This window comes from Carassius carassius, chromosome 43 (assembly GCF_963082965.1).
Source record: "Carassius carassius chromosome 43, fCarCar2.1, whole genome shotgun sequence".
NCBI classification, from domain to species: domain Eukaryota; kingdom Metazoa; phylum Chordata; class Actinopteri; order Cypriniformes; family Cyprinidae; genus Carassius; species Carassius carassius.
In genome coordinates, this window is record NC_081797.1 from 17,631,025 (window position 1) to 17,696,227 (window position 65,203).

The following is a 65,203-nucleotide window of genomic DNA, read 5'->3' on the forward strand; positions in this document are numbered from 1 at the left end:
AGCTCAAAAAACCAATCTCAAGCTGATGACGCGCCTGCAGTGAGTGGTTTGGCATTAAATAACTTAAAAAGTAAAAATCATGTGTGAGAAGTAACTTCACAAACAGTGGGAGTGAATCACCGCATGCGCGCGCTCTCTCTTTCTATCTCAAAATACACAAATGGGTTCAAATCACCACACATCGCGTCTGTCTATAAGCAAGCTGCATAGGTGACACAGGAAATGTCACTTGCACAATCAAGGCACTGTCACATCGTCACTAAAATGTATAAATTGCATTACTTTTTAATTCTTGCCCGTGTTAACCATTCAGTGAGGTTCACATTACTCCGTTTGCAGTACATATTTTTTCCCGCACTCATGTTAACGGATTTGTAACAGAAAGCGTTCACACTGCGCTGAATTAAAGTAACTGCTTTTTGTTTTTATTAAATATGAACATGGATTGACAGGTAAATGTAATAATTACACCATACATGCATATTATTAAAGTCTACTATGTTTCACAGTCAACACTTATGTCTTTTTGTTTAGGTTTAAAGGTACAGGTTGTAGGACCTGCCACTAGAGGGCGCACTACCAAAACAATACCAATCGCGTGGTTTGATGATGCTAAGGAGGAGCGTGGAATGATGGGATTTGTTGTCTTCTACCCAACCGCTGACGGCCATCAATCAGAAGGAAAGATAAATCATGGATTTCAGTTCAGTTCAGCGATTTGCGCGAGAAGATTACATACAAAGTCAATGCAAAGATGCGGTCAGACTATGGATCAGACGCGATGCCCCGCGTTTGGCATGTATGCCCCATAATACTTATCTTGTTGATCGTTATAATAGCATACTTTTTCTGTAAAGATATGAATCAAAACAACTCACATGTCGAGTAAAACACAAGCGAGATCGGCATCTCTCTCTAGTTGAAGTTTGTCGCGAAGCTACTTCCGCATTTGTCCACAACAATGTTGTCATGTGGTTTCTACGTCAGTAAAGGCGGTAACAAAAGGTAACTAACGTCATTGATAGGCGACTGCACTGCCCCGTGTAACTGTTTAGAATGGGAATTTTCTCATGATTTACAAGTAGTTGAAAACATTAGAGATATTGTTAGTAATCAGCTGGACAAAATATATAACACTAGCCTAGTGTTTTTTGGATATTTTACTGCAAATATCTTACAAATTGTACCTTTAAAGGGAAAGAGCACTTTTAGATCAACAAAGCAATAAGATGGCACTCGTTGAGGAAGAAAAACAAAGTTCTTTATGAACGGCAGGATTGCTTGTAATAAATATTACAAAAAAGAAAAGGCAGTAGAGCTGACTATTTCGGTCAATGGTAAGTTTGTGATAACGTAAGAAAAGTATTTTAAATGTTTTGCCACTTGCTTAAGCAAATTAATATATAAATCTAGAAGTAAATGCTAAATAAAAGTATTGAATAATGTGTACATTGAAAAATGAAATTCAGGCCCTGAATACATTTCTAAAAATCCTGATTGGAGTATCAATATATATAGTTATAAATGATTAAAAGAAGCCTTTAAAAAAGATCAGTATTGGTGATCGGTATCGGCAGATACTGCTTTCTGTGATCGGCCTCAAAAATCCTGATCGGAGCACCCTTATTAATTGCTAGCACTGAATGAAGACATCCCAATATTATAAATCACAGAATTGCTTAAAATTAAACATTGTTATTATTTTTTTTGTATTTTTAAGGATCAACTTTAAAAACAAGAGTTAGATGACAGCAGAGGAAATATAAATGTAAAAGAAAAATTGGGCAAATAGACATTTAAAAATGAAAAGTCTAATATCAACCTATTAATAAATAATCTGTAATATCAGCATGTATGATTCCAGTATACTGTGCATCCCTAAGTAAAAGAAACTATTTTACTTTTTAGCACTGTTAGCTCTACAGACATGAACAACACCTCAAATCACGCAGCTTGCTAGGAGAGATATGACTTTTTTCACCTACCAAATGATAATACATATGAAAACACCCCATAGACTTACATTAAAGGAGGGACCAGAGTCATACAGACCTTCATAGAGACTTTTAGTGGACTCTTTTAACTTGGGAATGTAATCAACTATCTAGCACGAACCGAGAACACCCTGCAATATCCTAGCAACATGCTCAAAGCTACCTAGAGCTTATTAACAACTGAAAAACAACATTAAGGCAACCATCCAGCACAACACAGCATTAGCAAACATATATCAACCTGCATTCTTGTATGTAACAAGCACATTTTCAAAAACAGTCAAAACTAATGGATAAAATTAAACTCTTGTTAAATATTGTTTCAATTAGAATTGCATCAGAATGTGGAAGTAAATGGGTGTTTTCTGTTAATAAACCCAACATAACTGACGTTAGAGGAAGCAGGGAAAAGGAAAACGAGATGGCAAGAGACAAGCAGCGTCTTCACACATCCCTGACACTGTCTCGAGGCTGATGGGCCGCTGCCTCCATGTTCGTGCATCTGCGACAGGCTAAGTTTCTCATTCATCCCAGAAAGAGGCGGCGAGGGACTCAGGAAGCGCAGCCACTGGTCAGAGCTGCTGGTCTTTGGATTGATGAACAGATGGTGACGGATGAGGGTAATAAAGAGCTGGATGTCCCTCCTGTTACCAATGAGGAACCAGTATGAATCACCCATCTGAGGCCGTACAGAGCAAGAGAAAGATGCAGAGGCTATCCCTGCCCCCTCGGGCACACGTATATATGATGAAAGGCACACACAAACCCGGCCCTAGCAGTCATGACTTCCACAAAGCAGCAGAGCAGAATGGTCTTACAAAACAACACGCTACTCAACAAAGAGACCATCATCATTCTGGTCTGAGTGAAATGATGGTGATGGGACTTACAGAGCTGTGCTGCACTCTTCATGATACGACTACTGTAAACAGATGGCAAACATCTGCAGGGGAGACCAAAATTGGTTGGCACAAATTTCTTTCTTCTCTGGAGGAACAAACATTACGATAACACAACAAAATACTGTTGAACACGTAAAGAAATAGTTCAGCCAACATGACAATTCTGTCATCATTTATTCACCCTCGTATGTGTGATTCTCTTTCTTCTGTGCAACACAAAAGAAAATGTTAGCTAGTATGTTAACAGTGCATTTTTCCATACAATGAAAGTGAATGGCGACTAGGGTTAACTCCAAAAAAGTTACACAACACCCACACAATAGCTTTGTGTGAATAACTAGATTTCCTTTCTCTGGAACTCTCAAATCGGATTTAAATATGCTTATACTTCCATTTCAACTGGTTAGGAGTCTCATTTGGTTCAATCATGTTTGGAGTCAAGCCTGGTTTGACACATCTTGATGGGTTCGATCTGAATATACATGAATGAGATATGAGAACTGTGGCAGATAAAATTATCAAGGAATAATTGAACATTTCAATCAGTTTGTCATACATACAGTAAAATATATTATCTGTAACCGGTGTGGTTTTTGTTAAAGTTATTTAAAACAACAAAAAAAGTACATTAATTTAAAAAATGTAAATAAAATAAATGTAATGAAAATGAGAAATGTTGCCTTGGTAAATAAGTGATAAAAAAAATAATAAATAAATAAAAATATTGAAATATTACAAATTATTCAAGTAAAATCTAAAAATACGAAATATGTTTAACGGTAATTCATATCACAGGTTTGGAAATAGAAACCTACCCTTTTTCCACTTAAAATGCCAACAGGGAGACTTCAAGATATTTTTCTGAATCAAATACATTACGTTCTGGAGTGGACCAGAATTAATATTTAAGAAACAAAATAATAATTAATAAATAAACTGCTGAAGTAAATATGTGCTAATGTGAATGTCAGAAACACTTATTACCGGTTTCAATCTCTAACAAACACTGCCATATTTTAAATCTCACATTATCTTAATATTTGTAGCCGAATGGGGTTCATTTTTGTTTTGACAGCAAATCTGACAAACTGTCTTCAGCTTGACAGGTTTTAATTTTCTTATGTACTGATAGAATCACTGAGTGTGGATCAAGAGGGTAAAAAGTCACATTTTTGTGACAGCACCCAATTAAAACCCTGAAAATAACTCTGTGCCAAACCAACACCATTCTCCCTGACTGTTCTTACAGTCAGTCCACATCTGCACTGAGAAAGGTTATTAAATATGTACTTATGATATATGAACATACAGTTTTTGGCAGAAGCCATTTTCAGCTTTTGGCCAATTTGTCAATTCTATCAGATTTGCTTGACCACTGTCTGGTTGCTTTGTTATATGTCACTGTATGTCTCTATGAAGTTCATTTTACTTTTGAAACAACGCTCAAAAAATCCATCAACTTCAAAAATGTCTGGTCATCTCTCTCTCCCTCTCTCAAGGCGGTAAAGCCTTGCAGAAATAAGTAATAATAATAATTAAAAAAACTCAAGGCTTTTTAAAACTCAAAAAGAGTTTTACATCTTTCAAGACAAACAAGTCCAGGTCCACTTCAGCTGTAAATGTTGCATTGTGCAAGGATGATACAGTCTTACCTCAGCACAGATCTTGAAATCCAGGTCTGTTATTCTTCTTTTGCCTATGTCTTCAGGCTTAGTTTGGTGGCTTGGCATCAATAAAACATCCGTGAACTGAATAACTCTTCCTCTCAAAATGGATGGGTTTGCCATAAACCTGACCTGCATTTATAAGAGAGGGCCTGCTCACTAACAGAAATGCTCGTTTATTGCTACATGCACAAATATTCATCCTTTTTTGGATGAAATGCAAAAAAAAAAAAAAAAAAACATCAACGAAGCTAATAGCTGTCACGGTGTCTGGTCTCTGTTTCCCTGGGTCTCCACTAGTGGTCTCACTTCCCCATAGGCACCTCACCGCAGGCACTACAATTCCCACAAAGCCTTGTCCCTTCATCACAGTAATTGCACTCCTGTTAATTTCACTCAGGTGTCTTCACTTCATAGTCATTGCCCTGCCTATATTAACCGGTCTGTTTCTGTTTGGTTTCATGGAGTCCTTTCTTTCTATCACCCAGTTTCCTCGCCTTCTGAGTTTCTAAATTCCTGTTCCTGTTCCTTTCCCTGTTTGTTTGTTTTGGATGGATTTTTGGTTTTGACCCTCTGCTTGTTGGATTCTGAATTTGGATTACCCATTAAACTCACACTGCGTTTGGATCTCTCATCTCCTGTGTTTCCCTGGGTCTCCAGTCATAACAGAAGGACTCCATCATGTCGAGATCCAGCAGTGTGGGACTTCATACCCATTCCCCAGCCAGTATGGTGGAGCGAAGGGCAAGATTCATCAAATTAACCACCCTCCGCCAAGAGGGGAATGAGGTGGGTGGTATGGCACAAGTGTTCTGGACCCTAGAGGATGGTATGGGATATAATGATGCGGCCCTAAAAGACATTTTCAACACCAGTCTGGATGACCCGGTGCCAAAAAAGGAAATGAATCAGTTGGACGCTTTTGATTTCTGGGAATTCATGTTCTACCTACAACAACGGCCTCCGTGGGATACCCCAGCCACACCTGTCTCTCCCGGTGGGATGGCCGATTATAGACAGGGGTCTACAAACAGGAGGACCGCCAGCCCAGCACCACTGCACAGTATGGTCGCCAGCCCAGCGCCACAGCACAAGGTGGTCACCGGCCCAGCACCACTGCACAAGTTGGCCGCCGGCCCAGCGCCACTGCACAAGGTGGCCGCCAGCCCAGTGCCACAGCACAAGATGGCCGCAAGCCCAGCGCCACAGCACAAGGTGGCCGCCAGCCGAGCGCCACAGCACAAGTTGGCCGCCGGCCCAGCGCCACTGCACAAGATGGCTGCCGGTCCAGAGTCATGGCACAAGATGGCCGCCTGTCTAGCGCCTCTGCACAAGATGACAGCCACAGTTGACCCTCCAGAGTTGGGTCAGGTCCCCGTTGACCCTCCAGAGTCAGGTCAGGTCACCATTGATCTTCATGAGCAGAGTCAAGTCACCAATGATCTTCATGAGCAGAGTCAAGTCACCAATGATCTTTCTGAATCCAGTCTAAACACCACGGAACTACTAGAGCCTCTCCACGTCTCTGCGGAACTACTAGAGCCTCTCCACGTCTCGGCTGAACTACCAGAGCCTCTCCTCATCTCTGCGGAACTTCCAGAGCCTCGTCACGTCTCAGCCTAACTCTCTGAGGGCTCGACTGATCCTGTCGTGGCCACTGAGGCCACCCTTAACTTGTTCATGTTCTCTGTTTCAGACTTGCCTAGCCAGACTTGCTCTCCTGTGTCATCGATCCCACTGTGGTGGTGTTCTGCACCACCCGGGTGGGCTTCTGTCTCGACCGCACGGCTGTGGTGGTCTTCTGCGCCGCCCTGGTGTGCTTCTGTCTCAACCGCACGGATGTGGTGGTCTTCTGCGCCACCCTGGTGGGCTTCTGTCTCGACCACACGGCTGTGGTGGTCTTCTGCGCTGCCCTGGTGGGCTTCTGTCTCGACCGCACGGATGTGGTGGTCTTCTGCGCCGCCCTGGTGGGCTTCTGTCTCAACCGCATGGCTCCAATTCCACCTTGCTCCACTCTGGATTCCTGCCCTGTCGGTTCGGCCCCGGTTCTCTGTTTCCCTCTATGGACCTGGCCCTCCGTCCCTCCCCCTAATCCTCTGCCGGTCCACCTCGCTCCTGGTCTCCTTGTTTTTGTTTTTTGCATTTATCTCTGTTTCCCTCTATGGACCTGGCCCTCCGTCCCTCCCCCTGGTCCTCCGCCGCTCCACCTCCCTCCTGGTCTCTGTGTTCCTTGGTCTGTTCTTGTGTTTGGGTGGAGCATCTGGTAGCTGCTCCGTGGAGGAGGGGGTAATGTCACGGTGTCTGGTCTCTGTTTCCCTGGGTCTCCACTAGTGGTCTCACTTCCCCATAGGCACCTCACCGCAGGCACTACAATTCCCACAAAGCCTTGTCCCTTCATCACCGTAATTGCATTCCTGTTAATTGCACTCAGGTGTCTTCACTTGATAGTCATTACCCTGCCTATATTAACCGGTCTGTTTCTGTTTGATTTCATGGAGTCCTTTCTTTCCGTCACCCAGTTTCCTCGCCTTCCTGTTCCTTTCCCTGTTTGTTTTGGATGGATTTTTGGTTTTGACCCTCTGCTTGTTGGATTCTGAATTTGGATTACCCATTAAATTCACACTGCGTTTGGATCTCTCATCTCCTGTGTTTCCCTGGTTTCCCGAACGTAACAATAGCCCTTTTCATGTAACGTCACAGTACAATTGTCAAAATTAGCATATTGTATTAGATTCTATAAGGACTGAGCATAGATATATAGATGGATTTTAATTGTGTTATTTTAACACAAGCAATTGTGGTCGGTTAGCATATTTTGCATTTGTGCTGATCAACTTACCAAAACGAGACTTTTTCCTCTGTAAAACTACTCTTCACGAACCCATTCGCCATAATATTTATTATCTAAAGCAAATTTAAACAGTTGTGAACGTGTGCCAAACTGTCTTATGTCGCTGTTTGTATCGTTTTCTTCTCTCGCGGCTGCCTCGTGCTTTCTGTGAATGATGATTGGCGGGAAGCGTGGCGAGTCAATGCAGAATCATGTAGGAGTTTGTATTTATTTATTTTTATTAATTGTAGAGGTGTAAGGTTTAGTTTTTGGGGGGGGGGTTATGTAAGATACTGTTGAGGAAGAATAAAACTTGCCACACAGCTTACTCATTTTACTTTTAAGGAGACAGACCACAAAACTTAATTTCCCTTCATTCACATAGGCCTACTTAGAAATTGCATGAATTATATAACACCATATGCTTTGCACAGTACTTTAGGCTTAAAAACTCGGTAAATTAACAATAAAAATAAAAATGCACGCACACACACACAGATATAAAATATTATTTATATATATATATATATATATATATATATATATATATATATATATATATATATACAATTTTATTACTTAAAGCTGCAGTCACTTTTTTTTTGGTCAAAAATTATCCGAAATCAATATTTGTGCAAGTACATGACCAGCCAGTGTTCAACATTATCGCCTTACTTTAGCCCGGTTCACAACGGTTAGTTTATAATAATGTTTTCTAATTTGAGTGGTATGGGTAGGTTTTTGCAGGAAATTCAAGCATGTTGCTGCGTTATTACATTACGTCTGTAAACATAAAGAAGTTATCTCGGCTACTAGGCGTGTGAGGATCCTGCAGCTGGAGGACCATTTATAGCCTCTTCTCGCAGTTGCTGGAATAAATAAATATAAAAAACAAACAAACAAAAAAATCATTTTGATGGTCAATTGTAATCCAGAAAGGATTATATGAAACACATGCGAATGAAATTCAATTATATTCCAGTTGTAAATGTGCTTCTGATTACAGATAGCCTGGGATTACCCAAGATTTGTATTTTAAAGACAACCAGTTCAAAAGGAACATAGTATGCTCTATGGGGTAAAATAAGTTCTTGGTATTAAATTCGAATGGTATTACAATGGCGCTGGAGCCGTGCTGGAGTACAACCCACACAAGGAAGATAATTCTGCAAGAAACTGCTATTCCAGGTTTTCTGAACAGAGATGGCGACAAAGAGGCAAAACCTATGGACTGCAGCTTTGTAAATGCAGCTGTTTGCGGAATTATCTTCCTTGCGTGGGTTGTGCGCTGCACAGCTCCAGTGCGGATGAATCTAACATTTTGAGGAGTATGTGAAGCAGTCAGTCATTGCACCAGTGTTACTGTACTTCGCAATCACAGATTCTAGCCTACGTCTTGGAATACGTGACCCAAATAAGAATTTTTACCGTATATTGTCATCTGAAGTAAGTAACAAGTCTGCCAAGTTTGTTCTGACCAACTGAGGAAAAAAAGCATTGCAATGAATATCGCTACCAATGGTGATTTAATCTAAATTGGCTCATATCACATTAAACCGTACAAATTATTACTGTTATACTTTATTCTCAAATTGTTAATGTGAACAACATCAGCATTAAATGATATGTAAATGTGTGTATAAGCGAGTAGAATTCAATTTCTGTACAGTTTAATCTGTACTTGTCATACCACTTGAATTTCATATTAAGAAATTCTTTTAACCTAAAAAGTCAATTATTCTCCCTTCGAACTGGTTATCTTTAAAATACAAATCTTTTGTTATCCCAGGCTATCTGTAATAAGAAGCACATTTAAAATTGGAATGTCATTTAATTTCATTAACATGTTTCATAAACACATAATCCTTTCTGGATTACAATCCGCCATCAACATGCTAAATGTATTTATTCCAGCTGCTGTGAAAAAAGGCTATAAACAATCCTCCAGCTGCAGGATCCTCACATCCGAAAGCCTAGTAGACAGGACAACTTTTTTATGTTTACAGACGTGACATGATGACACAACAGCATGCTTGAATTTCCTGCGAAAACCTACCCATACCACTCAAACTAACCATTGTGAAACAGGCTAAAGAAAGGCGATAGTTTTGAACACTGGCTGGTTATGTACTGTACTTGCTCAAATATTGATTTAGGATAATTTAAACCAAAAAGAAAAGTTACGGACTACAGCTTTTAACAACAGAAAAAAATATTGATCATAATTGTTTTGTATATATTTAGCCAGATGCTTTTGGAATTTCATTGATAAAATATTATATAGCATACACACACAAAAAAATTGGTTCTTCAGTGGTTCTTTGTAGTAGATGAGCTGTTAAATATTACCTTTAAGTGGTTCTTTGGCTCGTAATAATAAGGAAATGAATTTAAGTGCTATATAGCACCATCTTTAAAGATATAGGTGATATGTAGCACTTAAAGAGGTTCCCTTATGATTACAAGCCAAATAACCACTTTTAGTGCTATTTAGCACAATTTTTGTAGTGTAATATGTGCACTTAATTCTCATCCTATGCTCTTTATTTTGTTGTAGTGGCACCTAACAAAAAAAAAAAAAAAAAAAAACCTGAGCAATAAGAAAAACAAGTGATTGCGTTCATATTGTTCTTGCCAAAATCCCTTTAATGCAGGTCCATATTAATTATTTGATAGGAATGAAAACAAGGCTGTGAGGGATATAAGTACAATGTGTTCAATGGATTGTACTGTAGTTTAACAACATACCAACTGTTCAGCTGATGTAATAATAACTTTAAAAAAAAAAAAAAAACTTTCATCAGACAAAAACTTCATGAAACACTTTTGAAAGTTCTGAGTTTTGAAAAATGCATTAAATCTAGGACATTTGTTCAGTTCATTCCATTGTAAAGATTGTAAGTCTATAACTCACAGCTTAGTTTTTGTCCATGTAAATTTCAGTATTGTCTAAGGTGTGTGTTTTCCAAACAAGAAGGCACTTCCCAAGAGAACCACACCAAGTTATCTAGAAAGCCCTATTGTGGGAGTCCCACAAGGTTCACTGCTGGCACCATTACTCTTTCCTTTCTACACTCAGACATTTATATACATGTCCTCTTCTGTCTCTATGTCTGCAATCTCTGTATCCCTGACTGACATATCAAACATACTCAGTCTTAATCTTGACAAGACTGAGATCTTTTTTCTCTCAGCTGTGACCCTCTGCAAATCTCTCTTTATCGCTGTCACACAGTTGTTGCCTCTAGGTGTTTAAAAATTCATGGTGTTTTTGTTGGGATCCTATTATGATGACTGCCCTGTCCTGCTGCTTTATGCAGTACAATAAAAGGAAAATAAGTTCCTCCATTATCCACAATCTACTCCTTTTCAGAGCACTAGTTATTTAATAGCTGAACTGCTACTAAGTATATTTTTGTCCTACCTGCCAAACACCCTCTTTTTTTATTTAGCCTCTGGAAAAATTGTCACAATAAATACTAGGCCAGTTCCCTATACAGGCTATATATATGTCTTACATATAATAGTAACTAAACTAGTATTATGTTTGGGGTCAGTAAGATTTTCTTAAAGAAATGTATTCACTATTAAGTCGATTAAAACTGGCAGTAAAAACATGTGCATGCTTTTCCTTTGAGCTTTGTTTATCTATTTATCATAAAATGATGAAGAAAAATCTTGGATTCCACAAATAATTAAGCAACACAATTTTTTTTCATCACTGACAATAATAAGAAATCTTCCTTGATCACCAAATCAGCATCTGTTCATCATGAAACTCTTCATGACACTGAAAACAGAATTTTTAACATGATGAAAATTCAGCTTTGTCATCACAAAAACAACTGTAATTTTAAAATATATGAAAACAGAAAACTTTTAATTTGAGGGTGAAAAATAACACAATATTAGTGTGTGCTTTATTTTGCAGTCACACTGTCTCCTTACTGGCCTCATTACTGTCTTCTCAATAATGCAAGAAAGTATGACTTTTGAAGTGACTGTTCAAAATTCACTTTACATCCAGGAACATTTTGCAATGTTGACAAAATGTCTTTGTCCCAGTTTGCGAGGGATTTCACAGACATGTTTGAGAGAGCTGTGAGTCTGTCAACTTCTGAACACCCACCATTTCACTGTCCTCTCGGCCGACCTGAGGTGCTGCGGATGAGGATTGCTCAGTTTCAGCTGTTTTATCAGACATGCAGGCCCCTCAGTGTTGTCCAGAGATTACAGCTGTGGAGGAGGTTTGACTGACAGGGGCTGGCCTGAGGTGCACCCAGGAGAATCAAGAGGAGGATTTACAATGACTGCTCCAGCTTGTATTTTCCTCTCCATTCTCTCCTGTCAGGACTCAGGTCTATCATACAGTCAAAAAATAGTCTGCATAATTTAATAGAGGCTCCCATTTTCTCTCACTATTTGTGCCCTTGGAGTGGTGGAGCCACAGTTATTTCTATTTTAAAAGTTAACAAGAGGATTTGAGAGTCTATCACATTATTTATGTGGCATTTCAAGTGCAACACGTATTCATGTGTTTTTTTTATTTTTATTTTTATTATTTTAATATAAATTGGGTTTTGGACAGAGCTTTGGAAAAAATGAATGAAAATGAACTGGTCCATGGTTCATAATAGTTTGTGAGACCCTAATCTAGACCATCTGAGAACCAGAAGACAGTGATTGAGTATCAAGGTTACCTGCTTGTCCACTACGAGACAAGGATGAACAACGAACAACTGTGGTCACAGACACATTTTTCAAGAGTTAGGACACAATTAGTTCAGAGCTGAAGGGAAGGGACGATCGAAATTTAGCTGTGGACTGAAACATATACTTGGGCCCTGCATGCCTTTCGTCTCCAAAGCATTTTGAATACATTGAGACGAGAAATAATACACTATCCCATTCTGTTCTTAGTTTTTATAAGCCATCACAATTTCTAGAATTTCTAGAGTCTCTAAAAGTTTTGCTTTCTGTGAATGAAAGTGATATCATTTCTAATAATTTCAAATATAAAATGGTTCATCAGCTGTGTGTGTTATTTCTGCCATATATGAAAGAATTAATATTTTCGGTAAATAATTTGGTAAACCAGATTAATGACACCTATAAACAACTATAATTGTAAGATAAAAAGTCAAAATTTAAATAAAAGTCATGTAATTATGACATTCAAAAGATACACTCAAAATTCCAAGTCAAAATTAAGTCGGAACTAAGAAAAAGTCACAATTAGGAAAAATGTCAACAGTGTCATAATCTTGACTTTTTATCTTAGAATTATGATAAGTATCATAGTTTTGACTGTCAAAATTTATATATATATATATATAAACAAATCACAATTATGACACACCGTAAACACTTTTTAAAATTATTATTTCAATATCTTATAATGCATTGTCATATCTACTTTCTTTCATCATTTAATATTTTTCTCATAATGATGTCTTTATCTCTTGTGACTGTTTATTTCAGAATTATGACTTACCGTATCTAAATTTTGCCTGTGTCACAATTACACAACTTTTTATGATTAGAATTTTTTTCTGATGTGGCAGAAATGGGATTACATACTAAATATATTAATTCAAAAGATTAGTACCTGAAATACAAATGATATCTGCCTAGAAGGATTAAAAACCATTATCTAGTAATCATGAATCTCGTATGAATGACAAAAAGGTCATGAAAAAATTATGAAAATTGCTCAGAATGTTTATCTTGGCTTTAAGAGGATTAATAGGGTGAAAATACATTTTACAAACAAGATTACTGTTGGGCCCAGCAGTTTTATTAAGGTTTCTGTAGGTTTTCTACACAGCAAAATTAAACCAAGCATTTCTATTTTTGTATTCCTTGTAAAATTGTATTCAAGACACCAGAGAGGACACCAGAGCACCGCAATCACATTTAAAAACTGCATTATTAATGGCAAATGGCTTATCCTATGAAACGTGTCCTTTTCTCCTGCAGCTAAACTAATATGGAGCAACCTATTCATCTTGGCACCAGACACAAAGGTAGGTTTCAAATCCACAGCAAGCTCGATATTTAATTTCACGTGGTGAATGTAATTACGTGAAGAAATGATACCGTGCCCCGGATTAAATCAGGGAGTTATTGAGAGTGCCTGCAATTTTAATTCTGTTAGGATGATATTATAGAAGACCAGCTGAGAAACTACTTTATTATGACATGAGAGAACACTGCCACTTTGTGGCACATAAGGGACATGCATGAGCATGAAGAGGTATAAAACTCAATCTCTTGAAAAATTACGGTTTAAATTATATATATATATATATATATATATATATATATATATATATATATATATATATATATATATATATATATTCTATGCATGTATGTATACCACTTACCATTCAAAAGTTAGATTAAATTGATTAAAAGTGACAGTAAATACTTTTATAATGCTACAAGCGATTTCTATTACAAATAAACGGTCTATTCATTTCTATTAAATTAGAGTCCTGAAAAACAAATGTATGGCAGTACTAATTTCACATCATACCAATTTTTGGTATACTTTTACAAAGCAATCATTATTAACAATCAAACAGACAGAGTCTCTCCTGTGGGTTTAATGTATTTCTTTTAATTACACATTAAATAAGACTGATGAGATTAATGCATTTATAAAACCGTGCAGATCTGAGAACAGCTTGTTAACACGTGACCCTTCATTACAATTAAGCGTCATTCAATTCATTAAACCAAAAAAAGCACAATTTACAAAATAGTCATCTTTCTTATCACAACCGTACAAAGGCTGTTAAAACAAGGTCCGTGTACACGTGAACCATTTTATCAACATTTGCAATTTGCACACAAACAGACAGAAAACATTTCAAAAACGATTCAAAAAATATCTAATGACTTCGCTACTCGCGTTACAGACGGCTAGTAAATGGTTTTAAAGGGAACAGAAATCACCCAAAACACCTTAAACTTTGCATAAGAGCGGACGTCCTGAATTATTTCCGGTTTAGATTTCTCTGTACTAGTCAAACTGTGATATAGAAACAATTATTAGAAAAAAAACAAACTAGTAATAGTTAAGGATGCATGGTAAAACAGCTTACCGAAGGTTTTAAAGCAACATTCTGCTCTTATATCGAAAATCTCCTACAAATGACATCATCTCATGACATCAAGTATTGCCACACAAAATAAATCTTTCTATCACTCTCTTTGGTTCGAGTGATGGCCTCCAGGGCTAAGCTAGCCACGTTTTACCATAGTACACTAAATCGCGACTGACTCTTGGGAATTTATGCGTTCAGTTTCGATTCGACTAGAATTGGGCTTATAGAAGTAGAATGTCTTGATAGTTGATGGCAGCATAAACAAACAAGGCATTTGTTGTCTTTTTTTTATATATAAACATATATTTGCATCACAACAACTAGTGGTACAGTAGGTTATATTAACTAATCAAAATTTAGCAAAAACAATTCAATGTAATTACTCGGACTTCTAAGGCGCTGTTTGGCTGGGCACAAGAGGGTTAATATTCATACGTCATAAAAATCCTCCTCTGAGTGCAGAAGTGAGGCGTTCGCGAAAAGAGATTCGAATTATTACGCACTCCCTGGAATACTTGATTCTGATTGGCCAGCTGCAGCTTTATATTTTATAGTCAAAATCTGCTAGGGGGGAGTAATGAAAAAACGGTTTAAAAAGTGATTTATCACGATTACTTACAACAGGACCTGCATTTTTTTTCATGGGATTAAATAAAAGATTTGTTTTATAAGAGACAACTTGGTTTTCAAAAGTCGATTAATTTGAGACAGCTGAATTTAACGTTTTGTCGGTGGTATTTAGGAGAAGCTAGCAGAGGTTCAGGGAGTGCACACATTTCCTAAAAAACAAGTGTACACATAAACGTTTTGACGGTTATCGCCTTCCAGAAAGAAAATGTGGCCCGCGCGGCTAAAACACGCTGTCTGTCAGAAACGTAACATACCTGATACAGAACAGATGCGAGTATACATTTGTTCTTCACTCCCTGAAAATGACAGGTGGCTTTTATTAAAATGCAGATCACCATCTTCTCAGTCTTTTAAAAACTTAAATTATTTTAAAAAATGTTTGGTTTCGTTGCTTAAGATGATCATTTTCTTCTTACCAGATTTTGACTTGTATATAAACCTTCATGAATTTAACTGAAAATATCACAATGGCCTCGTTGAAACCGTATCGCCTGTTTGGACCAACTGAGAACATCCTTTCTACACAGCAGTGGCTATTACACAGTATTCAACGCATTACCGTTCCCTGGAAGTTTACAGAACATAACACAGCATGCAAACAGGGAAATAAAGTTAACGTGGTTAAGATTTCACCATTTATACACACATAACCATGGCTTTCGAGAGAGGGCGCGTTAATCCGACTTCAATGGAAGTTCACATGCAGGTTGCAGGTTGTTTTTGGAAGTCTGGGACATACAAAGGCAGGGTCATACACAGTGATAATGCATCAAAAATCCCTCTGAAAGTGTTGGTCCTAAAAAACTAATTCCTCAATGTTTCGGTTCCTGTAAAATCGAGTGACTCACATGCAAAATTCAGCTACACGGCTAGTTCTCTCTCATACAGCACACCAAAAGCCTCGTCTTCAATTCCACACCTTTCTTTATAAACCTGCTAAACTACTCTAAACCAACTGCAAAACAACACCAGTTTTAAAGCCCACCCGATAAAATAAGCCATAAAGGTGACCAACACTTTGGGGCAACTGGCACCGAACGAGAAGTAAAGCTTATTTCTTTTAAGAAAGCAAGTAGAATAAGGATCCATTCTGTATTCTGAGCAGGCTAATAATTTAGTGTAATGTACAAAATGCAGTTGTGAAACTTTTTTCTTTTTCTTTTTCCAAGTCTATAATGACAGGAAAGGCTTGTTCACATTAAAACACATTTTGTTTTGGATTTCTTCTTTTTCTTCTTGCCCTCCTTGCTCATCTTCTCCTTGTGCTTCCGGATTTCTCGGACTAGAGTATAAAATGCGTCGTCCACGCCCTTCAAAATAAAGGGGAAAACAAAAACTGGAGGTGATTATCTTAAGCATCGAACACTAGAACACAAAATAAGAACGACTTTTCACAGATCTATGGCCCAAAGTTTGCCGCCATATTCCCAAACATTAGCCACTTAACATTAAAACTGGCCTCAGAGAAGTGTTAAAAAGGCCATCTTCACCAAACCTGAATATTGAAATAAAGAAATCTCACACATAAAAGGTCATACTGTATATGGTCCAATAAAAAAAAAAATTATATACATATACACACACAATATTTGTGTAATGTTTTTGAAAGAAGTTTCTTCTGCTCATCAAGCCTGCATTTATTTGATCAAAAATACAGAAAAAAAACAGTAATATTGTGATATATTATTACAATTTAAAATAATTGTTTTTAAATGTATTATACTTTAAAGTATCATTTATTTCTGTGATGCAAAGCTGAATTTTTAGGATCATTATCACATGATCCTTTAGAAATCATTCTATTATGATGATTCATTATCAAAGTTGGAAACAGTTCTGCTGCTTAATATTTTTTCAGAACATGTGATACTTTTTTAGGATACTTTGATGAATAAAAAAAAAAAAAAAAAAAGCTATGTTTTTAAAATATAAATATTTTGTAATAATATACACTACTGGTCAGTAATTTGGGGTCAGTAATTGTTCAATACTTCAATCAATACTTTTATTCAGCAAGGATGTGTTAAATTGATAAAAATGATAGTAAAGAAAATATATTATTAGAATATATATATTATAATTTTTTTTTTAATAAATGCAGTTCTTTTTAACCTTTTATTCATCAAATATATTAGACAGCAGAACTGTTTCAACACTCATAATAAATCAGAATATTAGAATGATTTCTAAATGATCATGTGACAGACTGGATGTTACATGTGACACTGAAGGCTGGAGGAATGATGCTGAAAATACAGCTTTGTATCACAGGAATAATTTTTTTTTTTTTTAAGTATATTCAAATAGAAAACTATTACTTTAAGTTGTAATAATATTTCACAATATTACTGTTTTTTTCTGTATTTTTGATCAAATAAATGCAGGCTTGATGAGCAGAAGAAACGTCTTTCAAAAACATTAAAAATAGTAATGTTTCCAATCTTTTGGTCTGTGTGTGTGTGTATATATGTATATGTGTGTGTATGTGTATATAGAGAGAGAGAGAGAGAGAGAGAGAGAGAGAGAGAGAGAGAGAGAGAGAGAGAGAGAGAGAGAGAAATATATATATATATATATATATATATATATATATATATCTCACACACACACGTATGGACTTTATTTTGCACTGTGACATTCATGGCATTCAAGTACACTTCCCCTTTAAAAATGTAAAAAAAAAAAAAAAAAAAAAGTCCTGTTTGGAAAATTATAATTTAAACTACAAATTAGCTTAAGTTAATTTAATAAACCTTGTCTGGAAAATTGCATTTGTAAAAATAAAATAAAAGAATAACTTTTAAAAATAAAATAAAAACTGTGCTTTAAAAACAAAAATAGCATTGTTTCAATACAGTACAACTAATAGTAATAAGATAACCATTACAGTTAGCATTGTACATTACCAGTCCTAAAAATGGGCTTCATTATGAAATGTATGGGCTGAAATATGACCTGGATATTTAATTGAGATCCACCCAAGAACAGGTGTAAACTGCATTACAGATGTCGTACCCCACAGCTGGGCTGCAAACTTACCCCGCTCACATCAAAACACACTTTTTAAGCTTGATGCATTGAGTCGTCTCCTCTTCTTTACTGAGTTTTCTCAGCCGGTATTGCCTGATCTCCCGTACCAGAGTATAAAAGGCATCTTCCACTCTCTGCATTGCAAAACACAACTCCCTTCAGTGTTAAAGAACGCACAGCGATCATCACTGGGAAGGGGAAACCGTCCGAATTGGTTTATGGTGGCACCATTAATATTAGCATGCAGCATCTTCACACTTGGAAAACATTTTAAGAGTTTCTTAATTAGTAAGCAATGTGCCAGAATATACATATACATAAATACATATATAATAAACAAAGACAAGAGAATTAGAAAGTGAATCTGCTATTTAAGGAATACACACAAAACCATTTCAGCCTGCGGCCAGAGAGGGAATTGTGGGTATTGAAGACTGTGGTGTCGGTGGGGAGCATGTGAGGCTCGAAACAGAGAGAAAAGAAATTAATTCAGGAGCTTTTATTACACCCCAGCACCACAAGGAGTTGTGATTCGAGCACTGCAGAGGGAGGTAGAGCATTTGCTCTGATATTTAACATGACGGAGAGAGCAGTTCAATGTCCCCAACTGATTTATAGTGATTAAACCCTGATCAATCAATCCAAATAGCATTCTTTGCCATTAAGAGATTCATTAATGAAATCAAACGCAGACAAATAATAATGAATGCACAAGAGAGACCAGGCACAAACCCAGAGGAAGATCAGTTGTGTTGTGTGATATGACCTGATTGATTATTCATAAAGCTCGTCAGAATGAACTCATGCATAAACCCAGTGTGAAGCACAAGGACGCAGCGACCAGCTTTCCTACAATACTACAGATTTCAACCGCCTTCAGCCGGTGTGTGAATGACACAAAAACCATGTCTGAGTCACATTTACCCCCCAGAAAAACAATCTAGTAAAATACATATTTATGCAATAAAACTTTTTTTTTTGTAAATGTAATAAATACAAATAGCAATAAGGCAGTGTAACAATACACTGTTCAATAGACGAAATTGATGTCATGATGCAATAAAAAAAAAGCCTTACTAAAGTAGTTAAATTAAATTATTATTACTTCTAAAGACATTATAAACCGTTCACAAATATATAATATTCACAGAAATATTTAGGCTTCTGCTTAACTGAAAACAATTATTTAAGACATACATCCATTTAAATCGTTTGAAATATTGCATTTTATTTAAAAATACGATTTTGTTTTAATTTATTAATAACAAACAACATGGAAGTGCAAATGTGCGAGTTTCTGTATTTACCCTATTTAATGTGCCATATTTAATACAATTTGCTAAACTTTCCATTTGGGTGAACTACACAGACTGTCATTATCCATGATACATATTGTTGCAGTTTTGTACAATTTGTTACCACCCCAAAAAGCATTACTTTTTAAGCAAAAGAAAATGTTTTATAATAAAATAAAAACATTACAATACACTAAATGAATAAATGTGACCCAGACATGTTCTTGAAACGCTTTACAACTGACCCTTAATGGCTGTATATCGAATCTGGCTATAGTCAGCTTTAATTAGAGACTTTAAATCATATTTAACCCCATAATGCACTAAATACAACATGAAATGGTATTCACAACTCATTTAACTTCCATGATGCATTTCTGAGCAAAATTATACAGTGGGGCAGAAAAAATTGGGGTGATTTTATGAATCAGAATTTGACGTTACGATACACTGTTAAATTATAGACTAGTTTTAATTGTGTCCTCAGCGTTAACGTAGTTTCAGAAGTGGACAAATGTTTTTTGTAATAATGAACAGTGCACAGAATAAGACCAATGATGTTCATTTTAAAACCGTTGATTTGGATTTCATGCTGTCTTTAAGTCAGTCAAAATAATAGTCTTTCAATGTGAAAACTTTTATTTTCATTAATACGTCAAACAGGCTTGTATTCAGCACAGGAGTGCCCATGTTTTCCATACCTGTCTCGTCTTTGCTGAGGTCTCTATAAATGGGATGCCGTAGCTCCGTGCTAAATCCTGAGCCTGCTTGGTGTCCACACTGCGGGAAGGAAGATCACACTTATTCCCCACCAGGACCATGGGGACATCCTCCGAGTCCTTTACTCGCTTTATCTGCTCTCTGTCAAAGCACACAGAACATTGCACGTCAATAATTAGTTTCACTTTTTGAGGTGTTTTAACCATTTACAGACCTGATTCTGCAGGTTCTGTGACTGCACAGCATGTGGTGTATACCGGTAGTGGTGAATGTCCTCAAAGGACTTGGTGTTATTGATGGCGAAGACACAGAGGAAGCCCTCTCCTGTCCTCATGTACTGGTCCCTCATGGCGCTGTACTCCTCCTGACCTGCAGTGTCCAAGATGTCCAGGAGACACGTCTCTCCGTCAATCACCACCTGCTTCCTGTAGGAGTCCTGCACAAGTGAAAAGATATTTTGAGCATATTTATCAGTATATAAATCCCAAACTGTACTGGTTCTTTAATATACATTTTTCACAATACCCAAGCCTAAAATATACCAAAAATGATATTAAAAACCTGACATCTGTAAAGTGACAAATTGTACTTATAGGCAAAAACTGCATTTGAATATTAGCAAAATGGTGTAGAAGTCAACATTACATTCAAATTAGAAAGATTATTTTCATGCATGCTTTTGGTCTTAATTAATCAGCGCATATTAGTTCATATACAACTTGTCTTTGTAATCTTGTGACAAAACTACAAAACATCTAAAAACATCTAATAAATAATCTGTTAATACCTTCAAAACCTCTACAGACATTTAAACAACTACCAAGCATCTAATAACTACATCTAATAACATCAAATTAAACACGCATCTAAAACTACAAAAATATCAAGCATCTACAACACAAAAAAAACACAAGCATCTACAACAACAAAAAAAACACAAGCATCTAAACCTACAAAAATATCAAGCATCTACAACACAAAAAAACACAAGCATCTACAACAACAAAAAAACACAAGCATCTAAAACTACAAAAAAACACAAGCATCTAAAACTACAAAAAAACCACAAGCATCTAAAACTACAAAAAAACCACAAGCATCTAAAACTACAAAAAAACCACAAGCATCTAAAAACTACAAAAAAACAAGCATCTAAAAACTACAAAAAAAAACAAGCATCTAAAAACTACAAAAAAAACACAAGCATCTAAAACTACAAAAAAACCACAAGCATCTACAACACAAAAAAAAACAAGCATCTACAACAACAAAAAAAACCACAAGCATCTAAAACTACAAAAAACCACAAGCATCTACAACAAAAAACCACAACCATCTACAACAACAAAAAACCACAACCATCTACAACAACAAAAAACCACAACCAACTACAACAACAAAAAAACAAGCATCTACAACTACAAAAAAACACAAGCATCTACAACTACAAAAAAACAAGCATCTACAACTACAAAAAAACAAGCATCTACAACTACAAAAGAAAACTACAGCCATCTAAAAACTTTAAACAAAACTACAAAAACACCTAATAACTTTTTAAAAAATAAATCAAAACATTTAATACACAACAAAGAACAACTACAATTTTGGCCCCCCAAAACACACACGTTAAGCACCAAAGAAAAAGCAGACAAACACAAACTTATTTGCCATTATGCAAATTTGCAATCTAAACTTAGAAGGGTGCCAAGCCAGAAAAGTGAAAGGCAAGAGACACAATGGCCTTCGATGTGGAATCCACCTCTTAAACCAGAATAACCAGATCGCACTGTTGAATCTATAACAGTGGATGTTTTGCATATTCACATGTGGATGAGTTTCACAGCTTGGTGTGGCAGTACAAAGTGAGTGTCCTGACAGCGCTAGACACAGAGGTACACATGCCTCACCTCTATGGTTGGGTCGTATTCGTCCACGAAGTGGTTCTGGATGAGTTGGATCGTGAGAGCGCTCTTGCCCACACCTCCAGCCCCCACAACCACAAGTTTATATTCAGTCATTCTTCACCTGTAATAGAAAAAAAAACTTGAAAATCAATGAGCAGTTAAAGGCTTTTCTGCTCCAGCTTTAATGTACTTACCAGACTTGCCAATTGACTTACACTATTATCCAAAGTGACTTACAGTTCACTAATTACAGGTTCAGTCCACTGAAGTAACGTTGCTCAATGGCGAATCAGTGATAGCTCAATAATAAAGCCTTTTGCAGTTTGAACTTACAACTTTTCAGCTACCAGCCCAGATGTTTAACCATTACACCACAGAACCCTACACTAAGGCAAGACTGCCAAGGTTTGTCACTCTGACATTACTTAAAATGCCAGGTCCACTGGACTGACCCAAAATAACTTTTATATAATACATTAAACACTCTTCTCAACTTCTATCTTACTATTAAAACTATTTATAACTATACCTTATCCGTTTTAAATACATTTACAGATATATTTACAGAAATGGTCATTATGGAACTGAATCAGCTGATCCTCAAAAGGAAAAAAGTTTTAACTGAGATTTTATTTTACGTGTTTTACGTATTGTAACATATGTTTGCATGTTTCTCAGAAGATATTAATTCTAAAAATAAATATTACAATTGTATATTAATTCTCCTGCCAGGCTGTCATTTAAAATAATAACTTGTTATTAATTAATTTGTCAGGTTAAATAAAGGTTAATTCAAATATGTTTAACCTTATGGTTATGCTATAATAGATTTTCTTCACTATAACTAAAAATTCCAGTTAAATAAACTGACTCCATGCATAACAGATGACAGACAGAACCATGAGTTTATGTATTATCTTACGTGATGCTACTATAGAACTTCACCTCGTGTATAATCGTTATCACTTTGTTACAATAACTCAGCAAAACCGATTAATCAACAGAAAACAATCAATTCAAAAAGTTATACACTAGCAGAATAAAATTAATTTAGCAATTTTAAGTTATGAATCTAAAGCCTAGTCTTCTGTAAGGCCTTATTACTTCGACTTTTCTTTATAATAATTTAAAATTGATTAACTAAAATACTTGACTAGAACATAATACTACCATTCGACATTATGAGATGTTTCACTGTGTTTGTACGGACTTCCATTCTTAAAGTTTTGTTATGTACCATTTTGAGGTTAAATGATTTACGTATGTTTAATCATTTGTGTGATTTCGATTTTAAGTCGAGTTTTAATAAGTTAATCGTTGAGAAGTGCAGTTAAGCAAATGTACCGTAGGGCCCGAGCTCACTTGGGCGTGCGATGACAATAACACACTGGAACAAAATATACACTTACAAAAGCTCACATATAACCAATTCTTAGCTTTATCTTTATTTGACTGTTAGTGACTGTAAATACTCACGTTAAAACAGCTTTTCTATTACTATTAGTATTTTTTTTTATTACCTCTGGGTTAGTAGTAAGTTCCGCATCTGAAAAGCCAATGACTCGAGCGTTTATCATGACCTTGCAATGATGTTATTATCCTTTTAAACAGCGTGTATAAAGCCGCATATATACGTTTCCAATCCCGTCAGAGTGTTTAAAGGGTTTTTCTAACCGAAAACTGACACTTTCTTACGAAATGGAGATTAATTTCGTCTTTCTAGGCTAACGTTGCATGGCCTGCGCTCGGAGGCTGTGCTTTCACAGATATGGGCGGACACACTTCGGAATGATCACTTACCCCAAAATATCAACGATTTTCAGCTGTTTACGGTTATTTTCAGTAGGTGGAGGAGGTTAAAAGGACGAGTAACACGCAGTCGAGCAGCCACTTCCGAGCATCAGCATGCATCTTGCATTAAAATGGACGAAACATCTGTAGGTGCAAACAATCCCGATGAGATGTGCTTGATCAATAACTGACCGATAATCAATACTGGTAATCCAGGCTAAATATGGTTAGACGACGGAAAATAAATGCACTTTAATTTACTGTGTAGTAGCACAAGAGAATGTGCTGTGACATTTTCGATACTGGGAACAGACCGGCTTTTGACAAGAGTTGAGGGCAGTATTGCTGTAGACTGGTTTGCTGCTTAAATAGGCCCTAAATATAACCGGAACGTGTACGTGCGCGCGTCATCGCGTATGCGGAATCCTATTGGCTGTTTCAACCTGTCAATCAGAATTAAGGGTTTTGCATACGGTGTGCAAGGAGCCAATCGTCTACGGTTATCGACAGAATAATACAAATGAATTACTCGACCTAGATGTTTATTGTTTGGCTTGATATGGCTTGACTCTTTACGTTTTTTTTTCTTAGCCATTTAATGTAAATATAGTTAACAGATACACATAATTGTGAAAACGCATACAAAGTAAAAAAACTGCTTTTTCTTTCATAAAAAAAATTAAAGAGCGAAAATATTGGTATTGCATTAGGGAATTTACAGTTTGTGAAGAAATGTTTTAGTTTTTATCGTAATTAAAATTATATATATATATATATATATATATATATATATATATATATATATATATATATATATATATATATATATATATGCAATAACAGTCAAAGAAAATGCACTAAATTACATAATAAAAGACATTATTACCGTGGGTGGATTACTTTTGTAACAGCTTGACGTAGCTTGAATTACTACGAAAAATTAAATTACTAAATTATTGCATAAATTATACTTGAAAATCACTCTGCACAAACCTTGCGGTAAGTTTTACTTTTGAGTTCACATTTAATTATTATTTATATATTTTTATTATACTGGAAGTAATTACAAAATATTTTGCAACACAGTTGAGGGTTGAAAAAAAAGCAGAAGATTTACGATTTTAGTACAGTCTATTATTTGATCTATAAATATGCTACACATACATAAACAATAAATAATAATTTATATTTTGATTTTACAAGATGCATTAAAATAAAAAAACGCAAAAGACACAAGAGGTCAGTATTTCCATGGTTTTTGCAAGTCAATCTTTATTTAAATAATGACGTCAAACCGGTTTGCTGTATTCAAATTTATTTTTTATTTATGGTTATTCAAAATGTTAAGCATCATTACTCTGTTGTAATATTTTGTTCGAACCGCTCTATGAAACGCGCTTATGATATGGTTGATCGTCACGTGGTTTGTTTTACTTTTCTCAGGGCTGGTAGGATGATCACATTTTGTTAAATAAATAAATAAAATAGAGATTGTTGGGGCTATTTATATTTCAGTTTTACATCCTTTAAATTTATTAATTAATCATCGAAATATTTTAAATGACACCTTTTCGTATTAAAAAAACGTCCTTAGATTAATGCATCTCAATGGAGGTTTTTGTTTTCTGAGCCGTCTATCGCCCTCTTGAGGAGCAGATCAGAGCGAGCTCTGATTGGACAGTTTAAAGGCCATTCACAAGGTGTACCAATAATAGCACACAATGATGAGATTGAGGGCGGGACTTGACAGAATGCAGCGAGTAAAAGCAGACGGTCGTGTTTTCCACACAGTTTTATGTGGGATGGACCCACTGCAGCACAGCATGAAAACTTTTTCCTGTGGGGTGGTGATCCAAACGGATGAAATCCGCTAATTTTCTCAGACTTTTGCGCTGTAAAAAAAACACAAAATATAAGAACAGTTCGTTTATATTTAGCAATCGGAGCTGTATAGTAAGACTTGACACAGAAAAAAAAAACCTGAATGTTGTTTCAGCGTCTTTTTAATTTATTGCACACACTTTCGTCGTTGTAACATTGGCTCGGACAAAAAGTGGATAACTGTTTTCTACATTTAGTCATAAAGGTAAGAATGTACAGATTTTGCACGCGGAAAAATGTAATACTTCATAAATGCAACTTTGCTTTTAACACTGTGGGAAAACGCATGCAATAACACCTAACAGTTAAAAGTCGTTTTTCACAGCTACTTTTTTTATTCTCCTCTATATGTGGATGAAATTATGTGTTAACAGTACCTACATAAAGATGGTAGATCAGTGTTATTTAATTAGTAAATTCTCTCAAAGATTTTGCCTTTTCATTTTTATTCAATTATTGATATTTGAAGGATCAGTCTTCTTAACAAAATCGGTGTTTGACAATTTAAACACGTCTATTTGATGCAATATGAGGTTACTACTAAATAATTACTATGTCATGTAGAATCCATGTTGTCATGCATTGCCATAGAAAGTTGGTTTATGTGGTTCTTCTCACAAAGATTGGTTATTATTTTATCATATCATGTAAGCAAAATGCTAATTTAATCCTACAAAGTGTCTTTAGTGCATTTTTGTATTGCCATCAAAGTATGCAAATGCTTCACAGTGGGAATGTGTAACTACTTTATTGAAAGTGGTAAGATGAGAGATTAATAATAAACCACTTAGTCACTTTGACACTTCATCCAGTACCCTCGTAACTCAGTTTTTGGCTGGTCCTTCAAAGCTAGCCTGCTGATCACAACCATGGCAAAAGAACAAAGGCAGTATTATATCCAGCTCAACATGCCATCCAGATGTTTGCGATTCTGCCAGTCAACGTCCTAGCCAATGGTCGTGGTGGTGGGTTTTGGGGGGCCGACGTTTATTCTCAAGTTTATTAAAGCACCTCAACTGAGACTTGAGACTCAACAAACTCTGAGATTTATAAGAACGAAGGCAGCTCTTGCTAGTCTTTAGTTAAAGACCACATCAGGTAGACTTTTCTTAGGTTGAAGGACTTTGTTTAAAAACCTGGCATGGTTTTATTCCCTTCATAGTTTTGAGGAAAGCTTTGTTTTCCTGTTACCTTCCATGAAAGCATCTCATTGTTTTGCTAAATGTGCCAAACTACGTGAAAGAATCAAGCGTAGCAAAGTACATTTTAGGACACCCAGGGGATTTAGGAGCAAGATTTGGAGATTTCGCTTTGAATTCACTTGCTTTCTTCCAAAACCTCAGGTTATTGTTTTACTGGGGCGGAGAAAGAAGGTTTGTTTTCCTTCCTCCGTCACCCCAGATGGGAGATTTGGTGAGGACACAGATCTCCTCTGTGTTTGGCAGACGGGAGGTCTTTCGTGGTTCAGTTTGATTGTGTAGTGGTGTTGTTTGTTTACTTAGTGTTTGATTTGCACCTTCATTTTCCTTCGGGAAGGAACAAGATTCAAAACATGAGGTTTAAATATATATTCCAATACTGCCATAGGTCACATAAAAGAATACCAAGAAAAAACAGTGTTTCTAAAAAAAAAAAAAAAAAAAAAGTATTTGAACTTTAGTATCAAAACCTGCCATGATATAAATAACATTTCTTAGCCATATAACTCATGGATGATGGCTACAACTGAAAGTCTTTGATAAGAGAAAGCGCAAAGGGGGCTAGAAACGTCTTATCTCCTGAAGCGCTCAGTGCCCAGCTGCGTGGAATGTGTAACCTCAATGTTATCAGTTTCCATGGTGTAAAATCAAGGCCTAAGTCTTTGGATAACTACCTGCGTGCCGTCAAGCCTCAACAATGCCTTAGTCACTAGCTAATCTTTTCAGTAAATTCACAGTGGACCCATAAACTTCTGTCATCTTTAACTCACCCTGACACCGTTCCAAACCTGTGTGACTTTCATTTGTCTGTGGAGCATAAAAGAAGATGATATGAAGAACGTTTCAGCTGTTTTTGTCCATATTATGAAAGTCAATAGGAGCCAAATCTTCCAAGCTCCAATAAGGATCAAATGGTGGGATGAAACTAATCCAGATTACTATTTAATACATTTTTAAAGCAACACAGTCACATTCAGTGAAGAACTGATCAAAATCTAGGGCTTCATTCACCCTCGAATTAAAACATTGATCTACCTTATACATCAGCGTACCATTTGGTCACGTGACGTGAGGTTTGACCTCGAAAGCTTTGGGTCACATTTACTTTCATAAACTGACAAAATAAGATTGTTCAAAAGATCTATCTATCTATCTATCTATCTATCTATCTATCTATCTATCTATCTATCTATCTATCTATCTATCTATCTATCTATCTGTGTTTCTTGGAGTGTTTTTACTCTTGGAACGGTTTCAGCCAAGGCCTGCAACTAATTATGGGAGAGTGAATAGATCGCTAGTAATTACATGTAGCATGGCAGCTAGTGCAAGCACAACAGAATAAAAGGTTAATCCAAAATAGCTCAGCAATAGTAACAGCACACCATCTTTCCACGAGAAATTAGCTCATTCTCTTTGGTTTTGGATGGACCTCCAAACTCGTATCATTGGTTTTTAATTTGATCCTTTCCTTACTGACTTTAGAGTTTAGCCGCTACCAAAAGCTCACTTGATTCTTAATAACCCAATGTAAGGTTTGTTAGACATATGCTTTGTTAACTTCCCATTTGGAGGAATATTCGGGGGATATTTCTTTTCTATATTTGCTTTTATGCAGTTTTTGAATCAGCCAAATCTTTTTGAAGAAATCCTGAAGAACGTGTCCATACAAAAACCCTCATCTAGAAATGCCATCCAAAGTTTAACTTTGCGTTAGTGGTTTGTTCAACATTAAGTTTGAGCAATAATAAGTTTTGTTTGTCTAAGCAATCACCACAATTTATTCCCTTGGTCCCGGACAAAGCATAAGGAAGACGTGTTTGCCAAATGTTTTTAATAAGCAGGATGAAATGAAATATGTTGTTTATATTTACACTTGAAGTTGGACAAGGAGTACAGTGAAATTGGCGGGAAAACGTTGGGTACCTTACTTCGTTGATTCCTGAGGGACAATTCAGATGCCTGATTCAGAAGTATGAGCAATGGTAAGAGGATATTACTCAGTTGAGTTCATTGAGATAATTAGGCTTATAAAGACAGACGCAAAATCAATGCTGGTGGAATTTATACCTCCTTCCTGCTTTCTGTCTGCAAACAACAGCCAAAGTCACATTTCACAGTGCAAGAGTATCATTCACGCCATACTGATGGTCTGAATGCTAATAGAGTATAGATAAATGATATAGAAATAGGTGGTTTATAGACATCAGGACCTGAGAAGAGACATTCGCTGTTTTGAAAGAACTCAGATGCAGCCAATGTGTTTCCATAATGAACAATGCAATCTACCAAAAGCATCGCAAAATAGTGTAGGGTCGCAAACAAACAGAGCCATTAATAATCAGGTGCGTGTAATCTACTAACAACACAAGCACAAAATTGATTAAGACATGCTTTTTGGGGACGTTAAATAATGCCGTAAATATAAAACCAGTAAGTCGACTACCATAAACTATAGTAAATCACCGTGCATGATTTATTTACCCATACATTTTGTGACACAAATAGAAACTCCTACAAATGCATATGCAGTAAGTAAATCCAAACAGTAGGTTTTAATGCCAAAGGATTTGTGTTAGTGCAAACTGTAAGTAAATCTGACCCATAGTTTTCATGTGGAATGATGTCATAATGAAGTCATTGATGGATGTAGCAAATGGACAGTCAGTTCCCAAATACTTCATTGTGACTTCCACAAATAGTGCTTGATTCACTTCTGCAGTGCTCGTTTTAGACTTAAGTGATCACTTGTGCTCAGCATGATGCGCAGATGATTGAATGGAGCACTCATGGTGAGGCAGCAATCAAATTCAACACAGTCTCTTCCTGATTAAGTCTGGTGGCCTGAACAAAACCGTTCAAATGGCCAATATAGCTCCAATACTTCTCAGTTTCTACATGACTTGGACGTGCCTCATGACATTTGCTTGTGCTTCCATAAAGACTGTACGTCTGAGGTTGTCTTACAAAATACAAATAATCATAATGTGTCACTTTGCCACTATTTTAAAGTGACATTAAACTTATGTGGCTCTTTTAGTATTGCCAAGCACTGCGTTTCAGGTCCTTTTTGTTTTTATTCTGCTCTTGCATTGTGAAAAAGACAACATATACTATGGACTTGTGATCTAATTCTTAGAAGGTCAAACTTTAAATCACACACGTTTTGATATTACATTTTGTACTCTGTCTGATCGGACAACCTTGGTTCTCTTGTGTTTTTGGTTATTTCAGTCAAACATGCAGTCGATGTGAAGTCATCCGTTAACTGGGCTTCCTTGTTTCAGTGATCGCTCCTGGAAAAATGTCAGAATAGAGTCGGCTGCAGGCCACTTTTGCTCAAGTCAGAAAAGGACACATAAAATGGCCCCACTATGCATCTGACTATTGGCTACAAGACTCCATCTGTTGTCATAGACGCTAAAGGGCTGTAAAAATGAAGGACAAAACACTTATCTTCTTACAGTAGGGCAAAATGGAGTGAAAATGGTATGCAGCTTGCAACAAACCTTTGACATTTGCTGAGGATCACACACCTAAATACAGATTAGAAAAAAAAAGTGTGCATGTTGCGTGACAATTCCAAGTGGAATTTTTTTTATAAATTTATGGGCCAATTTAAAATGTTATTTGAATGTCCTTGCATTGGCAGCGTGGTTTCTGAATTCCAAACCATGTATAAATGAAAAATTAGAAATTTGGCAAGAACTCCACATTGACTGCAGTAGCTATTTGTTTTGTTTTGTTGAAAGCTCTCTACTTTCCATTTTGGCTCAGACAGAAGAGCTCTTATAGGGGTTCCTCCACACCATATGTCTCCGCACTAAACCAGAGATATTCAGTGTGCTCCTTTTTACAGGGTCGAAAAAAGCAGGTGAAAAGACACCTTATTGTTGGGTAGTTCTTGGAAATAATGGCATCATTTTTTAATGCAAAGTATTATTATACCATGTATGCAAACAATTGGGTTACTGTTGAAGAAATGGTAGAATGTGTCAATAGAAAAGCCAAGGTCATAGTTTGATTCCTAGGAAACATGTCCTGATAAAATGTATAATGATAAAAACTGCTGATTGAGATTAATGCCGTTTAAATTTTTAGATTAAAAAACAAACTATTATTAAGCTAAATTAATTATTTAGTTATACTGTGAAAGATATCCAGAACTGCCTGTTTAATAATTGTTTTTGTAATTTTTACTATATCATCAATTTTTATTTTTCAATTATGGAGGATCTTTAACTAAAGACTTGTAACGACTGGGTGAAGGAGTGGCAGGAAACAAGTGCGAGATTAATGAGATTTAATGAAGACAATGAGACAATACAAAACTTAGACACAAATAACGCTGGGAGGAATGCACAGTCCAAGATGGCGGTGAGGAATGATGAATCCGGAAGGCGGAGGAGAGTTGGCAGCAGGAGAGGGTGACACAGGAACCGCGGGGAAGCGAGCCGAAGGTAAGTGGTGTTGCTTGGTGGTGGGTTGCGTAGAGTGGACGGGGTTCCGGGGAGACACGGACATCCAACGCAGAAACACACAAGAAAGCAAGGCATTGGTTACAAACATGAAACAACGCTCTCACGAACACAAGACGCTAGACAAGCCAATATATAGGGATGAGTGATGAGTGACAGCTGTTGCTGATGACAATTAACGGAGACGCCCACAAACTAATCAGTGCTGACGCGTAACACACAGACTTCACCCACAAAGTGCAAAACCCAGAGATCACGGTTTACCAACCGTGACAGTACCCCCCCCCCCCCCTCTAAGAACGCCTCCTGGAGTTCCCGGAAGGGCCTACCTGCTGATTGTAATCATCAATAAGGGAGTGATCCATTATGTCCCTAGCAGGTAGCCAACTCCTCTCCTCCGGACCATAACCTTCCCAGTCCACCAAGTACAGGAATCCTCGTCCCCTCCGTCTCGAGTCCAGAATACGATTAACCGAATAGGTCGGTTACACATCTACGAGACGCGGGGGAACCGGGGTAGGCGGATTAATACGTGAATAAAACACGGGTTTAATTTTGGACACATGGAAGGCGGGATGTATCCTCCTGTACGCTGGAGGTAGTTTGAGGCGGACTGTCACCAGACTAATGATCTTGGTGATAGTAAATGGGCCAATGAATTTGGGAGCTAATTTGTTAGAAACGGAATGGTGAGGAATATTGTTCGTAGAAAGCCACACCTTTTGGACCGTGACTGACACTGGTAACAAATTGTGAGCGTACTCCACCATAGAGAGTTGTTGGCTCCAGGAAGAAGGATTCTTGGAGACCAAACATCGCAACGTCCTCTCTAAATCTTGGTTGGCTCGCTTAGACTGCCCGCTACTCTGGGGATGATAACCCGAAGACAGGCTAACCGTCGCTCCTAGCAACTTACAAAATTCTTTCCAAAATTTGGATATGAATTGGGATCCCCTGTCAGAAACCACGTCTACCGGGAGGCCATGTAACTGAAAAACGTGATCTAGGACAGTGACCGCTGTCTCCTTGGCTGTCAGTAATTTGGGCAAGGGAATGAAATGTGCCGCCTTCGAGAACCGGTCCACTACGGTCAAAACGACCGTCATGCCATTAGAGGGCGGGAGGGCGGTAACAAAATCTAGTGCGATATGTGACCAGGGTCTCGAAGAGACAGACAGCGGTTGAAGAAGCCCATCAGGAGGCTGGTTAGACGACTTACCACTGGCGCAAACTGAGCAAGCCAAAACAAAATCGTGGACGTCACGAGCCATAAGTGGCCACCAGAATCATTGTTTAACTAACCCCTTGGTTCGGCTTATCCCTGGATGACAAGCAACATAAGAGCAGTGACCCCACTGAATAATTTCGGACTGTAACTCTTCCGGCACAAATAAACGATTCGGTGGGCAACCGGGCGGAGGCGTTACCCCTTCTAAGGCCGTCTTGACCTTCGATTCGACCTCCCATACGAGTGCTTAGAGGACTATTTTCTCAGGTAAAATACATTCGGGAGTCACCGGGCGAGCAGAGGGATCAAAAAGACGTGACAAAGAATCGGGTTTGACATTTTTGGAACCCGGGCGGTAAAATCAAAACGACCGAAAAAAGTGTCCACCGAGCCTGCCTGGAATTGAGTCTTTTGGCAGTTCTAATGTACTCTAAATTCTTGTGATTGGTCCAAACAATGAAATGTACCCCTGAACCTTCCAACCAGTGACGCCACTCCACTAAAGCTAATTTGACAGCCAACAATTCTCTGTTACCAATGTCATAATTGCGTTCAGCAGGAGATAACCGATGAGAGAAAAACGCGCAGGGATGCATCTTATCGTCCGAGGCAGCACGTTTGGAAAGAACTACTCCTACCCCCACCTCTGATGCATCGACCTCCACCACAAACTGCCATGTGGGATCAGGGGCTACAAGGATGGGAGCCGAAACGAAGCGGCTCTTGAGGTTGGTAAATGCAGTTTCGGCTGCATCCGACCACCTGAACGGAGTACTGGGGGAGGTCAAGGCCATCAGAGGTTAGACTAGTTGGCTGAAATTACGAATGAAACGTTGATAGAAATTGGCGAACCCCAGAAACCGCTGTAGGGCCTTACGGGAATCTGGAGATGGCCAATCTATCACAGCATTAACTTTGTCAGGATCCATACGTATTCCCCCGGACGAGATGATATACCCTAGGAAGGGAACAGACTGTGCATGGAATACGCATTTCTCCGCCTTGACAAAAAGCCCATTCTCGAGTAATCTCTGGAGCACTCGTCTGACGTGCTGAACATGTTCCTGGAGAGATGAAGAAAAAATCAGTATGTCATCCAGGTAAACATAGAGAAAACTGATCTACCTTGTCTCTCAACACGTCATTAACGAGTGCTTGGAAAACCCCTGGCGAGTTGGAGAGCCCGAACAGCATCACCAAATATTCAAAGTGCCCTCTAGGGGTGTTAAAGGCGGTTTTTCATTCATCCCCCTTCCTGATGCGGACCAAATGATAAGCGTTACGTAAATCCAATTTTGTGAATACGGATGCTCCCTGTAACCTCTTGAAAGCTGAAGACATCAACGGTAACGGATATGTGTTCTTTATTGTGATGTTGTTCAGCTCTCAGTAGTCAATACAAGGTCGCAGAGAACCATCCTTCTTACCCACAAAAAAGAATCCCGACCCCGCTGGAGAAGGAGAAGGGCGGATGAACCTCGATGCCAAGGAATCAGAAATGTATTTCTCCATGGCCTCCCTCTCCGGAATAGAAAGAGAGTAAAGTTTGCCTTTAGGTGGAGACTTACCTGGCACTAAATCTATAGCACAGTCGTAGGGACGATGCGGAGGAAGAGAAGCAGCACGGGACTTACTGAACACCTCCTTCAGGTCCAAGTACTCTGCGGGCATGTTTGATAACACCATGGTCTCTTTCTGAAAGACAGAAACAGGCACAATAGGACAAGCAGAAACCAGACAAGACTCATGACAACTTTCACTCCACAAGGTTGAAACCCCAATCCACTTGTGGATTATGTTTGATTAACCAGGGGTGACCTAAAACAATGGGAGCTATATTTATATATGTTTATATGCCAGTTAGGGATGCTCATATTGACCGTTAACCGAAAGTAAACATTTTGACCGATGAAGGGGCCGTTCACATATCGCGTTTTTTGGGCGCTCAAGTTCGTTATTTCAAATGCGGTATGCACGCTCATAATCGAAGCAGCGGTCGCAACGCGCTCGTTTTTTCCAAGCGTGTTCACACCACATCTAGTTAAAAACATCTCAGCTTTTCATAATGACGCAAGCACACCAGGTCATGTGAAAAGAACCAACTCAATAATGCAAAATGATAGTTAAAGGTCTCCTTCAGGGTGAAATTCCCCATTGTTTTTGAAAAATAGGGTGCACCCAAACAGAAATTTCCTTGTTGTAACGGATATCGCAGCTGATGGATGCTTAGCAACGGCAGATGCCTCAGGAGCGCAACTGCCCGATCGCTTTGGAAAGAATGAGAAAACGACACGCCTAGCGTTTTCCACGCATTTTTAGGCGCGACATGTGAATGGCGCCTAATACTTTCAGTTAAAGTTTTTTTTTCTTTTTTTCTTTTTATGCTGCATGGTAATAAAAATAATAATAATTATATATATATATATATATATATATATAATGTGTGTGTGTCTCACTGGGTGCGTTGTGTGTGTGTGTGTGTGTGTGTGTGTGTGTGTGTGTCTCACTGGGTGCGTTGACACCGAGCGCCAACCAGCCAGCCTCAACCTGGCCGCTTGAGGCTGGCTGCAAAAGAGTCATTCCCATAGACTCCCCATGTTAAAATGCCCAACTTTACAGCAGAAAAAAATATGTTTACAGCCTGGTGCAAAAAATGATTTTGGTCTAAATAGCTAATTTTACCCTTCATGAAGGGTATTTTTTTATAACTCATTCGTTTAAATTATATTAAGCCTTAAAGGTATGCATAATTAAGGGCGTGGCCACTAGAGTGTCAGGTGGATTGCCGCTGCTGTCACCGCCATCGCGCTAGGTGGGTGTGGCTTCAGCAACCAGTTCCCGCATTTTTGCCTATTTTGATAACCCCAGAGTGACAGGAGGTGACGCACTGCCAAGATGGCGACGGCCCGCTCCATCCACTTTTGGTTTCAAAAACTCTCTTCGGAAACCTATGGGTGACATCACGGACACTACGTCCATGTTTTTATACAGTCTATGGTTCACACTAAAAGCGAAGCAAATATTTGCATCGCATTACTTGTTTTAGAGCAGGGTTCCTCAAATCTTGCCCCGGAGGGCCAATGCGCTGCAGTGTTTAGCTCCAATCCTGATCAAACTCACCTACCTGTGATTTTTTGAATGATCCTGAAAACATTGATTAGCATTGCTCAGGTGTGTTTGATTAGGGTTTAAGCTAAACTCTGGAGGAAAGTATTTTCGCGGCACATTCAAATACTTAAATGCACTTTTGGTGTGCAGACTGTACACACTATTAAGACTCTTTTATGTCACAGTTTGTGTAATCTTTTCTTTGCTGAGAGAATAAACTGAGATCTTGTGAATTTTCTCTGCAAAGCTGAAGATTTGCTCAGGCATGCGTGGTTGCAACCCCTTCGTCCTAAAATTGTACCTGTTCATAGAAGTGGGAGGAACATAATGTCAGGTCCAGCTGGTCTCACTGATTCCAGCAGGACGTCCACACTGCAGCCAACTGTTTTTCATGTCATCCTCCTCCTCTTCACACCCTCGGCACACCTCCACAAAAAGCACAGAATCATGGCCAATTCGTTTCTTGGAAAATATGCTATTTTGGGACCATGTGTGAGCTGTTGTTTCAAAGAGACTGAATCATTTTTTAGACAGCAGTATCTTGTTTCTATGTTAAATACAGAAGAAGCGCCGATTGTTCAACTAGTCAGAGATCTGAGGAAGGAAATGTGTCCATCTGGAAGCACAGGGGTCTCCTGCTAATAGCATAGTCATTTCCTTTTTCAAAGCTTTCCTGATTAGGAAAGGCTCTCATTATAACACTTGTTATAGAAAGTTTCTAGTGTTTCTAGAAACCTTTGTTTCTAGAAATATGCATTTCAGATTATTGTAAAGTTAATGGTTATTTAAGATAAAAAAGGTTAGAAATTTGTATATAGAAATTATTATAATGGCTTTCTAACCACAAATGCCACTTTGTAACCTCATTAAAAGGAAACATTCAGCTGAGAACAAAGAGACGAAACAAATCTTGTGGGAATAAATCATTTGCATTTACAGAAAAAAATAAAGCTGCAAAAAAATAGTTCACCCAAAAAGACCATTTTGTCATCATTTACTTACCCTCTTGAAATTACATTTCATACCGAATTAGCAGTCTTCTGCTGTTAAACAAAAAATAAAGCCATAAGTGACCCACATGTGTGCTATATTTCAAGTCTTCTGGTGCCTTAAAATAGCACCAGAACATACTTGCTAAACAAAAAAAACAGTCAGCAAGGTTTCTTTGACTTCAAAATACAAATTTAACAAAAGACATTCAAAAACACAAGATCAAATTCATTTCAGACTTATTAGTATGAGAATATGAGAATCTGCAGGAGGCAGAGAGAAGTATATATCATTCCCAGGTGTTTCCTAACCCGAGTTGTGGTTGTTGCAGAGTTGCTGTGAGGGGGTTGACGGCTGTACCACTGGACCCCTGGAGTAGGACAGTATGACGTCGCAGACCAGCAGCCCCAAATCCTCCAGAGATTGACCCAGGATGGAGCTGAAGGTGTGGGTCGATGGAGTTCAGCGCGTGGTCTGTGGGGTCACAGAGGCCACCACCTGCCAGGAAGTGGTTATCGCTCTGGCTCAAGCTATTGGTAGGTAGTGTCAATTTTTTGTTGCTCTTTTAATGTTGTCTTTCATATCAAAAAATAAGTTGTATGGAAAAGTGCTGACGAAGCTACTTTGAAAGTATTCACAAAGATTAGTTCAACTAAGAATGAAAACTCATTAATCACTCACCCTCATGTCGTTCAAAACTTGTATGACTTTAAAGAACAGTTAACCCAAAAATGAAAATTACCCTATAATTTACTCACCCTCAAGCGATCATAGGTGTATAGGACGTTCTTTCAGACGAATACAGTCGGAGTTAATATTAAAAAAAAAATCCTGGCTTTTTCAAGCTTTACAATGGCAGTGAGTGGGGGTTAAGATTTTGAAATCCAAAAACTGCGTCCACTGGCTTAGCAACATCTATATTTACAACTACATAATCCACAATCTCTAGCTTTTGCTAACTTTCATACGCGTGTTCACAAGAGAGTGGTGTTCCAGAGGACGATGTAGGACGTAGGTGTAGAATAAGCTCCGGTGAGAGTATGCAAGTGCCTGTACACTGCTGCCTCTTTAGCCCCGCCCATCAATTGGTGCACGTAGTGTAACTAAAGAGAGGGGCGAACGCAGATCTACACAGAAACCAAATTATAAAGATGGCTCTGAAGACAAATTTTGTTGACCTTGAAGCAATCTTTATCATTTGGTTTTTGTGCAGTGCCAAGCAGTGCATTGGCTTCCTTCTGATGTGAACATTAGGAAAAAGTGGATTAACTTTATTTTTAATGAAGATCCAGACCACGTCAGGAATAACTTGGTCCTTAGTTCACTTCGTTTTACTGCGGATTCGTTTACAAACTAGAAACAATCCGATGAAAGATTGAAAATAAGAGAAAGGAACTGTTTTCATTACGTGATTACTCTTGCTTTGTCTGTTATTACAGATTGTTTGATATGTACTGAGTATTTATGCATTTTTAACCTAAATCGCTGCATACACAATTAAATCAGTGGGTGTTTGAGTCAGACAGAAAATTGCCTATTACTTCTGAATGATGTTTTCTGATGTAAAAATCTTGATGACATTATCAGAGAACAGTACAAAATAAATGAATCAATGAACTGAATTATCTGATCAAACATGTTCACTAAAATGATTTAGACATCCCAACACACAGGGAGTAACACAATATGACACAAAAACACTGATAAACAATTCTGTCATGCTACTGCTATCTATTGGAAAAAAAGTTCTTTGATGGAGAAGACTACCAAACTAGCAAAAAACTGTGCTTCTATTTTTGTTTGGTTACTCCCCAGCAGTGGCATGGAAGACTTAAATCATGGAAGCTATAGTTGCTAACACAGATGCCATAAATTTTGAGTAATGCTGAAACCATCTGGCATTGAGGTTGAGTAATCATCATCCATTTCATAATTAAAAGAAGATTAAGTGTCGGAGAGTTTGTTTTGGCTTTCCAACAGCTTGAGACTAGTTTAACAACTTGTTTAAAGACATGAGGCATATTTTAAGGAGTTTCAAGGAGAGGGCGCGAATAGTTTAGAAGGCTGATTTCAGTTAATTACATCACCAGTGGGACCCAAAGCAATTTGTTTTTGATTCAGACCTGTCTTGGTTGACATCATCGTTTGAATCTATTTTCAGCTGCACTCAGACTGGTACAATCTAAGGGCCCCCTCTTGTATTAGTGAGAAACGTGCTGGCGCAACCAAAGTGCCCGCTGACATGGAAAATCTGACTCATTTTACTGAAAGAAACAACTCTTAAGAACACCTCAATCTTCTTTGACAGCTTTGAAAGTAATCTGTATGTCTTTATTCGGGGATGAGGGTGTAAAAAATTATAATAATTGCTCACTATTTCAAATGTGTATCTTTAGATGAAGTGCACTAATTTTATGGAGAAGAATTATTCTGTCATTTTGCCCTCAAGCAAATTATATGGTAGTGGAGAAGAACAGGAAATGATGGGCAGAAGAGGGTGGAATGGGATTGGAAAAACATCCCTTATATATTTGTGTATTCACATAACAATAATTAAACAAGAATTACCCTTTGGTTTTTCCCCCTTTAAAAGGTTTTAGAGAAATAAAGTAATATTACTTTGGGAAAGTGTTTATAATGTCAAGTCAAGTCACCTTTTTTTATATAGCGCTTTAAACAAAATACATTGCGTCAAAGCAACTGAACAACATTCATTAGGAAAACAGTGTCAATAATGCAAAATGATAGTTTAAGGCAGTTCATCATTGAATTCAGTGATGTCATCTCTGTTCAGTTAAATAGTGTCTGTGCATTTATTTGCAATCAAGTCAACGTTATCGCTGTAGATGAAGTGACCCCAACTAAGCAAGCCAGAGGCGACAGCGGCAAGGAACCAAAACTCCATCGGTGACAGAATGGAGAAAAAAAACCTTGGGAGAAACCAGACTCAGTTGGGGGGCCAGTTCTCCTCTGACCAGATGAAACCAGTAGTTCATTTCCAGGCTGCAGCAAAGTCATGGTGGCTACGGTGACCTTGGAATAAGAGAGAAACAGACTAATATTAGCGTAGATGCCAATCTTCTAATGATGTAGCAAGTACATAGGGTGTTATGGGAAGTGTTCCCGGTTACGGTTTATCTAATTAATGCAGCCTAAAAATCCTTTAACGGATATGGATATTAAAAGCATATTAGTATGTTATGTGTAAGCCAGGTTAAAGAGATGGGTCTTTAATCTAGATTTAAATTGCAAGAGTGTGTCTGCCTCCCGAACAATGTTAGGTAGGTTATTCCAGAGTTTAGGCGCCAAATAGGAAAATGATCTGCCGCCCGCAGTTGATTTTGATATTACAGGGATTATCAAATTGCCTGAGTTTTGAGAACGTAGCGGACGTAGAGGATTATAATGTAACAGGAGCTCATTCAAATACTGAGGTGCTAAACCATTCATGGCTTTATAAGTAATAAGCAATATTTTAAAATCTATACGATGTTTGATAGGGAGCCAGTGCTAATATGGTCATACTTCCTGGTTCTAGTAAGAACTCTTGCTATAATGATGTACACTAATACATCCTCATGTCGTTCCAAACCCATAAAACCTTTGTTCATCTTTGGAACACAAGATGTTTTTAATGAAATTCGAGAGCTTTCTGACAGAAACTCAACTACCACATTCAAGACACAGAAAGGTAGTAAGGACAATGTTAAAATAGTCCATGTGACATAAGTGGTTTAACTGTTATTTTATGGAATTGCAAGAATACTTAAATAACTTTATTCAATGATTTCTTCCGTGCCAGTCTTCGACGTATGTTCACAAGAGTATCACGGTGGGTGCGAGTGGTGCTGCTGACGCAAGAGCCTGCTTTCTGATGTAGACCGTCCATCTCTCTTTATTCATCTGTATATTCTGGTTCAAATAAGTAAGGCTGGGCAAAAAAATTGCAAGTCATCCTCTTGAAATCTTAAGACATGTTTAATGTACACTGTGCATCTTCTGATTGTAAACAAGGCACAGCACATCCCGGTTCTACATCAGAACGCCTGACATGGAAGAGAAGAAATTGTTGAATAAAGCTATTATTTTTGTTTTCTTTGGGAACTTGCTTGGTAAACTATCCCTTTAATACCTACTGTATGGCTTGTTGGGAGTCATGTTCAGCACTGTAATCCTTATTCTTTTTATAGGTCGCACAGGACGGTATACATTGGTTGAAAAATGGAGGGACACCGAGCGACATCTCGTTCCTCACGAGAGTCCAGTGGCCTCTCTGAACACTTGGGGGCAGTATGCTGGTGATGTGCAGTTTATCCTACACCGCACTGGTCCATCTCTCATTGAGTACCCCTCAACCGAAGGTCTGAATCGTCGGGGCCCAGAGCGTGGCTTGCATCGGCAGAGCCTTCCATTGATGGCCAAGCTGCGAGCTCCAGGTGACCGTTCCCTCTGTCGGCGTGAGCCACGGCGCAAATCTCTGACCTTCACCGGTGTGCCCCGCAGTCTGAGGGACATCCTTAGTGGAGGCAGGCTCAGTGACAATAGTGTCAAACAACGAGAGGTTTTAGTGAGAAGTGCTCACAATTCACGGTCAATGTCCCCTCGGTTATCAGGCCACCGCGTGAAGGATCTTTCCCAACTGGTGAGACTGCAGAGGGAGACTCTTTCGGTTCTAGACAGCAGGATAGAGGCGTACGAGGCAGAGCTTCGAATGTTGACCGAGAAAAGAGCTGGACTAGAGGATGACGAATTGTATGTGAAGATGACAGAGGAAGTTTCAAGTTTGGAAAAGCAGGTGCGAATGAACAAGGTGGAGATTGAGGAAGAGGAATTTTGGGCAACTGAGCTGGAGATTGAGCGGGAGAGCGAGAGGCAGCTGCAGGAGCACCTTCAGGAGTTGAGCAGTCGGCTGTGCGGCTGTGAGGCAAATCTGGAACAGAGGCTGATGTCTCTGCAGGGCGTAGAGGCAGGAATAGAGGCTCAAAAGCAACATAAGGAGATCAGAGAGAGCCAGCAGGCCAGTGAGGGGGAAGTGAAGGCTAGACTTCAGAGAGTGAAATCAGAACTCAAGGCTAAAGCTCAACACACGGCCCAGCTTGAAAACAGCTCAAGAGCAGTGGAGCGCTCACTGGCTGAGTCATGCAAGAGACTGCAGGTACGTCAAGTTTAACAAACAAAGGTTTGAGTAATCCATATGAAATTTTGAAATTAAAGACTACAGTGGTAATCACTGGTCTTGTGCCAGAGATTGTTATTAAAAAGATAAGCATTGCTTTTGACAAGGGATGGAAGATTACTTTTAACTGTTTCATAATGCCGCTCCTACTGAATTTCTGACCATTACCACCAGTTCCCGCAACGTGTGTGTTCCACTCCCATGATTTTTGTGGCCGCTCCCGCAAACATTCTTATAATACTCCAGCATGGTCTGCAGTCATCTATCCTACCCTCGACCCGTGATCAGTCAAGCTCGTGTCGGATGCAGGGTTGCAAAGTTCGCGTTTTTTCCACAGAATCAGGCTACTTTTAAACTGATGCCCTAGGTTGAACTAATAAACTAATAAGTATAGCATACTTTTCTTTCACCACGCAGCAAACTTAATTGAAATACTTGAGGGGAAATACTTAAAAAAAAAAAAAACACCTGTTTAAACTGATGGTATTAATCATTAATTTATTTTACTTCCGGTTAAAATGAACATCCCTACTTGGAATTAAAATCGCATTGATAATTAAGCTGAAGGATATCAAACACTTTTGATATTTTAAGCTGATTTTTAAACACTTTTCATCTGTCATCATTTGGTAAGGTGATTATTTATTTAGTGTATGATTTAGTGTATGTATGATATTTTCAGGAGTGATAATATAACTGCGCCGAGATCAGAGTGCTGCGAAGTGCTCTCCATACATTTTAGTCATCATTTTTATATGGTTAGGAATTCACCACATTTTATTTTGTCACCATACTTGTGTAACTACTCATGTAACCTTCTTTGAATAGGGAAAACATGGAAGTGTTTGGTAGCTTCTAAATTCATCCCTGTTTGGATCCTAAGGAATAAATGGTGCTAAGCTAAATGCTAACATAGTGGTGCCGCATGCTACAACGATTGAGTGCACGCCCTAAGACGAGAGAGGTACATATCAACTCGTCTAAGTTGAGTGAAGAACATAGTGGAATATGGAAAAACTTTTTCCTTTAAGTTTGACATCATGACATGGTGACAATGATGATTAGCTGAAGGCAACACACGAATCAATGTGCCAACATTAGACCTTCATTAGCGACTAGCCTTAGCTGTGATTTTAAAGGCAGCAGGGAGGATTTCCATTTCACGTTTTTAAGAGCCATCCAAAAATATCTGCATCTACCAGCAGGGACTCGACCAAGCTAAACAGCCAAAACCTGACCCTGTGGTTTTCTCCACAAGGCTTCTTAAGTAGTTAAACCAGCAAAATGCTGGAGAAGGTTGACTAGCCTCAACAAACGACAAATGGTAAACAACATAGTTGGTTGAAGTACACTTAACTAGACGAGTTCCAAACCAGCACTCACTAACAAAGTAATTCATGCTGGTCTTAGCTGCTTAAGAATTCTATCTAAAATATTTCTCACTTCTTGTGATTGTTGTAAATGCAAAAATGACACATCTGTTTAGAATCGTGAGCTGATTTTGTGGAAGTACATTGGAACATTTTTACTGTTTATAAGCCAGTTGTTACTGCATTGCTGCAGGCTGAGTGCCAGTTGCAATACTACACAAACATTTCATTAGCACCTTCTCCGCCCTCTTTCCACCAGGAGAGTCAGTATGAACTGGAGCAGCTTACCAAAGAGTTGAGGCAGGTAAACCTCCAGCAGTTCATACAACAAACCGGCACCAAAGTCACTGTCCTGCCCGTGGAGCCTGGTGATGATGACTCCAGCAGCACAACAGATGATAAGGGTATTGCTTTTAGTGCTGACAATATATCTAAAGCCCCAGGGATATGCTCCATGCAGTGTGGATTCTGTTAAAATGAGACCTCAACCATAATGAGTAATAAGTCTATTTTACAAGTGTCAGTAATGGCCAGACCGCATCTGTTTTTAATTTAGTGCAGTGCCAAGTGACTTTTCACTTGCATATCTAGCAAAAAACTGCTGGCCTATGTAGGACCGAGTTAAAAAGTCTTTTCCTGTAAAACTGCAGAGCTTTTGCGTGCTCCTGCTTCATTAGTGCTGTGACAGATTATAGTTGCAATGAGAGACTCAGCGGTCTTGCCTGTCATTCACCTTGTCGAGTACAAAAATCTGTTGTTTGTTTTTTACTACTGACGTCAAGCCTGGATGAAAAACATTGTTGTTGCAAGCCTTCAAAGTGCTTTTCCTGTTTTTGTTTATATTAATAATCCTAAGTGCCACCTTGTGGTAAGAGTTGTTATTGTACAGTTTGAATATTAGTGTACTGCATGTAGCATGAATCTGATCGAATAATGAGTCAAAACCACAGATGATATTATTTCCAGCTTATTTGGTCACACTAGAAATAAGTAAACTGCATTGCATTGTGGATACTGCATTGTGCTCTGTTGTATTTGCATATTCTATGCATTCACATTACATGCATTGTATCCATACTATATACCACAGGAATAGTATTATGGTGGTATGATATTCCAAACAAGCAACTCTTATTGGAATTAAGCAAAGATCTATGGAAATATTTAGTCAAGACTACACTAATTTTGTTTTTCCTAACATATAGAGCCTTTCAATCCCTGTAAGCACAATGAGACATTAGACAAAGTTCTTAAATTAAGTTGTTTTCTTTCATTTCCCAGACTTTGCTGTATTAACTGGCTCATTGAAACGATCGGGTTTCTCTCATCCAGAGGTTGGCGGGATCCGTGGACTCCATAGTCCGATCTTCTCAGCGTTAAATCCTGAGGGCATCTATGTCTAAGGACCACTTGGTAGAATTATTTCACTTTTTTTTTCACCTTTTCATATATGTTTGAGACTGAATACATTTTATTTGATGCTAATTCAAGCAAAACCGACAGCCGATGTGCTCAGCATGAAGGAGAACTTCAGTGGTCTCATTAACACCTCTTAAGCAGTTTTCAGTTTCCTGTCAGAATACTTGATCTTGATCACAAAGAGCTGCATACCATTTCAAATACAAACCATAAGTGTGCTGATTTTCATAGTATCATTGTAGTGTCTAATGTTAGAAAGTGATATCTGTAACCTTGTCACATAAAAACTAGCAGATGAAGGTTGAATAACTTTGGAAGCATAAATATATTTTTGTATTCTTATTTTAGCCTCTGAAAACATTTGTATGAATGTGCAACTTTCACATTTGTGTTTACTGTAAGTGGAGCTCAATCTGACCTGTGAGATTTAGTCTTTGTTTTTTTTTTCATTTCATACTTTGATTTATCAATTTGTATAAGTGTTTTAATGTTGAGCCAAAGACAATCACTTATTTTAGTTGCAATGTGTTACTGCATGACTGCAAAATATTGTACTCCTTGCTTTAATTTTGCCAGTGTCATTATTGTCGAAATATGCATAAAATGTAACAGATACTGCTTGAAAATGTACTTTTACTCTTAAAGGAAGTTCACCCAGAATGAAAATGTTCAGGCTTCTATTCGAATCATTATGACTTGGGAGATATTAAAAAAAAAAAAAAATTTTTTAAGGAATTTTCATTTTGGGTGAACTATATCTTTAATATTATATATTTGCTATATATAATGTGGTTCAATATATGAAATCACAGCTGTTTAACTGAAAGTAGTGCCTTTCTGAAATTCAACCCAATCCATGTTAGGATCAACTTTAACGATGGTGCAAGCATGCTGAGTCTGTGAATTTAGATTATATAAAATATATTATGACGTTTTATGCTCAGACTTTGCTCATATGGTGTCTTCTAAATATGGCTGCATTTAATTTCAGAGGATTTTAGGGGTATTTAACCTTGTTTTTTTTTCTACTGTCAAGCATGTACCATATTTTTTTATAAACATTGAAAAGCTTCATACAAACCCTTAAAAAATCTATATAGTACTGTGAATTACTATTAAACAATAATCACCCCGTATGGATGCTTCTTATTTTACAATTCTTATTTTACAACTCTTTTGAATATAATATACAAAGTCAAGTGTAACAGCAAGAGAACAGAATTGGCACCTGATTAAAAAATGATCATTGTGTAAATACAATTATTTCATAATTTACCCTGCTGATTTGAAGGTCTCTATTTGGGTTTCACTGAATCCAAAATCTGAAAGATTATCAAGTGAATCCTCAGAGAAGCCGATAACATCACCTGAGAAACTGGCCGCAGCATCTGCAATTTTAAGGACTTGCGGACAGCTTAATATCAAGAATATGATATTTATTAACAGACTGAACAGGAACAACTTTTTATCTTAACATCAACTCACACACCCAATCGACATTCCTTCGCTGTAGCTCTCTTATTTAACGCTTTTTTTAAAATACACTATAAATATATATTAGCAGAGGACAGTATGCTTGGAAATAATATTTAATATCTTCCATTGCATTCGTTATTTATAGTGCGCCAGCCACCCGATAGCAATAAGATTTGTGCTTTTGATCAACCTACTTTTAATGTCTCAGCTTTCAAAATCAGTTTTATAGTGAAACACAAATTATGTCTTGCAATAATGTGTTTCTCAAGCTCTTTAATGATCAGATTGTTGTATATAAAATATTAATTCTCATAATATCTCGACTTTATTCTCGAAACATTTTGACTTTTTTCTTGAAATATTTCAACTATATTTTCGTAGTATTACGACTTTATTCTCTTAATATTTCGACTTTATTTTCATAATATTTCAACTTTATTCTCATAGTAGGCCTATTACGACTTTATTCTCGAAATATTACGACTTTAATCTCGTAATCTTATAAAAAAAAATTCAACATGGCATTAAAACGCTGTCATATAAACTAATGTGTATCAATGCAAATAAAATAAAATTTGAATCATGCATTAAAAATAAATATTTTTAAAACAACTTAAAAGTTCATGAAGTGATGTATGCAGAGCTTCATCATCCCTTTCAGAAGAAAGGAACAGCTTGACTTTCTTTGACTCGAGAGTATTTATGAGTTCTTTTTTGCAAAAAAAAAAAAATTTAATTAAATAAAAATTGCCAAGTTCTAGACCTAATGATGGAAAAAAAGTAAAGAGCACATAGGCATATAATGCGTAATAAGAATTGCATAAAAACAGAGTATACAGAAAAGCATCTAAGCATTTAAGAAAATATCCCATGTTTGTTTATTATTATTGTAAGACATCTTAAATATTTTTCATAAAAATATGATTTTCAAGCACATTAAATGTATCATCTGCCATAAAATGGTGATTCCATTCTGTCATAACCTAATTTTATAGCTAGTGTCTAATTTCATCAAACATAAAAAAGTTAATAAAAATAAAATAGAAAATACATTTAGCCCCATTCTATAATATGCATTTATATAATATGGAAACATTTTAAAATAATAATAAATCAGCATAAACTTCCTCTGAAATTGGCTATGCATCCTAATAACTTGATCTACCTTAATAAAAGTGAATGCTCTGCCTTTGGGTAGTGCATCTGTGTCTGTGGACATTGAGATTGAGTCCAAGTCAAATAGGTCATCATACTGCATGTGTGTGTGTGTGTGTATATGTGTGTGTGTGTGGGTGTGTGTGTGCGCACATTTAGAATTTATGTGCATCTTAACATTTCCATCCAGCAATTTTTTTTATGTGAAATTACAAAATTCACATAAAAATTGGTAGATGGCATCACAGCTAGTGACTGTGTACACAGTCACACAAACACACAAACAACCACTGAGTTACTGATGCTCAAACAAAAAGTGTTAATTTCATCCCCGTTCTCCCCTAAATATGAAAAGATGTTTGATTGACGTGCTGCTTGAGGCATAATTTGTCACCACACATTAAAGAGCCACAAAACTATATTTTTTGCTTGAATTTCTAAAAAAATTACAAACTTAGTAAAATGAAAGAATCTGGCAAGTGAAGTGTCCCTCAGTTGTAAATCCAGCATTCTAAAGGGTCATTTGAAGGCCATGTTTGAGCACTTTGGTTTGCAACGACCCTTCAGTGTGACTGCCATATTGTTATCACTCCAAAATGCCCTTTGGAGGCAGATTTATTCTGTTTGGAATACAGCAAATGATTTATGTCCCCAGCATAAATTAATTTCAACCTATTATCACTTTTGGGTGAACTGTTTATGTGAAGATAAACAGCGAATTAACAAGCATTATTTAATTATTCACAACCTGTAGATATAGTTAGAATACATACAATGTTCTACATCACTGAACATGGATTTAAACAAATAAATGATGTTAGAATGATAATTAAACACATTCTCCTAAAGATGACTTTCCACAGTATCAGGTTACCATTAATATTTAAACAGCAGTGTGGCAAGACTGGTTTCTGCTGTAATTCCCAGTCATGTTTGAATGTTTTCACTGCTCATCACAGCAGAACATATTTCAGGAGCAAGAAGAAAGCTGTTCATGCATTGAGTTCTTTCAACACTTAATCGGATATTTAGCTCTTGGTTAAGAATGTATTTGTATATTTAATATCTGACTGTTTGTGCTTCTTCCTCCACACCAGTTAACCTAGTCCTGTAAGAGCACATGCAGAGGCAGTTTTGTGTATTATTGAGGTGTGGCAGGTGCCCAACATTTCTTTCTGTACTGAAGGAACACTTTGAGGAGAGCTGTCTAAGTTGCCTGGTCTTTGTTTCCAACTATTTTTGGATTCCAGCACAAGACAATGACTTAATTGTTTGATCCCGCTGGACTGGACAAGACTCCAACTGGAACAGGGAGTGAAGTGTGAAAAAGGCAAGTTCAGTTATTGTGTATTTCAATGTCCTTTCTAGACAGGTTTCAGCTGGATCCCACAAGTTCTAGTTAAGTGTTTGAGAACAGGGCTGTGTTCAGGCCTAACTCTGTAAACAAAAATACCACTTGATATACTGGATGACATTTAGCAAAATATGATGTTAATGGGAACATAAAAATGGGCTGCCAGAAAAGGGGACCTATAATATTGTGGGTTTGACCGCTGTGTGAGAAACTTTCTAACAAAGTCAGAAGTCTTTTCTCTGTCTTGCATTGTATTTTATATGTAATATGGTGAATAGGAGACACTGAATAATCTGTGAATGTGTGTGTGTGTGTGTGTGTGTGTGTGTGTGTGTGTGTGTGTGTGTGTGTCTGGGTTCTGGTATTCCCTACATTATGTAGACCAAATGTTCCCACATCTACCAGTAAGTTTTTATTTATTTATTTTGTGAAAATAGCAGAAGGTTTCATGTGAGATGTCGGTTTAGGGGCAGGATTGAGGTAAGGGTAAGAGGACAGAAAATACAGTTTGTACAGTTTAAAAACCATTACGTCTATGGAACGTCCCCATAAATCATGAAAACCAGTGTGTGTGTGTGTGTGTGTGTGTGTGTGTGTGTGTGTGTGTGTGTGTGAGAGAGAGAGAGAGAGGGTTCTGTGATATGCTGACTATTCACCCAGCTAACAGAATTTTGTTACAAGAACGTACTTGAAATATTCAGTGTTGGTTCTAGGAACATAAATAATGTCCAGTTTTCTTGATGTTAGAGGAACGTTTTTAAAGGGTATGAGGTTCCTCAAATGTTCTGCTAACTTAATTTTGATTTAAAATTCAACATTCTAGGAACAATGATTTGTAACATTCCAAGAACATAAAAATATCCAGTTTCCTTAATGTTGGTATAATGTTATTTAAAGGTTAGTATGATGTTCCTGAAACATTCGATCATTCAAACACCTGCTGTGAACAAGCACTAAAAGAAAGAGAAATAAGAACACAAACTACCTCAGCCACAGCCTTAGATGAACTGAAGATAAAAGATTTGATTAACCAACTCCACAAACAGCAACACAAGCTTCAGTTATTACTACCTAGACTGACGTTATTGGTGTTAGACGTCTACATAAGTTCTTATTGAGAATTAAGAGAGGTTTAGATGTTGACATTTTTCATTTAAAGTCACCATCATGGCAATCAGTGTTTGCTTTAGTTGGGCTCTTGACCCTTGACTTTTGCTTTTTTGGAAAGTTGTTTTTTTGGCAGTGATTGCAGGTGTTTTCAGAAAACATCTCTGCGTTGATAAAGCAGATCAACATGTCAACGTGTGTGTTTCTCTGTTTATAGCCAGTAATGCAGGGATATTAGCATTTTGGAAATGCAAGGAACTGAGAAGCCAATATCAAAAGTGAACTAATTTTACATAAGTTTGTGTCACTATAATACTCTCTTTTTATATTAAATTTCACTTGTTTGTTTTCACTTTTAATTATAGTTCCATTGTACTTGAAAATATATATTTTTAAATATAATTTTTATAGACATAATGCCGTATTTTGTTTTTCCTCTGCACTATTTATCCTTACAATATACATATAATAATCGGTTTGAGAAATGGGATGTATGGATGATATGATACAATATAACACAGTATAAACCTGCACTTCATTCCCTTTGTCTTATTTATTTATTTATTTATTTATTATCTCTATCTCTATTTTCTCTCTCTTAATATTTCTCCACTCCCTCTAAAGTGTCAAACAAACAAAAGGCCCAATTCAAGCTGAATGTTGAAAATACTGAATTATATGAATTGTAATAGAAGACTGAACTGAGATAAACAACAGAATCTTGTTTTACGGAATGATTAAAGCCTCATTAGTTAGTAAATGGACATTCTAATGGCTCTTTCCTGAGCTGATGCAGCTTCTGCTGTGGGCAGTGACTTCCTTCCCCTCTCTGTAGGCCTGCAAACAGTGAACAGTTTAGGAATGTGATCTGAGTATTAAAATATTATTCTTTATGTTTTAAACTACAACTGAGAAGCCAATATCCAAAGTGAACTAATTCTGCAACAGTAAGTGTCACCATAATGCTCTGTTTTTATACTGAAGTTCACTTCATGTAGTAAATGTGTTTATATGCTCAGTTTGTAGCTAGTTTGTGCTTTTAATAATAATTCCATTCTGCTACTCTTGTTTAAATCATTTTTAGACATGGTATTTTGTTACAGTTTTGTTTTGTTTTTCTCTCAAAACTGAGACTTGGACTATTTTAGTACTTTATTGTTGAATTGCGACAGTAAATGTTGAAATATGACAGCAAATGTTTTAATTGTATTCTCAAGGCAGCACTGTTTTATTTTTATTGCAATGTTTCACTGAAAAAGTATGTTATCTGTACACTTTAAGCACACCCAGTTTAATGGACTGCAGGTGGCTGTCAACACTAGCATGTTTAACTTTGGTGGTAACGACATTCTCCTTTTGTCATGCAACCAAAAGTTTAATGCGCTAGTATACAGTTAAAACCTTACGGAAGACTTTCCGTAACTTCAAATAATTTTCTTGTTTCAGTTACAGTTATATTTACTTAATTTGATTTGATTTGTTTCTAAATTGTACTTTATTTTATTAAAGGGATAAATTATGGAACCACAGACTTTTTTAATATAAAATCAGAATTGCGAGATATAAATTTAGAATACAGATTTTTTTTCTCACAGTTCCAAATTTGCATCTCTCAACTGTGAATTTATATGTTATAATTCTGACTTTTTTCTCAAAATTCTAAGTTTACATCTAGCAATTCTTAAAAATTGTTTTTGTTTGTTTCAATTTTTTGGATTGTTTGTTTGTTTTCGCCACAGAATAAAAAAGGTAATCATAACTTTTCCCTTGCAATTCTGAGTTTACAACTCACAATTCACTTACATCTAGCAATTCTGTGTTCATATTATATATATATATATATATATATATATATATATATATATATATATATATATATATATATATATATATGTGTGTGTGTAAAAAGATTAGAATTTATTCAAAATATACAATATTTTGGGGTCAGTTTTATTTATTTTGAAAGAATTTAACACTTCTATTCAGCTAGAATATGATGAATTTATAAACTATATATATATATATATATATATATATATAAATCTCTGAATTGAGATTCGCAATTAACATTTACATTTTTTATTCAGAAATAGCCTTCAATAGGAATAGTTCAATCAAAAAATTTTGTTCATCATTATTTTTCCAGTGGAAAACAATAAATGTTTATCAGAATGTTTACCAAACGTATGACTTCACTGTATGGTGCAATTTTATATTCACTAAGGTTTTGCAATGACATTCTTACAGAATTTTCATTTTTTGGGGTGAACTATTCCTTTAATTTTGAGTAAACTGTTCCCATCATTCATTGTAACCAGTAGGGGGTGTCACAAAACAAGGTTACTAACTCAGCCATAACTTGCCAGCCACTCACTTTCTTTTGTATGTCTATTTCCAGTGACCCACTGGTCCCATGCATTTCACCATGACACCAAGGCCGACATTAAAACCAACTAAAACACTTCACACCAGCACCACAACAGCTGCTCCAGGCTTCCTGGCCTCTTTACTGGACAGGATTCCTTGTGAGTATATCATATGAATCCTCTTTTCAGCACCTGCTCCATGGGCCCCGATCTAATTCCGCCACTTTTGCACATTTCTTGTTACTCAATCTTCACTGGTTACAAGTTTAACTTGTCATAAGTCTCCTGGACAAGGTCTCGCCTCATCCTTCAGATGTGTGTCATGGTGCTATTGCTATACTGGACCGCTGCTGTGATGTGTGATGGAATATTGTTGGTTTTGCCCCAACAGTGCCAAGATGGGCCATCTATGCTATATTCACTGCCATTGTCCTGCTCATTCTTCTCTGTGTGATATGCTGCTGTGTAAAATGCTGCTGCAAAGGGAAAAAGAAGAGGAAGAAGAAGCTGGACCAGAAGATCAGTATGAAAGGGATCTCAGGAACTACAACCGCAGCACTGGTGAGAGATGGCTCGTCCATGTTTGTGAATGCTGATTAAATTGTTCTTCTCGTTGGCACTAAGATTGGTTTTCCAAGAAACCAAGACCTTTCAAAGTAATAGATAGTAACTTCAACATTTCTCATCAAATTTTTCCACACTTTTAACTTTTATTGCTCTATAATCTTGGAATATATCAATGATAAACTAATTTGTGCCCGTGTTTATTTCTTTATAAAAAGATTTCAAAAGTAATGTGTGTAATGTCTTCACTAGTGTGGCAAGATAAAAAAAAAATAAAGTACAATTGTATCCTCATACACTCCCATCATAAAAACATGAAAAAACATCCAAGTACCATCCCCCAAACTCACCCCATTGGCTACAATTGTTGACATAGTCCTTTAAAGGAATATTTCACCCAAAAAATACAATTTGCTGAACATTTACTCTCCCATAATTTAGATGAGCTTGTCTTCCCACTAGAACATATTTGTAGAAATGCAGCATTACCTCATTTGCTCACCAGTGGATGCTTTGCAGTGAATGGGAGCCGTCAGAATGAGTGTCCAAATAGCTGATTTCACAATAATCCACAAGTAATCCACACCACTCCAGTCCACAAATTAACATTTTATGAAGTAAAAATCTGGGTGTTTATAAGAAACAAGATGTTAATTGCTGCACTGTAGTGGTGCGGGTTACTTGTGGATTATTATGATGTTTTTATCAGCTGTTTGGACGCTTATTCTGACGGAACCCATTCACTGCATAAAATCCAATGGTGAGCAAATGATGTAATTCTACATTTCTACAAATCTGTTCTGATGAAGAATCAAACTAATCTACATCTTGAATGATTTGAGGGTAAGTTTTCTTTTTCAAATTTTCATTTTTGTTTGAACTATTCCTTTAAGTTTTTCAAGAGTGCAAACCCATGAGCAATCAAATATTCCTCTGGGTGGTGTTCACTAACGGGCCACTGGATGTACTGACAGGTCCAGCCTGAGACAGAGGATGTGGAGTATGGCTCAGCTGACCAGCAGAGAGGAAAACTGCAGTACTCACTGGAGTTCAACGCATCCAGATCGGAGGTAATCATATCGGTTTTACTGATTTTAAAGCAGTGCACCCTCCTGGCAAGACATATAAAAAAAAAATGGAAAATTTTTTTTTTCCAAAAATTTAAAGCCCACATGAAATGGAAGCTGTGATCGACTTTAAAATCTTAATTTGGAATACTGAATAAAAAATTAAAATAAATAGCCGGGTTGAAGAAGCATAAAGACTGTTAAAAAATGACTGAAAAACAGTTTTGTCTGTGGATTAACGTGCATTGATGAATTTTTCCAGCACAGGTTTAGTAATGTGTACTAATAAAGTATCGGGTCACATGTAAATTCATGTGGAATATGCTTTTAGATTAAAACTGTCATAAAACAGTTTTCATAATCTTTCTTAATCTTATATTCCCTGTACTCATCAGCTGACTGTAGGGATAAAAGAAGCTGCAGATTTGAAAGCGATGGACTCAGGAGGAACATCTGACCCTTATGTGAAAGTCTACATTCGTCCCAACAAGTCCAAAACATTTGAGACGAAAGTCTTCAGGAAAACCCTTAACCCAGTGTTCAATGAACATTTCAAATATCAGGTAAACCATGCAGCATATAAAATAATTCATTATCATATGGGCATAGATTAATGTAGGGAAATAATCAGCTCTCAGATCAAACATTGACCTGATGAGGTCAATGTCAAGCTCATTAAAGTGCAGTTGTTAAATTGACAGTAACAAAACATTGATGTGTTGTTTTCATTGCTTGAAGATCCCTCAGAAGGAGCTGATTGAGTCGACACTGGTGATGCAAGTCTATGACTTCAACAGATTCTCCAAACACGACATCATCGGTGAGATCAGACTCAATCTGTCCACTGTGGACTGGAATCATGTGATTGAGGAATGGAGAGATCTAAGCGAAGCTTCTAAACATGAGGTTCAGTTAAATACTTTCTCAAGTTCAATGTTAGGACACAAATTATATGCAGTGCAAAGTGTCTTTCTGTACGAACCAGAAAATTGGAGGTCCTTTCTGTAGCTGCAGTATGGATCGTGATCACGTCACCATAGAGCATCATGTAAAATTAGAGTGAGTCCCCTTGGAGCAACCTTACGTGCCCTATACTGGCACACTGGTGACTAATTGAAATCTGCCATCTTTGCTCATAAGCACTCAGTTCTTGGCGTAATTTACATTATGACCCCATGCAAGTCAAGACTGAAAATCAAAATTGCCTGAACAAGACACAACAGGCATTTGAGCGTTCCCTATACATAGTGTAACTGCTTGTGTAATCGCATCTTAAATGTTACCTATGTTGCAGCAAGAACATCTGGGGGAGATCTGCTTTTCTCTTCGTTATGTCCCAGCTAGTAGTAAACTCACTGTGATCATACTGGAAGCCAAGAACCTGAAGATGATGGACCAAGGAGGCTCTTCAGGTGACATACTAAAATATCCTACGTCCTCAGTAGTCTAGTCTGCAATCAGTACTGACAGAAACAAAACTTCTCAAACACTAAAAATCAGGCCTCACAGGAAAAAAAAAACGTGCCTTTACTTTCAGTTTTACGAGTCCTGGGAAAAGTGAGTCACGATAAAAGAGTTCACATGAAAAAGCAAGCTAAAGCAGAAAAAACATTGCCATCAGTTTTAGATAAATCTGAATGTGATTTTAGTGCCACTTACTGGATTTTTTACTTTGGAAGTGTCACAAAGCATGAAAGAAGCAATATAATATAATTTTGCTGAAATGTTGCTACAGGCCACAATGTTGCAACTGTTATTTTAATTGCAAAATTCATCAGATGTTGCATTATTTCAGCTGCAGAGAGTATGTTTAACTTAAAAATGGATTAATCACTCAGTTTTTGTTGTTGTTGTTGTTGTTGTTCTGAAGACCCCTATGTGAAAGTTCAATTGATTCTGGATAAGAAAAAGTGGAAGAAGAAGAAAACATCAGTGAAGAAGCAGACACTGAATCCATACTGCAATGAATTATTCACCTTTGAAGTGTCATTTGAAAAGATTCAGGTGAGTGAAGCCTAACTGGTTGCTTAGATGAATTAAGGGTCCAATGGCAAATAAGTTGACAACATATAGTGTGATCTTCTGAACCCATTGTGATGTTTATCTCTGTTAGATTGTTTGATTCTTGGAGGTTTGATTTGTGTCTGTGAAAATAAAATAGCATTGTAATATCATAATATCATTCTTACATTGTGTTTTCAACCACATCAAGTAACCACATCATTCATGCGCATAACTGTTTGTTTCACTTATTATCCCTCATACAGAAAGTCCAGCTGGTCATCTCTGTGTGGGACCATGACAAAATGAGCAGAAATGATGCGATCGGCAAGATATATCTGGGCTGCGATGCTACAGGAAACCAGCTGCGTCATTGGGCGGACATGCTGTCCAACCCACGCAAACCTGTGACTCAATGGCACACATTACTCTCCTCTGAACAGGTGGACACAACGCTGGCCTTGAAACACACGCTAAAGATCCCCTTCACAAACAAAGCCTTCTGAAAAATCTGCATTCCCATTCCTTTGTAACAATAATCTCAAGAATTTCTATAAAGTTATACTGTGCAAAGGACAGACTATGGACCAGGACCATTGTTTTTTATATATTTGATCCATATTGTTGTAGTGAAACATTTCATTACTCTCTCCTACGTTGTCTTCTACATAATTTTTAGCTGTTAGCAAGTCCAATACATTTTAGTGAATTGTTCATATGAAAGTACATTGTAAATCTGTTTATAAGAATGATCTTCTTTAGAAATAGTATAGAAATTAGAAATTATAGTTAAATATAGCCGTTTGTCATTTCAAATAAGCTATAATGATACATCTAATTGTATTTGTTGTTTTAGCATAAGTTTATCTGGAAGATTCATTTATTGCTGTCACATCACCCTAATTTGTTGTATTGCATTGGTTTGCCACTATTCTGATGAACCTGTGTTTAAAGGAATTTCACAGTTTTATTGTTCATATAATTTCTCACACAAAGATGAAAGAAATCCACACTTGTCCAAATCTAGCCCAAAAGGCTTATTTCATTTATTGCTCAGAGGTCACAGAAATGTGCAAAAAATGTAAAGATGCAAAAATGCAGAATGTTTTCAGGTATTATCCCTTCCTCATTGCCATGTGAATATTTAAACATGATTTGAATACTGGACATTGATAACACAAAAAGTAGTTCACAAGCACTATTAGAATGAACAACATCTACCCCTCTAGAAATGTAATGTTCTCAGAATGTTCTTAGAACGTCCCGCTGGGGTCAGTGACGTTCCTAGAACCTTTCCCAAAATGGTCATGATGTGGAGTTCTTTATAGGGTTGGGGGACATTATTTGGAGAATCTTAAGGGATTAACACTGCTCAGAGTGCATTTGGTCCCACAATACAGAGTGTTAAAGTAACATTGAATCAGAGCTGAACTTAATGAGAATGTTAACAAGCAGAATTAATGAAGGAAAGAAAAACAAACAAAAGAGAGAGACAAACAGAAACATAACTACAACTGATTTAGTCACAGCCTTCCACTAACAGCCCAGGAAATCAACTGAAATAAAACACATGAATTCTCTAAAGATCTCAGCAGAGGACGATTAAACAACTGCACAAACAGCATCACCAGCTTCACTTATTACTAACCAGTTTGTCTAAAAAAGTTATTATTTAGAACAAAGGTTTAGATTTTTAAGTTTAGTTTGGAGTCACCATTACGGTGATCAGTGTTTAGTTTAGTTGGGCTCTTGAACCTTGACTTTATAACATCAGTTTTTCTGTGTAAATCTGTGTTTGCAAAACAGTGACTTATTGCTGTTAAAGTTTTAATCAGATAATAATAATATAAAAACACTTTGCACAAGTCATTTTGAACATCTGTGGGACTTTGATGCAAACATTCATCAAGAATCAGCATATGAATCTCAACGATGGAGACAAACAAAAAGCTTTATGCTGCAGTGCATTATGGGTGCACCAAGCAAAACGAATCGGTTCCCAGAATGCATTGCAACATGAATAAATTATGCACCTGAATTGTCTTACAATTTTATTCTTACTATTTGCTTTAATTTTTGCTATTTTTGTTGTGACTTTTTAGTAGCTGGAGTTGTAATGTTCAAAGATGTTTATCGGAATATTTTGTTGATCATCACCATTGTAAGATTCTTCATGTCTATATGTGCCATACACAAAAACGTCTTGTGCAGAGTTGTTTTTAAATTGTTTAAATCGTCCAAACACTATTAAAATACAACCTCCAGAAACAAATGGCTTCTATATTCGACAGTGTAAAATGTAACAATCAGTGAATCAAGCCACTACAAGATGATTGTTTCCAGCATCACATTTTCTCCAATTTTTTTTTACTATATTAATGTTCTTGTAACCACAGAACTACAGCATTAACAACAACAACAACAACAAAATAATGTTGTAAATGTAAAGGTCAAGAGCCCAACTAAAGCAAACACTGACTACAGTGATGGTGAGGTTTTGTGAAATGAAACTAACAGCTCTAATGTCAAGGATGGTATTGATGGGTGCATAAGCATGGATGTTGGTTTTTATCGTAGTCTTAAATGTGCTGCATGTTAAAATGTATGCAAAAGATGCTTTGAGTTTTTGAGTTGTATAACTGATCACATTTATAAGTTTTAACTTGCAGAAGGAATGTATAGGTGGATTTTTGATCTTAAAACTCTACAACCTCTTGGTATGAATGAAGATTTGAATTATTTTTTGTAATAATTTAAGGATATATATATGGGGGAACCTTGGGAATGTACTTGGGGATGATATTTACTTTTTGTATATATAAACTGATGCTGAGAACTTTTATTTGAGTCGTGAGATTTTTATTGCTATATAATTTGATGTATACTTTTGTATATGGATAATTTGGATGATTTATCGATGTTTGTTGATGTTGTATTTGCTTTGTTACATGTTTGAGATGTATGTGGGTATTTTTTTGTATCTTCATGATATTGGGTGTATTACGGTAATACATGTTTTGAAGGGATACTCCACCCGAAAATGAAAGTTTTGTCATTAATCACTTACCCCCATGTTGTTCCAAACCCGTAAAAGCTTCTGTCATCTTCGGAATACAATTTAAGATATTTTCGATGAAAACTGGGAGGCTATAGTCCATCTATCATCGGTGGTTCAACCGTTAGGAAGCGATGAGAATACTTTATGTACCCGCAGAAAACAAAAATAATGACTTTATTCAACAATTTGTCTGCTCTGTGTCTCTCCTCGTCATGGTAGCGCCATTTTGGAGAATATTATTTGGAGAATATGAGATGATTTAATATCATTTTAATATCTTAAATTGAGTTCCGAAGACAAAAAACACTTTTACGGTTTTGGAATGACATGGGAGTAAGTGATTAATGATAAAATTTTCATTTTGGGGTGGAGTATCCCTTTAATGAGCGCAGGTGTTGCTTGGTAGCACATGGCACTAATGAAGGGTTAATACATGAAAACGTTCTGCACTTTTGCACCTTTGCACTTTTTTGCACATTTTTGTGACCTCCGAGCAATAAATGAAATAAGCCTTTTGGGCTAAATTTGGACGAGTGCGGATCTCTTCCATCTTTGTATTTTTTGGATCAATGCACCTTATATTATTTGCCGAATTAATTTTTGGATGACTGTTTGGTGCTACAACCTTTTTAATGTCTTTAAAACCAGCAAAACCTTCTAATGTTTTGAAGCTTGGGATAAAAAGATGACACATTCAGTGCTGAGGTTTTAAAAATGCACACGTGAGACAGTTGTATCAGACAGACAGTACAGACAGGCGCATGTTGATTTCTCTTGTGACTACAGTAAGCACTAGATAAGGGTGAGAATATCAGGCTGTCAGCACACATGTGGGCCAATTACAGCCTTTTAATGAGGTTTCTTCTATTAAGCAAGTTTACAGAATAATAAAGGCTGGAGAACTCATTAGTTGCTTTTGCACAGTCATGTTTTAAAGAATTCATTCTTTTCAGTCATCAACAAGCACACAAGAAAATGGTTGGGCACCTTTTGTACCTTCTTTAAGATGTCCTTTGATTTATGTATGTTTTGTTTATATAAAATGAATGAAGCCAAAGCATTTCAAAATTGCCATTACACAAATAAAACATTTTTTTTTTTGCACTTTCTGAAGTAAATGCGAGCTCATTCAAAACTTGCTACCATGATACAAGAATGGCTGAACTGGTATGTGTTAACTAAGGTGTTCTGAGCTGGTGAATTGTTGTGCAGTTGCTAAATTGTTGGTTGTTGGCCCAGTTCAAAAAGTGTCTTTATAATGTTACAGTCCCTGGGCATTATAAATACACTGAACGAAATTATAAACGCAACGCTTTTATTTTTGCCCCATTTGTCATGAGCTGAACTCAAACATCTAAGACTTTTTCTATGTACACAAAAGGCCTATTTCGCTCAAATATTGTAGACAAATCTGTCTAAATCTGTGTTACCTTTGCCGTGATAATCCATCCACAACTCAGGTGTGGCATATCAAGATGCTGAATGGACAGCATGATTATCGCACAGGTGTGCCTTAGGCTGGCCACAATAAAAGGCCACTCTAAAATGCACACTTTTATCACACAGCACAATGCCACAGATGTCGCAAGTTTTGAGGGAGCATGCAATTGGCATGCTGAGTGCAGGAATGTCCCCCAGAGCTGTTGCCCATGAATTGAATGTTCATTTCTCTACCATAAGCTGTCTTCAAAGGCATTTCAGAGAATTTGGCAGTACATCCAACCGGCCTCACAACCACAGACCATGTGTAACCACACCAGCCCAGGACCTCCACATCCAGCATCTTCACCTCCAAGATCATCTGAGACCAGCCACCCGGACAGCAACGATCGATTTGCATTACCAAAGAATTTCTGCACAAACTGTCAGAAATGTCTCAGAGAAGCTTATCTGAATGCTCGTTGTCTTCATCAGGGTCTCAACCTGACTGCAGTTTGTCATTGTCGTAACGAACTTGAGTGGGCAAATGCTCACATTTGATGGCATCTGGCACTTTGGAGAGGTGTTCTCTTCACGGACGAATCCCAGATTTCACTGTACAGGGCAGATGGCAGACAGCGTGTATGGCGTCATGTGGGTTAGCAGTTTGCTGATGTCAATGTTGTGGATCGAGTGGCCCATGGTGGCGGTGGGGTTATTGTATGGGCAGGCGTATGTTATGGACAACGAACACAGGTGCATTTTATTGATGGCATTTTGAATGCACAGAGATACCATGACAAGATCCTGAGGCCCATTGTTGTGCCATTCATCCACAAACATCCCCACATCCCCTATTTTTGAGACTGAAAATTTCAGTTTTACAAATGCTAGAAATTTAGTTTTCAAAGGAAAGATTACTATCAAATAACACACCTAGGTTCCTAACTGATGATGAAGAATTGACAGAGCAGCCATCAAGTCTTAGACAGAGTTCTAGGTTATTACATGCAGAGTTTTTAGGTCTTATAATGAACAACTCTGTTTTTTTCAGAATTTAGCAGTAGGAAATTACTCCTCACCCAGGTTTTTATATCGACTATGCATTCCGTAAATTTTTCAAATTGGTATTTTTCTCCGGGCCTCAAAGAAATATAGAGCTGAGTATCATCAGCATAATAGTGAAAACTAGCACCATTCTTCCTGATGATATCTGCCAAGGGTAACATGTAAACCATGAAGAGTAACTGCCCTAGAACTAAGCCTTGAGGTACTCCATACTGCACTTGTGATCGATATGATACCTCTTCATTCACTGCAACAAATTGATGTTGGTCAGATAAGTACGATTTGAACCATGCTAATACACTTCCAATAATGCAAGTTTTCTAGTCTATTCAAGAGAATGTTGTGGTCAATATTGTCAAACGCAGCACTAAGATCAAATTGCACTAATAGAGAGATACAACAACAATCAGATGATAAGGGCAGGTCATTTGTAACTGTAAGGAGAGCAGACTCAGTACTATGATACGGTCTAAATCCTGACTGGAAATCCTCACAGATACCATTTTTCTCTAAAAAGAAATATAATCGTGAGGATACCACCTTTTCTAATATCTTGGACAGAAAAGGAAGATTCGAGATATGTCTGTAGTTAGCTAGTTCTTTGGGGACTAGTTGTGGTTTTTTAATCTGAGACTGCGCTATACCCCCCCCCCCTCTGGGGGGGACTGCTCACGGTGACCTGCGGGAACCTGTGGGTAGGACAGACGAGGCAAGAGAAAAAGGAGATCCCTCGCCAGGGGGCCGGATAAAGAGCAACAGAAACGAGAGAGGAGAAAAAAAAGTAAAAATTGTTCCGTTCCCAGACGCACAGACGCTCGGCCCTTCACCAGCTGGGTGAACTTTTCCACGGTGCCTGGCAGTGGCATTGAGTGGCCCTCGGTGACGCCGATGGCTCCTCCGATCTTGGGCAGCCGGCAGGAGTCCCCTGTTCCCTGCTCCTCCGCATTCTTGGTGGACGGAAGCAGGCTCCGGCCCCCTGGCAAATGGCGCCAACTCTTCCGCTCCCTCAAGGATGGCAGCCGCCCCTCCACATCGAGGGCAGCTGGCAGCGAGTTAGTCCGTCCCCGAAAATTCACTCCAGCCCACCGCCTCGAGCGTCCCCGGCGTCAGACTGCTACACCCTGCTCGATGGCACCGTGGGTTCACCACAGCGGCGAGGGATCTTCGGCAGAGCGTCCCCCCTTCCTCCCAAGTTTCGGCACCAGTGTAACACTTTAAAAACTTCACAATCATCGGGAAGAAGGAGTCGGGAACCGGCGGACATTCAAAATGAAACTTTAATTACAAAATAACCACAAACAGCGAGACAGCCCCTCGCGGACTACTGTCGCGCACAAATAAAAACCAAACACAAAATAAAGCCCAGGCCTGGTCCTCTCTCATCCTTCACTGTCGTCGCTCCTCTTTTGTATTCTTCCGATCTCCTCCGTGGGACGCAAGACCAGCAAGTGGAGCAGGTGTCGCTCATTTCCCAATCACTTCACCGGCCTCGCTCCGTTCCCACAGCTCTCACCCCGGCCCCACTCGTCACAAGTATCTATCTTGGAAGTAGTTCTAAAGTCATTACTGCTGTGATGTTGGGAAATGTCAACACCTGTAGATTGTTTATTTTTTGTTAATTTAGCCACTGTATTGAATAAATACCAGGGGTTATGCTTTTCTATAGGATAGTGTACTTTCCCGTCAAGCAATATGAAATACCTCTAGTTTTGTTTTCCTCCAGATGCGCTCCATTTTACGGGCTGCTCTCTTTAGGGTGCGAGTATGCTCATCAAACCACGGTGTCAGACTGTTTTCCTTAATCTTCCTTAAGCGTAAAGGAGCAACGGTAACTAAAATGCTAGAAAAGAGAGAGTCCATAGTGTCTGTTACATCATCAAGTTGTTCTGAGTTTTTGGATGTGCTAAGGAATTTAGATAAATCAGGAAGATTAGTTACAAAGCAGTCTTTTGTGGTAGAAGTGATGGTTCTACCATACTTGTAACAAGGTGTAGAATTTACAGTTTTAGCTATATGAAGTTTACAGAAGACTAGATAATGATCTGTGATATCATCACTTGGCTGCATAATTTCTACACCATCAACATCAATTCCATGTGACAGTACTAAATCTAGAGTATGATTTCGACAATGAGTAGGCAGGGGCGGATTTAGACATTTTGGGGCCCAAGGCAAACACAGACATGGGGCCCTCTACATCTCTTGTTTCCCTCCTTTTGTCAATCCTTTTTTTTTTTTTTTTTTAAAAAGCCCTACTTGTTACTTCTCTTCAGCAGTCTTCACACAGCAATGATGTATAGACATCTGGAGTTGTATCTGTAAGAAAAAAAAGAAGAAAAATAAAAAACACAGAACAACATTCTGTTTAACAGATGTATCCTCTGTAAAATTGTATTTACATAAAATTTTCTCTGTACAATAATATGTATTGTCTATTTACACAGGGAAGAGCTGTCATTGGTTGTCATTTACATTGGTTGTTCTGATAGTATCTTCTATATGGATCTGCTTGCTGCTACATGTTGTTTTTGGACTCCTGTCTTGTGTTACTAAAGTGAGAAGAAACACACAAGACAATAAGTGATCAATTATGGAGACATCATTTTAGTAAAAATAACTTACCTTTTAAAATGTTTACCTTTTTTCTTTCACTGACTTTCTCCTGCTCTCCCTTTTTTTCTGACCATTTCTTCATTTCCCTTGTCTCTGTTTTTGCATCTTTCTCGTCTTCTCTCTTTGGTCTTTGCCTATCTTTTTCTTCTTCTCCCTTTGGTCTTTGCCTGTCTTTTTCTTCTTCTCCCTTTGGTCTTTGCCTGTCTTTTTCTTCTTCTCTCTTTGGTCTGTGTGTGAGTGAGTGTGTCTGTGTGTGAGTGAGTGAGTGAGTGTGTCTGTGTGTGTGTGTGAGTGAGTGAGTGAGTGTGTCTGTGTGTGTGTGAGTGAGTGAGTGAGTGAGTGTGTCTGTGTGTAAGTGTGTCTGTGTGAGAGTGTCTGTGTGAGTGACTGTGTGTGTGAGTGAGTGTGTCTGTGTGTAAGTGTGTCTGTGTGTGAGTGAGTGTGTCTGTGAGTGAGTGAGTGAGTGAGTGAGTGTGTCTGTGTGTAAGTGTGTCTGTGTGTAAGTGTGTCTGTGTGAGAGTGTCTGTGTGAGTGACTGTGTGTGTGAGTGAGTGTGTCTGTGTGTAAGTGTGTCTGTGTGTGAGTGAGTGTGTCTGTGTGTGAGTGAGTGAGTGAGTGTGTCTGTGTGTAAGTGTGTCTGTGTGAGAGTGTCTGTGTGAGTGACTGTGTGTGTGAGTGAGTGTGTCTGTGTGTAAGTGTGTCTGTGTGTGAGTGAGTGTGTCTGTGAGTGAGTGAGTGAGTGTGTCTGTGTGTAAGTGTGTCTGTGTGTAAGTGTGTCTGTGTGAGAGTGTCTGTGTGAGTGACTGTGTGTGTGAGTGAGTGTGTCTGTGTGTAAGTGTGTCTGTGTGTGAGTGAGTGTGTCTGTGAGTGAGTGAGTGACTGTGTGTGTGAGTGAGTGTGTCTGTGTGAGAGTGTCTGTGTGAGTGACTGTGTGTGTGAGTGAGTGTGTTTGTGTGTAAGTGTGTCTGTGTGTGAGTGAGTGTGTCTGTGAGTGAGTGAGTGTGTCTGTGTGAGAGTGTCTGTGTGAGTGACTGTGTGTGTGTGTGTGTGTGTGAGTGAGTGTGTCTGTGTGTGAGTGAGTGTGTCTGTGAGTTAGAGAGTGAGTGAGTGTGTCTGTGTGAGAGTGTCTGTGTGAGAGTGTCTGTGTGAGTGAGTGTGTCTGTGTGTGAGTGAGTGTGTCTGTAAGTTAGAGAGTGAGTGAGTGTGTCTGTGTGAGAGTGTCTGTGTG

General features: G+C 37.6%; 3 protein-coding genes across 6 annotated transcripts; 2 read left to right on the plus strand and 1 right to left on the minus strand.

Moving 5' to 3' along the window:
- Positions 1–16,211: 16,211 nt before the first annotated feature.
- On the minus strand, positions 16,212–24,235 carry LOC132125495 (GTPase KRas). Of its 3 annotated transcripts, none has more exons than XM_059536932.1 (6): positions 23,888–24,235; positions 22,091–22,208; positions 20,438–20,616; positions 20,162–20,321; positions 18,175–18,299; positions 16,212–16,445 (listed from the first exon to the last, which is right to left on the minus strand). In XM_059536932.1, exons 2-5 carry the CDS (start codon positions 22,199–22,201, stop codon positions 18,180–18,182), a joined length of 570 nt encoding a protein of 189 aa, XP_059392915.1. In that variant the 5' UTR covers positions 22,202–22,208; positions 23,888–24,235; the 3' UTR covers positions 16,212–16,445; positions 18,175–18,179. The 3 variants fall into 3 exon arrangements, with proteins under 3 accessions (XP_059392915.1, XP_059392917.1, XP_059392918.1); XM_059536934.1 differs by lacking the exon at positions 23,888–24,235 and adding an exon at positions 23,608–23,834; XM_059536935.1 differs by lacking the exon at positions 18,175–18,299 and having other exon boundaries at positions 23,888–24,233.
- Positions 24,236–25,658: 1,423 nt separating this feature from the next.
- On the plus strand, positions 25,659–45,863 carry LOC132124887 (ras association domain-containing protein 8-like). 2 transcript variants are annotated; one of them, XM_059536034.1, is made up of 5 exons: positions 25,659–25,964; positions 37,062–37,298; positions 40,953–41,917; positions 43,568–43,712; positions 44,590–45,863. In XM_059536034.1, exons 2-5 carry the CDS (start codon positions 37,196–37,198, stop codon positions 44,709–44,711), a joined length of 1,335 nt encoding a protein of 444 aa, XP_059392017.1. In that variant the 5' UTR covers positions 25,659–25,964; positions 37,062–37,195; the 3' UTR covers positions 44,712–45,863. The 2 variants fall into 2 exon arrangements, with proteins under 2 accessions (XP_059392017.1, XP_059392016.1); XM_059536033.1 differs by having other exon boundaries at positions 37,094–37,298.
- Positions 45,864–52,221: 6,358 nt separating this feature from the next.
- LOC132124896 (synaptotagmin-1-like) lies at positions 52,222–56,891 on the plus strand. The gene is made up of 8 exons (XM_059536046.1): positions 52,222–52,344; positions 52,577–52,746; positions 53,724–53,819; positions 54,212–54,379; positions 54,555–54,722; positions 55,111–55,228; positions 55,687–55,820; positions 56,084–56,891. The coding sequence occupies exons 1-8, from the start codon at positions 52,233–52,235 to the stop codon at positions 56,321–56,323; spliced, it is 1,206 nt and encodes a 401-aa protein (XP_059392029.1). The 5' UTR covers positions 52,222–52,232; the 3' UTR covers positions 56,324–56,891.
- The last annotated feature ends 8,312 nt before the right edge of the window (positions 56,892–65,203 follow it).

Coding starts and splice junctions, on each gene's coding strand:
- LOC132125495 (XM_059536932.1), bottom strand. CDS start 22,201: ATGACTGAATATAAACTTGTGGTTGTGGGGGCTGGAGGTGTGGGCAAG. Junction 20,322..20,437: donor GAGGACATTCACCACTACCG/GTATACACCACA, acceptor GTGCTTTGACAG/AGAGCAGATAAAGCGAGTAA. Junction 18,300..20,161: donor CCTCAGCAAAGACGAGACAG/GTATGGAAAACA, acceptor TTTGCAATGCAG/AGAGTGGAAGATGCCTTTTA.
- LOC132124887 (XM_059536034.1), top strand. CDS start 37,196: ATGGAGCTGAAGGTGTGGGTCGATGGAGTTCAGCGCGTGGTCTGTGGG. Junction 41,918..43,567: donor AGTCATGCAAGAGACTGCAG/GTACGTCAAGTT, acceptor TCTTTCCACCAG/GAGAGTCAGTATGAACTGGA. Junction 43,713..44,589: donor CAGCACAACAGATGATAAGG/GTATTGCTTTTA, acceptor TTCATTTCCCAG/ACTTTGCTGTATTAACTGGC.
- LOC132124896 (XM_059536046.1), top strand. CDS start 52,233: ATGCATTTCACCATGACACCAAGGCCGACATTAAAACCAACTAAAACA. Junction 53,820..54,211: donor TCAACGCATCCAGATCGGAG/GTAATCATATCG, acceptor TGTACTCATCAG/CTGACTGTAGGGATAAAAGA. Junction 54,723..55,110: donor GCGAAGCTTCTAAACATGAG/GTTCAGTTAAAT, acceptor CCTATGTTGCAG/CAAGAACATCTGGGGGAGAT.